The sequence below is a fragment of the Phytophthora infestans genome, genomic scaffold, assembly GCF_000142945.1.
Source record: "Phytophthora infestans T30-4 supercont1.6 genomic scaffold, whole genome shotgun sequence".
NCBI lineage: Eukaryota > Oomycota > Peronosporomycetes > Peronosporales > Peronosporaceae > Phytophthora > Phytophthora infestans.
In genome coordinates, this window is record NW_003303753.1 from 2,064,465 (window position 1) to 2,134,283 (window position 69,819).

Genomic DNA, 69,819 nt, shown 5'->3' on the forward strand with positions numbered 1-69,819 from the left:
TGTACTCAGGGTGTTTTTGGTGCTCACATGCTCCGTCTCAGTATCCAGAAGTCGCTTATGACAACATCGCATATAGTTATGTATGTGTGACAGCTGGCTGTTACAGATAGATTCCCGCTCTAGATCTAGATCGGATGTATATTGTTGGCACCACGCTGAGGTGCGCTTCGTTGCAACGTCCCTCTTTGTTATTCAGAAGGTTGGTTATTATCCTTTGTGCCCCAAGCCTCAACATCAATCGGTGAGGAGATTCCAGATAAGTTTAGCGATAGTAAACACGCCTACCAGCGCGTATTGGGATCCCACGCCATACGGTAAAGTGGACGACAGGTACTTTTTTGCCTAGCCGAGAGGTATTCGTGACCGCATCGCTGCTTGCGACGGTCAGCTAGACCAAGTTTTGATCATCTCCGCATGCATAGTATGGGTTATAACCGCGAGTATCTGTTGATGGCCACCCAAATGACCAATTCCTCCCCTCCAAATGGCTCGCTGAGCTCTTCCTAATATCCGATAGTACTGAAGGGCGTGTACGCAATGCTCACTAACTCGTTTTAACTAATCAGATTGGCATTAAAATTAAATTTCGTCTTCTAACCCTAGCATGATAGGATGAACGCCGTGGACTTACCTACTGACCTAATTGCATAGCTACTGAGTATTAGCCTGGCGTAGATCCTTTCCTAGTGGCATTTACTGGCTCCGACATGTATGACGCTTATTCAAAGCCTCATGGGCAGTAGCAGAAGATACAATCGTAGTGACGTTTAGACTTGAATCGAATAGTAGTTCATGTACACTAAATGAAGCACTGTCGCTGCCTACTTATCAGCTTGGCGTGCTATTTGATGTGCCGTGCATATCCCGCAATGCCGCCAATGGGTGTTGTCGTGATAGCACCCATGCACTGGGTCACTGCTGCGATCTCGGTACTTTTGCATCGTTGTGCTAGTTTACTGTACCTACGATTATGATGTATCCGTCTATATGATCCAGCACGTCACTATTTGGGCACAGGTCATACCCGCGGTGATACAGGCAAGCTGATCAGGCGTCTGTTAGCAGTATTCAAAGCAAAATATACGCGCGCGGCGTGTACTTATTATAGCCATCCGTGACTCAACCGAGCTCTTATCTTGGCCATGCTGGGCAAGGCACTAAAATACAGCTCTGCGTACAGACAGATCTCCTTGCGATGGCCGCTTGTATGGTCTGCCGTGCCGCACACGTGCTCGTGTCTATGTAGACAGCAACTTATTCGTCGCGCGTAGCGCAAATTTAATACTGTAGTTTCAATTTGTGACCGCGCGTTAGTAGAAAAAAAGCTGTGAACATTGACGATACAGATAGCGTGGTCTTGCTTTTGTCCAAGTGAGCGAGTCTACGTGTGACGCGTATGCAGATAGGGACGGTCAGCTTGCAGTAAATACCATGTCCTAAATATAATTTGAAACGCGCTACACTATTTAGATGTGTCAACACTGCTGACTGCGCCATAGGCAGATTACCGTATGTGCGGCTCCAAGCCTCGCACCGTCAGTCAGTATACTACATACAAATAAAGGTAGGAAAATGGGGGCCGAAACGGGTATATTTACCCATTACTTGCTCTTCTGCTGCTTGTTTCGTTCGATGTACTTGGCGTTTTGGGCGGTCGGCTTGCGAGGGCGGCTGTGCCTCTTCTACTTCTACTGGTACCAGACAGGGCCCACCTTTTTGACGCTCGCCAGGCTTTCCTGGCGGCGCACTTCGGCCGATCCAGGTGGCGGAACCTTTTCCTCCCAGAACTCAACCGCTTTTGGGCTGTTCTCGCAGACAATACAGCGCCGCACGATGTCCCGCCCGCTGATTGTACGGAATGCGTAGCCGTACTGCAGCTTCCCGCAGCAGACGCAGCGCACCCGGGCATCCGTCGTAGACCGCTGTGGGCTCAGCAGAAGCGGGTCAATCTTCGCCTCGCATTGCTTGCACGTAGGGCCCACCATTTTGCAAACTGTGAGTAAGTTAGCAAATTATATTGTTTTAACCAATTACTTGCGTCCAAATATTAGCCAATAGCACGGAAATATAAGGCTGGTATTTAATATTTAAACAAAATATTAAAACGTTGATATTTAATGTTTGGTTTTGGTATAATAGTACTTTTATCATATTTCCAACCAAATACATACTTTACATGCAATAAAAGTGACTAAAAGACTACATATGTACCGTGCGCGCATGCATTAATCGGGTGTGGTGCACGGGAGCAGATAGTGCAATGACCGTGCAGCCGCGCGCCTTCATTGCACGGTGGCAGTGGTGAGTGCCAGGTGAAGCAAAAATATATATATTCGCAAAGTCCCTACAAAAAGCGCTGGTCGTGAAGCCTACTTTAATATTAAAAAATACTATCGTCTCTACTTAAGAAAGGCTATGGAAAACAGCATCGCCGGCTCTTACAAATGCGGCCTCTGAAGCTTATATTAATATTATTAGTACTATTAATATCGTCTTTACTTTGAAAAGTGTGTGGAAAATAACATCCCAGAGCTCTTACGAAATACTGGTCTGTGAAGTCTACATTAAAAAATAAATATCTCTACTGTATTTGAGAAGTGTGCAGAGCTCTTAGAAAAAAGGGTGGTTACTGTGCCCGATTTGCAGTACATACGACAGGTTTTGCGTAGCTAAATGTCAATAATCAATCACCTGCGCAGCTCGCCTTGCAGTTTGCAACCAATCGATGCGTTTCGTACTCGCCAGAAATGTTTACCTCACGTCCAATCGCGAGGGAGAGAGGAGGTCTGATCGTGCAACAGATCCAGTCAGTGTCGCAGGTCGGCAGATATTGCCCAATCAGGGCGCGAGTTAATTGTGTCCGCTTTTTGGCTATATTTGTAATTTTTGCATAGCAAGGTCGAGTCAGAAAGATAGGCGCGGTCGGTAGGATGGGACGAAACTGTATAAGAAAGGCCCGATTGTAGCCATGTAAAAAGGCAGGAAAAAGCAGCAAGAGAGGTAAGCGACGGACTGATTGACAGACGGACGGACGGACAGACAGGTTACTCGGTAAGGGAGCGGGAAATAAGGCCATTTTGCAATGGTACATCATTACCGTAAACTACGGGCCCAGTGCTACAGCTGTAAAAATGTCGTTTGTCCCTTTTAGTTTTTACGCGTAAATAGTTCAACAGCTTGGCCCTCCACTCACCAGAATTTCCCGCCAAAATGTAATCCATCTATTCGCGATTTTGGCACAACATGCCAAGGCGACCGTAACTCGGTTAAGCTTAAGGCAAGCATTTAAGATAACTACTGTGTATAAAGCGCTAACTGTTACTGTCTGGTTAGGGCCCTCAAGCTGCTTGACAGCGCGAGACCGGGTTCGTCCGTTGCGGCGAAAGTCAGAGTTCATCGGTATACAATCTATCGGTGGAAGAAGAAGCATGTGCTGTTGACAAAAGGCTAAAGCGACCAGTAAGTGCTATGCTGACACTGCTGCCCCACTCGCACATTACGTGCGCCACCCCGAGCTGATGTACATTGACTACATGAACTATGATTGTTATACTAATTTATTGTGATGTAGGTTTTATGGATTGGATCCGTGATATGCGTAAAAATCGCTACCTGTGCGTGAATACAGAGTGTTTGCTATTAATGCACTCGAAGTTCGACTCTCAGCTGTTTGAGTCGCGCTCTAGAGCGGCAAGTTTACTTGTACATTCGACGTTTCCTCAAGCGTAATCGCTTGACGATTCGTCGTATTACTCACAAGGGTCGTACTAAGCGTTCTGATATGGAAGTAGGCTCTGCTTTTCTATTGGTGGTGTACTTCTCCACATTTACGTGTGGATCCGAAACTAACTTCACTTACTTTGTATTAAGGTTGTAGCATCACTGTTTGTGGTCTCTATTCAACGCACAATAGAAGAGGATGGTATTTTATCATGCCATACGGGTTCTGAAAAGTACTCATCAGTGTACAACATGGACCAAACGGCGATATACATCGATATGAACGGTCGTACTACAATTGATTTTGTAGGAGCAGAAACAGTGGATGTTATGCAAGGTACGTGGCAGTAAATTTCTTCTCAGGCACGTATTAATTTTGACTAACTATATTTTCTAAACTAACATTCCCAGGGAGTTCTGTAAATGGATTTAGAGCGTCCGTCTTTTTGGCTGCGTCAGCGACCGGAAACAACTTGCCACCTCTAATTGTTTACGCTGGAGTCCCTGGTGGACCCGTGTCTCAGGAGGTTTTCAACCCCTCTTTTGGTGCCGCTGCAGTTGAGCACACGCTGCAAAAGAAAGCCTTCTGCAACGAGGCGGTGATGCTGGACTGGATTGAGCGCGTAAGTAAGTATAATATGACTCTATTGCAATTTATCTAACCCTCTGTCTACGTTTTGCAGATTTGGAAACCTTCCGTGTATGGATGTCGTTTGCTTATTCTTGACAGCTTAAAAACGCACAACATGGCTTCAGTTTGCACTAGAAGAGCGTTGCTGCACTCAAGTAGAATTTGTTCCTCCCGACATCACAGGCGTCTCTCAGCCCATGGATGTTGCCGTCATGAAGCCTTTCAAGGACTACGTCAAGTAAGTAGCTTTTACTGCTGCTATAATAAGGGTTTGTTCTAACGTAATATCTAGGAGTGCCTACTGCCAGCATCATATTGACAATCCATTTCCTACGACACAGTCAGAAACGCGAGTTGATCTCTCGGCTTGTCAACGAGGCTTGGGCCAAAATCGACCCCCGTGTTGTTGTCAATGGGTTTGTGAAAGCAGGGTTAATCCCGTGCGGTCCTCGCGACGACAACGACCGCTTTCGTGTCGGAGAGATAACACCCGGCGACGCCCCAGTAGTCTGTGAGGACGAAGAGTAATAAAACAGAGTCGGGGTGTCACCCCTACAATATATCTTGGTTCGTACTTTCTATCTAGTTTTTACACTTTGTTGCATTCCATCCGTACGTCGCACTGGGCCAGTAGTTTACGGTACATGTACATGTAGCACTGCTGTATTGCTTGTTTCCTTTTCACATTGAAGTCGCGGAATTGATGAACAGCTTGACGTTGCACCCATCGACAATCCGCAGTAGCCTGGATATTTATTTAATATGACTCATTGTGATGAATAGGCACCCGTTATTTTTACCGACTGGGTACGGATAAAACGAGACGCTGCATTTATATCCAATCGGCACCGGGGATGCCCGATTTAATTTTGGAAAATGACGACACCTAAGGTATTTGGAAAAGTAATGCTTTTGTGACAAAAACCAGGGGTGATTCGGATTAAATACCTGAAATGACGCTCAATTTCCAGCTACCACACTCACACACCACGGGTATGTGAATTATATACCGCTTATGTGACGGGGTCACACAGCACCTTGCAGTCGGCTTCAGAGAGTTTACGAGGTCTCAATGAACGGTAGTTCTTTTACACCACAATATAAGTAAGTTGTATGCTGTGAATGGAGAATTGTGATAGGCTATTACGATCAGCTAAGTTATCGTAATTGGCGGATAAAAGCAGCCATGTCTGCCATCCAAAGGCCAGCGTACCCATCATTAGGATAAGCTGAGGGTTGTTATGGGAGAGATGGCCTGTGACCATCTCACTTTCAATCTGACGGCAAACGACAACAACTACCTACATTTCAAGGACTAGCAACGGTCCACGACAGAACACTAGCGGCCCTGAGCAATTTAAAGGGCAAGGGGCATGCTATGTGGAAGGATAAGTTGCTGACCCATATCAACACTCAAGATCGACTTTATAAGCGCAAGCAGCTGGAAAAAGGACTGTCAGAAGTGCGCGTGCTGATGGCGGACTTCCTGCAGGGTAGTATAGAAAAGACACCATCAATTTCAGATGCAATGTCAACTGTCTGATAAGGGAAATCTGGCAGTGCTGTGGGGGGCGACGGACTGGGAAAGGGAGAGAGGTGACATGCAAGACCTACTCAATCGGGTCATCCCTAACTTCTTCTTCTCCACTCTGCCTGACCTAGTCTCGCAAATGGCGCCATGCGACGTGATCAAAGTCCTTGAAAAGGACTATGGACAAGGTGATGCGGCGGGACTGATCGATCTGACGCGTGCTTGGTCCAAACTCACCAAGGGTCAATGGCGTGACTTAAAAACGTTGTTCGGGCAATTTAAGAACAGGCCGGAATAAGATTAACCGAAAACCCAAACCCTTCTCGGACAGGACATGGCAACCGAGGCGTGGCTTTATGAAGATGTCCTGTCCTTAGTGCCTAGTGAGTTTTGGGCATTGTCGATCTCCATTAAAAAGGGTGAATTTACGGTTGAGAAAGTTGTTTGCGCATTTCGCCGTATGTTTAGAGAAAAGTAAAAAAAGGAGATCGTAATGCGCCTGGACAAGAGCTCAAGTGTGGTCAACAATGTGCGTGTAAAACAGGGCATAAAGAGACCCCCTCCCTCGGAAAACAGAGGTGAAAGAACGTGTTTTTACTGCTTTCAGCCTGGTCATTTCAAGGCACAGTGCCCAACTATGTCGGCCGACAGGGATAAAACCTGTAAGGGTGGACCCATATATAGGACTGATGCCAAGACTACACCTGGCGCTAAGAAGACCAAATTAGCCAAGGTACATCGCGGTAGTGATTGTAATGGAGCCTGCGAATACGCAACAGGCTTCACGCGCTGACACCCTTTGAAAGCAGGTACTTGCGCACCTGCTTGCACTGTACGCATACATGATCCGCATACGCAAACCATGTAAAGCAGCAGTCCTTCGTGCACACGATATGGTGTGCACGAGCCGGCAGATGTGGCGACAACTTCCGACGTGACGCGTCGGAAGGTGCTAATCATAGTCTAGCAGTTGGTTCGCGTCTGCGTCACTCGTATACGCGTTCTTCACGTCGTCGATCAATGACGACGACGGAACACTTACTTGTCCGACCCCAATTCGATTGGCGTTGGCTGTCGTAACAGCGTAATCAGGTCGACGCGTTGGCCACCACATTCAACCTGGAAGTCGTACTCCGCAATGAACGATAGCCATCTCGCCATTCGTTGCGAGATATGTGGCGTCTGCACTGCCATTCGCAGTGAAGCGGGGTCGGTTTAGACCACGAACGGTCTGCTGCCAAGTAAATACACTCGGAACTTCGCGAGTGCATACTTCATGGCAAGGTATTCCTTATTATGTACAGGGTAGTTATGCTCAGCTGGCTTCAGCTGACGCGACTGGTAGTAGACCACACGATCACGGCCCTCATGATCGTGCTGCATCAACGCGCATCCGATCGCAAAATCGGACGCGCCACACACGATGTGGAATGGGCGATCTTGGTCAGTCACTACCAAGTCGGCGCCTCAGTCAAGCCCTGCTTGACTATTGACTGTATCGAAGGCCTGCTGACACTCAGCAGTTCAAATACACTCAGCCTCCTTTTTCAGGAGCTGTGACAGCGGGCTAATATTGGTCGCATAGTTCTCAACGTACTTGCACGAGTACGCTGCATCCAAGGAACTGCCTCGTGTCCTTCCCGTTCGATGACGTAGGTCATTCATTAATCACTCTGACCTTTTCTGGGTCAGGGCGAACGCCGCCCTTCCGACGAGACACCCAAGGACAGGTATCTCGCTCGCCCCGAAGATACATGTCTTCAGGTTCGCATAGAGCTTATTTTTACGCATATGCCCTAGCAGCTGACGGAGGTGCTCTTTGTGCACCTCAACATCAGTATTCTTGTCCACAGCCCGGCTGTGGACAAACACGTCGTCGAAGTAGCTCGGCGCGAAGTCACGCACTGAGCGCAATAGATGTGTAACACATCTACGGAAGGTTGCAGGGGCGTTCTTCAGTCCCTGCGGCATTACGAGCCATTCCCAAAGCATGCCGCTTGAAGTGCTCACCGCCGTCAGAGAGACGCCCCCGTCATGCATCAGGGTCTGATAGAACCCGTCGAGCAGATCAAGAGCACTATAGATGGTTCTCTTGGCCATCGAATCGATGATAACATCGTTTCGTGGTATTGGCGTCTGCGCCGGTATCGTCGCATCGTTCAGCTTGTTGTACGCATGAACGATGCGCCACCCGCCCTATGGCTTCTTGACATAGAACGTTGGTGCACTGTGCGGGGTCTTTGATTCCCACACTTGAACCGCAGTACGACGACTTTCAGAGCAGTCGTCGATTGTCTTTACTTGATCTCGCGGTAGTGGCCACTGCCGCGTCGCACAGTACTTCGTGCCCGGCACGAGGTCAATCTCGTGTTGTATTCCCTTGTCCTGCGAAGTTCCGCAGGAATCGTTTCGGGGAGCTAATCCTTGTGCTCCTGCAGAACATCGTAGAAGGGAATCGACTTCAACGAGCCCCAGCTCTGCTCCTCGAAGCGCTGCTTCTTCGTCTTCGCGTAAGCGTTTCCTTACTCTCAGCGGTATTCGCAGCGTGGAGTTGCCTCAACTACTCCGCTTCGTTTTTCATCCTTCGATATCCGAAACGATGCATAGCTGCTCGATTCTTCCATCGTGCAGGTCCTACGCGAAGTGCATCCAGCTTATGACTGGAAGCGACGTCAACCCCGACGCACTCATGGAAGCTTCTCCAATTGCATTGACCGGTACTGGAGACCAGTACGGGTCCACGTCAAGACGCTCAACGTTTCGACGCACGACGTCCTCTCCGATGTTTGCTCGGCAGACATCGCTCGTATCGCCTTGGTCCCGGACCGAGATATGCGCAGCTTTCGTCGCTTGCGTCGTCTTTTGTTCCGGCTTCACATGTTTCTCGTCCAGGCCCGGCCTTGGACGGATTTCTGCAGTAACCGTCGGTGGATTCTTTCCGCGGACGCGAATGATCAAGCCCTGCTTGATTTCATTCCGCTTCGTCGTACTGCCCGGCTGCACGCAAGCACGCAAACGTTTTCAGTATTGGACGTTTGCAACCGCCAACACTGCTTGCCGCGTCGTCAGCTCCCACAGCTGACGAGCAGTCATCGCCTCGACGCCTTTCGGCGGAGCCCTTCGTGATTTTTGATCCAATCACGACCGTACCAACGCCCGGAGCTGACACGCCGACATCATAGCTATTGTCGGTAGCTGGAGTCCCTTGCAGATCTGATGCGTCCGTCCACGGGACCGACGCACCACCGTCACAGCCCCTCTTTCTGGGGGCTGCAGTCCGCAGTGTCGTGTGTCTGTTGTAGACACGCGCGACTGCAATACTAGTAGGGCACCCCGCGCCTACTTCTTACTTGCACCGCCCGTTTAATTATTGTACGCGGCGATACCCGGCATCGCCACGTTGGCCCGTGCCCGAGTGCACAAGCGCTGTGCACTCACGCACAAATTGTCAGGTGTTTCCACATCGGGAACACCGCACTTCTCCCTCAATCCGCTGTCGGCGTCCAACAGCAGAACCATGTGCTGTTGGACGTTCCATCCCCAGCACGTTCGCATGCAGCTTCGCCTGCTTCAGGCTAAACCCCTCTTGCTTTGCAAGAGCAATCGCAGCTTCGAGAGTACTTGAGTCTTAACCGACCCATTCTTCAACCTCTTCATGAACGTGACGACCTTTGTCGGCGCGTCGATCGGATTGGTCACGATGTTCGATACCAAGTATCGCGCACGTTGGGCGTAAGCATGAATATCATGCTTACCTGGCTGCAGGTCGAGAAACTCCGCTCTCGACCGGAACTCATTCTGAGTTGGCTCAAACCCTTGTCTGAGCTCCGCCTTGAATATCGCAAACGTGCTAAAAAGCACATATGATCTGGGAGCCGGTGGTCATATGCCCAGCACCTCGCTCGCCCGCCAAGACATGACATGGCGAACGCAACCTTCGACGGTTCGTCAGTGGTATGACGAGCCGTAATGGCAGTGTCGAGTTCGACAAGCCATCGGAGAAGAGGCTCGGTCTCTTTCCCCACATAATTTCTCGCGTGCAGTTTTAACGACTGCATGCGCGGTGTCGTCCCGGACGACACCGCGCATGCGTCCCGGACGACACTGTCGCAGCAGTAGCAGCATCGCGCTGCTCACTCACGATGAATACCAGAGCAACACCGTGTTGCTCTGTCTGCGACAGCGTACGTAGTATTGTCGCTACGGCTGCCTCTCCAATCACTCTTGACAGTCTTTGGAGAGCTTCCCACTCTGGTTCCGCCAGATGGGGGTAGTCTGTAATGTGTGTGGCAGAAGCACTTGGGCTAAGCATGGACGGATTACTGTCCATGGGCTGGTTCTCCGCCCCGTGTTCGTATTCCATACGAAGTCGTCAGTTAGTAGGTCGTTGGACGGACTACAAAGTGCTACCAGGTGTAATGGGCCGGCTTACACGTTAGCGCACGTGTATGAGAAAGCGTAAGATTCGTTTCACTTAGATTAACTATACTTTCGTCCAGAAAGTAAAGTTTTATAGAAAAGCAAAGCCGATTTCCGGTAAACTTGAAATCTGTTTATTTGTTTTGCTTCGGTTTTCCTCCCAATCTAATATTCTAAATGAAAGGTATTTGCCAACAAATGACATACAATTCTAATTGGTTGAAGATATTGACTTTCAACCAATGAATGTCTAAAATGCATGCAGACCAATAGTCTGCCAAACGTTACCGCTGGTTTGTAACCAAGTGGCTACATGTAGCCACTTGCGTCTAACTCCGTTACAGTCGCCACCGGACCTCCACGCATGCGCTGGGCAGCTTGGAAGTCCTCCTGCACCTGGACGAGATCGTTCGTGATCTCAGGGATGGCACCCTCCTCTTCCTCTTTAGCAGAGGCACCGAAGAGGCTTCGAGAGTACCCAGTCTCTATATCCTCGCGGAGTGGAGACTTCGACGCCGTGCGCTTCTTAGAGGGCTTGGCGTCTCCGCATGATTCAGCCGTTCTACTCTGATGGAACGTCGGTCGAGAAGGCGAAGACGTTCTGGAACTCTTTTGAGCGTGCTACAGTGGGACTGGAGGAATCCATTCGTCTAAGTGCTTTCCGCGAGTGCCTGAAGGGCAAGACTGGTGAGGATTGGTGGACGTACTCTCGTATAAACTCTTTTGACACTCTCCGAACCCGGTTCCATAACCAGTTTATCTGCCAGACTCCGTTGCAGCTGATCGAGGGCTCCAGAACACTAAGCGTCCGTGAGGAATGTCCGCCGAAGTGTGGGGCGACATGATCTCTGGCTTGTGTGACGACGCTCAGTGTTACGACGAGCAAATACGCTACCAGTACTTCCTAACGGGACTACGAAACAAGCCGTGGAGAGCCGCTCTCGACGGGAGTATGATTGACTCTATCCATGGTTCTGTAACGCAGTTACTGTTCAAGAACATGCATCTCCCTTCCGACAACGACGATGAGTTCGAGAACACTTCGACGATTCGCACCGAGAACGCTGCTTTGGAACGAATGATGAACATGATGCAACAGACCCAGAATTTGCTAGTGCAGCAACAGCAACAGCAGCAACAGTTGCTGGAACGTCCTCTGGCTGCTGCTTACCCGGCTCCTGCCATGAATGTGGCTGCTGCTTACTCTCCTCCTGCTCAGAGTGTTCCGATACCTCAGGCTCAACCTGCCACGACCACTCCTACTACCCCGTTCCGTGGCGTTCGTCATGGCCCGGACTTGTACACTCAAGACGGTCAGATTGTGTGTGGTAGGTGTCACGTTCTTGGATGTAACCGGCTCAACTGTCGCCGAGGTAGGGCGACTTGCACCAACTGTAAGACTGCGGGTCATATCAGCGTCGAGTGTGAGCATCCTCCTACGAGCGGTTATCGGAACAACCCGCCGAGGAACGGTCGTAAGTGTTTCTTGTGTGACGAACCTGATCACTTGCTTTCGGACTGTCCTTTGAAGGCGTCTTTAAAGACTCTTGGAACGGCTGCTCCTCAAGCGTCTACACCAGTCCAAGGACAAGCGCCCCGACGGCAGTGATGGGGGTGAGAGGGAGGGGAAGGAAGTGTCGCTCCTTCCTCTTGTCAATGGAACGACACAAGTAGGAACACTTTGAACTCCTTGGAGGAGTCGACCGTGAGGTATGAAGTGCGATCTATGCTGGGTGGAGTGAAACCCACCGTGTTGGATAAGTGTGAATCACCTGAAGAAAGAGAGTGTGTAACTGGAAAAGTGGAGCAAGGAATACCTATGACCTTTGAGCCCTCGAGCCCGTACGAGACGGTGTGTCGATGGTCCCCGGAGCAAGCCAAGAGTGGAGTGTGGAACGAGAGAGAGCAGTACAAGAGAGTGCAGAAGAAGAAGACAGTAACAGTAACGAGATGAGTGGCCGACGCAACGAGAGAACAGTAACTGAGGAACCGTGTTACCTGCGAGAGATAAAACTACAACCTGAGAACGCAGTGGAACGAGGAGTCCCAATAGTGAAGGATAACTACGAGAATGTGGAGTCGAGTGTGAGTAAGCTCGCTAACATCATTAACGACCCGAGGAGTCACCTGGGTCGGAGCGGACACAGTCAAGAAGAGAGAGAGGTGTTCGTTCAAACCCAACCGGAAGAGCCTATAGTCGCTGAGGAAGGCATTCCAGCCGGTAGCGTTGAACTAGAAAGAACGGACTCGGAGACTAGCCTGGAAGAGAACACTAGCCCGGAGAGAGACGCCAAAGAGATCGTAGCCGCTGCCGAAGAACCCGAGATAACGCCTTCGTACGCGCGAGTGTTCTCGAAGGAGGAACTGGATGCCCTACAAGAAAAAAGGACATGGGAGCAACTGACGAGAAGGAGGAATACGACAAAGAGCTCGAAGATAGACTGTTTCCCCTGGACGAGGTCGAGCTGAAACGAAGACGAGATGAGATCGCTGAACGGTCTAAGGAACTGTCTCTAGCCGAGCTCAGTACTCTTCTTGGCGTTCCTGAGGAGAAACTGGAGCGGACGCGTGAGTCTTCACCCGGACGATTGTCTACCCCTGAATACTGGTTGGAGTGGTATCGCAAGACGCTGGTCTCGACGGGCGCGGCCAAGCGTGCCAACCGTAATTTCAAGGAAGAACCTCCGGATCACGTCGGTTCCGTAGTGGCGACCGCCTCGGATGGCCGAGACGAGGGTGGAGGAACCGATCCCCAAGTGTTTCCCCTCAAGGAGATTAAGGTGGAAACCACTGTCAGTTCCGTAGTGGCGACCGACTCGGATGGCCGAGACGAGGGTGGAGGAACCGATCCCACAGAGTTTCCCCTCAAGGAGATTAAGGTGGAAACCGTTCACTTTCCTGAATCGAGTGGGTCAACCCCTGCAGAAGAACCGGAAGTCGTGGACCTTACCGTGATCGAGGCCAATATCGCCTTAGACTCCAACCGACAACCGGGTAACCCCTCTAGTGCTTCCGCGGAGGGCCACGATGCTCTCATCGCTAACGGAATAGTACTTGAGCGGTGGTGTGCTCTAATCTGGCAGACTGTTTATTATTTCGTGAAGACTGAAGAAATTCAGAAAGGATCGCTGTGCCCCGGTTGCCATGCTGAAGAGTTGAGGACCGAGAAACTGATGGAAGGGGGAAGCGTTCCTATAAGGAAGCAGGACTGTGAGACCAGGACTCGGGACACTCTCAAGCGTTTCCTTGATCCGTCTGCAGTCGAGCTGGAAAATCTGCTGGTGCGGAGAATCATGGAGCTATATCGGAAGGAAGGAGACAAACAGCGCGTGAAGATCATAGAGCGGAGGTCCCCTTGCCGCAAATGTCGTCCGAAAGAACCTGACCCTGAGAAGACACCCCTCGCGAAACGGGTTAGTTTTGACTGTTCTTCTCTTTTCGGCCGACGCTCTGAAGCTATTGGGTCACGCTGCTCGTCGGGAGACTCGGAAAATGGTTTATACGGTTACGTGAATGTTGTGGCCGACCGACCCGCTCCGAAGAGAAATCCTGGACTCCGAGAAGTGCCTGACTCTATGGAGGACACCTCGACCGAAGAGGACGACTTAGTGGTCCCGAACGGCAAGCGTGTGATTGGATCTGTTGGCGGAGTAGAAGCGTTATCGTGGGGTTTTATAGAAGACACTCCTGCTGAACTGCTAATCGACTCTGGAGCAGTAGCGTGTCTGGCGCACAGCCGCGTATTAGCACGCCTAGGCCTAAGTCACGCTCCAAGGATGCCCTATGTTGGAAGCCTGAAGGGGGTGTCCGGATCCGTTATTTCCATCAGAGGTGTCATTGACCTGCCGGTGACGCTAGGATCCGTCGAGAGAAGAATTCCGTTCGCAGTCGTCGATACTCTACACGTAGATGCTATCCTAGGGACTAACGCTCTACGGGAATTCAGAGCCGTGGTAGATCTGGACGCTAACACTGTGACGCTGAAGGACACTGGAGAGGTGTTCCCGATCGGTTCTCCTCGCGTCGAAGAATGCTACATGTCTCGAATCACTTCTAATGTTCGTGTCTACCGTGGAGCGCAAGCTCTTGTGGTCGCTGACATCCAGGGTGAGGTCGAAGACGGTACGACCGTTCTCGTCGAGGGTCTCGCGACTCTGGATGATACTGTCAAGATCGCTCGCTCACTGTGTACAGTCTGTAAGGGTCGAGTGATTGTAGAAGTGTGCAATCCTACGGAGGAAGACGTGGTTATTAAAAGGGGAACGCTGCTGGCCTCTTTAACGGTAGTCCCGGAGTCGGCCTTCTAGCTGGGAACTTCGACTATCAAGCGCGGTTCGAACAGTCTGGCGAAGTCGATCCCTCAGCTACCGCAGCCACCCTCGTACGCTATCCCCAGAGAGCCTGCTGACTGGATCCATTCTGTCAAAGGTGCCGCGGACGCGAGGCCTGAGAACACTGAAACGCCTCCGCCTGATCCGGACCGTGACCCCGAGGAAGAGTTGGAAGTCGACTTTGAGAGCTCTAAGCTCGGAGACGAGCAGAAAGAACTGTTCCGCGAAGTTTTGCAACCGTTCAAGGACATGTTCGTTGAGACCTCTATGCGTCCTGGCCGTACTAATTTGCTGGAATTCTCGATCGACACGGGCGACCACGCGCCGATTAAACAACCTCCTTACCGAGTGTCCAAGGCCGAGGGCGACGTCATGGAATCTGAGATCCAAGAATACTTGAGTCAGAACCTCATACGACCGTCTACCAGTCCGTGGGCTAGCCCAGTTCTGATGATCCGCAAGCCTGACGGAGGGATACGGTTCTGTATTGACTACCGAAGGTTGAACGCTGTCACCATCAAGGACTGTTACCCCATGCCCCTTATAGACGATATCTTGGACGTTTTAGGGAACGCCAAACTGTTCTCAATTATGGATATTGCCTCTGGATATTGGAACGTCCCTATGGCTGCTGATAGTGTGGAGAAAACAGCTTTTACTTGTAAGTACGGTCTGTTCGAGTGGCTGGTGATGCTTTTCGGACTGTGCAATGCTGTTCCGGCCTTCGAGCGCCTAATGGAGACGGTTCTGGTGGATCTCAAGTGGAGAACATGTCTGGTGTACCTCGATGACTGTGTGGTCTTCAGCGAAGACTTCCCTACTCACTTAGTACGGCTAAAGCAAGTACTGGAACGTTTCCGATCCGCTGGATTCAAGCTCAAGATGAAGAAGTGCAAGTGGGCCCGGGACCAAGTGGCGTTCCTGGGACACATCGTCACTCCTTCGGGCATCCTGCCCAACCCTGAAAAGGTGAAATCAGTGATGAACGTCCAGAGACCTCACGATCTGCATACGGTTCGAGCGTTCCTGGGCCTGACGGGCTACTTCAGACGCTACATTGCTGGGTACGCTGCGATTTCGGCTCCGATCGAACGTTTGAAGATGAAGGGAGCTCAATTCGTCTGGACCGAAGACTGTGAATCAGCATTCCTACAACTGAAACGCAAACTGGTGGAACCTCCTATCCTAGGGTATCCTGACTTCTCGAAACGCTTTAAGCTGTATGTGGGCTCCTCGAAGCTAGCAGTTGGAGCGTGCTTGATGCAGACTGTCGATGGGCGAGAGCGAGTGGTGGCGTACGCTTCTAAGTTGCTAGTAGGATCCGAGAAGAACTGGATTCGCAAGGAGGACGGCACCTCGGAGATTGAATGCTGGGGAATTGTCTGGGCCTCTCGAAAGTTCCGCTGCTATTTGGACCGGTGCGAATTCGACCTGTATACCGATCACAAGGCGTTGACCTGGGTTTTAAACGAGACTAACCGTACTAGTAACGCTAAACTGGCAAGGTGGGCGATGGAGCTGTCTCAACTGCGTTTCAAGGTGTTCCACAAACCTGGGACGTCCATGGGTCACGTGGACGGTCTATCTCGGCTTCACTCTCAAACGATCAGAGCTATCTCGATGTCGGATCTGCTTAACGAACGACGCTCAGCCGGATTCAGCCGAAGTCGGGGAGTCTTCGACTCCCGGTGTAGACCCCGTCGTGGTGGAGTCCGGTACCGAGAACACTGCGAGTGCTGACCCTGTCGCGCCTGCGGAAAAAGACGAGCCTGAGGAACAGCTCTTGGTGTCCCCGGTCGATGTTTTCGGACTTCAGCAGACTCGATTCTTAGAGGAACAGAAGAGGACGCCTTGGATCCAGGCGATGATCGCGTTCCTGAACGACGGAGCTCTCGCCTTGGATCCCCAGCTACGGACGAAGGTCTTACTGATGGCTCCTAACTACACAGTGAAGAGCGGTGTTTTGATGCGTCGAGTACATCTGAAGGCTCGAGCTGGACCCGCGTCCAACCTCGAAGTGCCCGTGATTCCGCTACCGTTCATCTCAACCGTTCTTCACCACTGTCATAAGGATGTGTTATCGGCACACGTGGGAGTTACCAAGACGATGGATCGAGTCCGTAAGCATGCCTATTGGCACGGTTGGAAGAAGGATGTAGCTGAGTACGTTCGGGAGTGTACTGTCTGTGGAAGTGGTAAAGGTTATCGACCGTGGAAGAATGGTCTCATGCAGAAGATGCCTGTGCAAGAATTATCCGGACCGTTCTTCTTGTTGGTCGTTGATGCTGTAGGCCCCTTGGTGGCTACTCCTAGAGATAACAAGTTCATTCTGGTCTTCGCGGACTACTTCACTAGGTGGGTGGAGGCGTTCCCGGTGGCTTGGCTTGATACGGTGACGTTCGTGGAAGTGATGGTGAACGAAGTGATCTCCCGCCATGGTGTTCCTGAGCGGCTGCTCAGTGACCAAGGTTCCAACTTCATCTCGGGATTGGCTCGCTCTTTCTACGAGACTCTCGGAATCAAGAAGCTGTTCGGCGCTGCCTATCATCCTCAGACGCAAGGACTGGTAGAGCGTTTTAATGGTACGCTCTTGGGAATGTTACGAATGTACGTCAACGAGTCGCAGACCGACTGGGATTTGTACTTGCCGCGGGTACTGTTTGCTTACCGTACTTCCTATCATGAGGCGTTGAAGGATTCGCCCTTCTTCAGTCTCTATGGTAGAGACCCAGTATTGCCTCTGGATCTAGCGTTCTTCAATACGAACAACGAGTGGAAGAGCAACGAGGTCGCTAGCTATCGTCGGAAACTGTTCTTGTCTTTCCGTGACACTAGACGCATGGTCGAACGCCAACTTCTGAAAGCTCTCCGGCGGCCAACAGCAGCGGGTCGCGATTGCGATTGCGCTGGCGAATCGTCCGGCCATATTGCTGGCGGACGAACCGACGGGATCGGTCGATACGGCAACGTCCGACCAGATCATGAATATTTTTCGCAAGGTTAACCGCGAGCTTGGCATAACGATTGTTATCGTAACGCATGATCTGGCGTTAGCCAGTAAAGTCGACCGGGTGGTGGCTATCAGGCACGGGTTGACCAGCACGGAGTTCGTAAAGCGGAATCCGAGCTTGGACGGCAGCGCCGGTTTTTCCTCCCAGGAGGGAGTACTGACCAACCCCAGCTTTGATGACGACGGTCCTTTGACCGAAGATGATCTCCCTTCCACTAGTTACGCGGAAAGACTGCTCATTGGTGGTGAGGAGACGGCTTTGACTGGTGTACCTTGCCCAGTGATAGACATCGTTGCGAGACGAAAGAAAAATCGAGAGGAACAGTTCCTAGTGTTATTGGCGACTTACGAGACTTTATGGAGACCAAGAAATACTCTACTGCCTACTTACGCCGCGCTGATTAAAGCGTTCGAAGACACGAGAAGGAAGGAGGCTGGGCTTCCGGAACTTCGCCGCAGCGCGCGCCTGGAAGAAGCTAACGCCGCTGTGGACGAAGGTGAACTACTCTTCTAAAGAGTAGTGGAGTGAGATTGGTCTTTCGAGTCACGGTGGACTCTAAAGTCAGTCTTGATGGGGAGTGTGCAGTGAAACACTTCCTACTTTTACTTTGCATATTTCTGGATATTACGAAACGATTTCAAGCCTCATGCATTACGAAGAGAGACCAACAAGTCATCGGACGCGAGATGAATTCTACAAGGGGCTTGTTGAAAGAAAAACAAAACGAAAAATTAGTTATGAAACGACACTACTTCTCCTACCCGCTTCTAATTGGGACGGTCTGGATAACTGCGGGCGTGGGAAAGGAGCGCTGGTCAGCGTGACTACGCTGACTTCTTCGACGGTGGCGACTTGGACGACGACCGGTCCGGAGACACTGTAGCCTTCTTAGGCGAAGGTGAATGCGACTCGGCACGCTCCTCGGGACTCTCGGGATTCTTCTTGGTGGCCGACGGAGTTTACGCTGCTTGCTTGTCTGGCGACTCTTCGGGCTTCTTTGTCTCAGGAGGCGGAGTGAGCGAACGGAGTGGGGAACGCTTCGGAGACGAAACCTTCTTTGTCTCTTTCGCAAATGACGAACGCGAAGCTGAACGCCGACGCGAGACCCGCGAAGTTCCCCTCTTGGACGACGACCCCGCCGGCGATGCCGAACGCTTGGGCGAATGCGCGCGTCGAGTCTTCTTGGCAGGCGAGGCCGAATGCGATCGTGACTTGGAGCGCTTCGAAGAAGCAGTCTCCGCCGCCCCCTTTTCCTTTGAAGGAGGAGACTTAGACGCCGAACGCTGTCGAGTGGCCTGCGCCGAATCCCGCTGGGTCGACGACTTGGACTGCGACGCCGGGCGCTTAGGAGAAAGCGTACGTCTCGACTTCTTCTTCTCCGAAGACGCCGATCGTGACCGAGACTGTGACGGATGGCGAGAACGCTTGGGCGACAGTGTGCGTCGGGACTTCTTCTTTACTGGAGTAGGCGAACGCGATCGCTCCAAATACGAGATGCTAGCCTTGCGCTTGCCGCTTGCGCGCTTGGGGGAAGGAGGTCGCTCGGGCGTAAGTGAACGCTCGCGCGACCGCGAGCGACTCTTCCGCTTGTACGAACGCCGTGGTGAACGAGAGCGTGACGTGGAACGCTTGGCCGACTTCTTCGTCTTAGGAGGAGGAGAACGTGACAAGTGCAGACGCTTGACGGGACGCTTGCCACCGGCCCCACTCTCGTCCGAATTGGATTCGTAGCCCCGTGCGTCTTTGCCGTCAACTCCGTCGGGTCCGTCGTCCTCGTTCTCGGACCCTTCTTCCCCCGATTCAGCGTCTTCTTCCTCGGCCCCTGCCCCAGACGCGGTGAAGGCTCCGTTGGTACGCTCGAACGATGCGTACCCGTCCTGATCAGCTTCAGAGGAATCAAAAAGAGCGATCCAAGGTGCCTTGAGCGTCCCATCGCGGAGTTCGCGGGCTACCTTGACGTCCAACTTCTTGAGGCGTGGACAGTGAGTAAGAGCGTGCCACACCCCGTCTGAGAGATCTCCAACCCAATGAGAAGCGTGCTTGGCCTTGGACTTGACGTCGTGAAGTACCCGAGCCAAGGCGCGATCCAAGAGCTGACTGTCTGCCTTCGCGCTGTTCGGATCCAGGGCGCCAGTGTGGAATAAAAGCTCCGTCATTGTAGCAAAGCCGCCCTCGTCGATGCCGAAAGGCTTCAGGGCGCCCCGGATGCGTCGAACGTAACCTTCTTGGTCGTGCTGAAATAGGCGAGTCAAACTGTCCATCACGGGGCCCCGGTACGACTTGGCATCAGGAGTGTTCCGGCCTGGTTGCCCGCCCATCCACATTAAACGACGCCGGCTCGTGCACCTCTCGAACAGTTCAAGAAAGCCGTAGTAACCCCACGTTTCAATGCAGACACTAAGGAAGCGCACGCGGGCCACGAGAGCCAACATCTTAGCCTTGCGGCGCGCGCTGGAGTTCTTGAGAGGCGCATTGAGCTGCCAGTCCCAGAAGCGGGCGCGATTCCCGTTCCAGAAGCGCCAATGCGCTACGTGCACTAAAGGAAAATCGAAGGGGCTGTACCAGAGGACGGACCCTCTCCACGGGAAAGCCAACATGAACGGCTCCAGCCCGAGCAAAACGGCCTCTTGATAGATCTTCTCGAGATCGTGGCGCACCCGCGGGGAGTCCTGTCGGCGAGCTCGAATGGTAAGTCGAAGAGAGGAGAAGACCGGTCCTTGCGCCCCTGTGACGACGTGCCTTGAGAGCCCTGCGTCTTCTTCTTTCCCGAGCCCGGTCTAGCATTCTGTGGCGCTGGGAGCGAGACTCTAGCGAAGCGGCTATCCCTGTGGTGGTTTTCCGCGGGCGTGCAGTCGCGAGGGCGAAGGCAGGATCATACCTGGATCAGTCAAGGCATCGCTGGCCTTACCGCTGCCCTGGATGACGGCCGCCGCTATCTCGTCCAGTATCCCCATCCCCACCGTTCCTTCGTTGATGGCGAGCACGTCGCGCATCGCCAGCCAGAAGCAGACATCGGCGGCGGAGTCCTGCGGTCGAGGCGTTCCTTCAGACGAGTCGGAGGACTCCTCCTCGACGACCTCACGGATTTACTTGTAGCGATCCTTATCGCCGGAGCCGACCATGCCACTGGTGCTGGTGCTGGGAGACGAGTCGTCGGGTGTTGGCGTCTGCGTCGCGTGGAGGCAAATTGCCGAATGAGGCGGAAAATTGACAGACTGGTTGCCGCCTCCGTCTCTCTGGCGTTTCTCGAGAACCTCGCCGTTGGTTGTCGACTGCCCTCTCCCAGGTGTCGACTGTGACCGATTGATGGGCAATGACCACGCAGTTGGTGGAACGGTACGCGGCGGAGTCGGACGTGTCTTCTTCTCATTTGTGAAAGTTCTTTACAAGGAATGGGGGTTCAAGCAAGCCTCGTCCTGGAATACGCGCGGTGGGAGCTATGGCCAGTATATACCAGCGTGATCGTCGCCTGGGTGTTGACGACTCCCATTAGGAGCGTCGGGTGGGTGTTCCTGACGCAGGTTTGGCGCGTTCTATCCATGAACCTCGAAATCTGTGGAGAGTGTGCCGCTTCTTACCGACACACTCTGCAAGACCGTGAATTCCGCCAGCTACGCGGTTCGGTGTACGCTTTCGCGGCGTGGAGCGTTTTCTTTAACGCACCTACCTGGGTCCTTCAGGACGAGGATGCGAGATACGGTGCTTATGGGAGGATGCTCCGCAGTTGGTGGATGGCATGCAAGGTCACCTTCGCCGAGTACCTACCTAACGTGCTCGTGGACACCAAGGGCTCCGCGAAGCGCTACTGGAACGCTTCATGGGAAGCCAGCCGGGCTACTCTACTTCGTTGTTATGGCGTTGGCGAGTTCGTCTGCTGGGTCGCGTTGCTGTGCCTGTCGTTGCTGCTGTTCGTACCTATTAGCCTCTACGACCTAGTGGAGTTCGTCCTACAAGGACCTATCGGTGTCGCCATCGGACTTATGCTGCTAGTGACGTACGACTACTGTTACGAATGGACTCGCCGGGACCTGCTAGGACCTCTTATCGTCGTAGTGACCGGTGTGATTTCGCACGCACTGCGTCTGTGCGAAGGGGATAACCCGCTGCTTTCGATGGCTCCCCAGAGTGTGGTCAGTCAAGCTTTGTCTAACACTCAACTGAACGCTTCGAAGCGTAGGCGTGCCGAGGCTCTCTGCTTGGAACGCTTGCGGTACAAGAATGGTATCGAAGTGTTACACGACTTTCAAGCTGCGGAAGAAGATGCCCCTACTACGGAAGCGTTCCTGGGTAGCTCCTATGGAACCGAGCAATCGTCGGACCATCCTATCGACCTGTCGGGTGCGCCCGAAACAATGGCTCGCCTGCGCCGCCAGCATTGGCCATCCGTTCGCCGAGGACGGCAAACTCCAAGTCGGGGAGTATGTCCCGTACCCGGGAATGTAGGTGTCGTGCCAGGCGCTGGCGGGCAGGCTTTTGTGCCAAGGGATCTCGGCGAAGGTCAACGAGCTGTGACGGTGGGCGGCTGGTTCCCGTTGACCCCGCAAGCTCCCACTCACTTCGCACATGGGACCGGTGAAGTTATGGTGTGATTGTATTGGAACGCTACGATGGAGTACAGGAACGGTGTGTGAGTTTCCTCCTATCGTCCTACGTGGCTGGGGACAAGGCCGGATGCGCAAGGTGGACCGCGTCTCGGACCTTCCTGTCGCCGCACGAGGACGGATGTCATGGAGAAGGACTCTTTTGATCAAGATAAACTGAAGCGGTGTCGTGTATAGGAAAGCGAGTTGGCGGTAGGCCCTCGTTAGTCTCAGTCTTACATTTACTACCTCTTGCCTAAGCTGAGTGAGAGAAAGAAACAAGAAGCTTTTTGGAGTATTAAGTTATCTTGTGCTACCGTTCCTGCCACTGCTCGAGACCGTACTCCCTAAACAGCCGCGGACTACCCGACCCTAGAGGTGGTGTACGACAATCTTACACCAGCAATCATGGTCTGGTGGGACCGTTCTGCACTCCATACCCTGCACGTGGAATCTAAAGGGAAGCTAAAGGTCAGTTGTTTATACGGTTCATTTTACTACTATTATGCGATGGCAGTAGTACCGGTAGATGATGCGGCTTCTTATAAGTGGTACTTTGTACTTGAGTCCCTAAAAGAGGCCCCTGGGATAATAAAGTCCCTCTTATAGCAATTATTAGTGCAATTTCCTTCATTTAAGGTCCGGCGAATTAGGACTGACGGAGGGACTGAGTTTCTAAATAAGGAAGTTTCTTGATTGGGTTCAAACCTAGGGTTGGAGCTTCAAAGTTCAAATGCTGAATCCCAAGAAGAAAATGGTGGCTCTGTTACCTTATTGCAAACCATTTTCTGTAGGACATTCTTCGGTCCTTCGTGGCAAAACAAGTCTTACAAAAGAATGTGAATTCTCTTTTGTTTACATAACATATTACACCAAGTTTTAATATGGTAAGTTTATATCATTATTACCTGTAAACCTTTTCCCCGGAGTTCATTTGAAATTTGTAGTGAATCGATACCTACTTTATTGGTGTGTACAAAATCTCGAATTACCGTAGCGTCGTAGTCATAAGCGTCGTTTACTTCTAAGGGTCAGACTACCAAAATCCAATCAGAAAGCGGTATTTCTGTCAGGTGGTTTTGTTACTTACATTTGGGGTGACAGTTAATTTTAGAGTCAGTTAGGATAAAACAACGCTTCAGTGTCAGAAAAACACCAGCCAACAGAGCCATCATGGCTCAGCCATGGGCCGCCCTCGTATAAATGGGCAAGGCAAGAAGCGAAAGTCGTATCAACGCACAGCGGTGGAGTATTCACACAAGAGGGATGTTCTAAATTACAATGAAGAAGGTCACAGTCTTGATGAAACGATTGCACACTTCTACGGTGAGCTGACCGATGCTGCAGTACGAGCTAAAAAGAAGCAGATCAACAAGTGGGCCAAACAGTCCGCTGATATCCGTGCTGCGTGTGAGTCGGGACGCGGCAGGCACCAAAATTTACGTAGTCTTGGTGATGCAACTGAAGGCGGCCGAAGCGTCGATCGTCCTTTGGCTCAACTCCCTACGCAAGGATGGCGCACCTGTGTCGCGACTCATGTGGCAGCTAGAGGCAAAAGAGACGGCTTCTGACATTGGGCTTGGGGACAAATTTGCTGCCTCACCGACGTGGATAAAGCTTTTTCTAAAACGGCACAAACTGTTTCTTCGTGCACGTACGAGGCAGAGCCAAACGACACCAGAGGACGCTCTAGAAGCGGCTAGATCGTTCCGGGCATTGGTGCTGCCGACAATAACCGACAGGCAGTGTGTACAAGTATACAACGCAGATCAAACGGGTACGGTACATTTTTTTTAAATGTTACTATTATTTTGTTTTGCTGAGGAACATGCACTGTAGCCGTGAATTATGAGTACTTGCCAAAACAGACTATAGACCAGAGTGGTGCTAAGACGGTATGGGTGAGGTGTGGTAATAAAGAGAAGGCTCGAGCTACAAGGTAATAAGTTGGATACTTTTCTAGTATTTAAATGCCTACCTTCAACAATAACGACCAAACGCGTCGAGAATGACGCTCTGCGCCATGGATTTAGTCCAACAATGTGGAATCGCGAATTTAGTCCATTACAAAAACGACTTAGCTGCAGAATTTACGGAAACAAATGCGCGTGGTGGAATTTAGAGTTGTCTGTCAGATTTCTACAATTTCATTTTGCTGAGCGAGCGAATCTGGATGAAAACATTTTAATAATCTGGGATGACTTTAGCGGGCACTGGACCGATGAAGTCGAGGAATACGCGGCATCGATTAACGTTGTCCTTCTCAAAGTCCCACCGAGAAACACTTATGTCTGCCAACCGGCAGACATATCATGGAATAAGCCTTTTAAAGCTAGGCTACGCACATTGTGGGTTTGCTGTTTACGAAACCAGCTTGTAGAGTATCGCGCTGCAGAAGAACGACGCCAGCACAAGCGAGAAGAGCTTTATTCGTTGATTGCACGAGCTCGCAAAGATTTGACCCAAGAACGGGCCGATGACGAAGTCAAACGACTTCAAGATTTGCACACAGAAGATTCGCTCAAATTAAAGCCACCTAATCGAGCTGACATCACTGAGTGGGTTTCGACGTGTTGGACAGATCTTTCAAAGGAGACAATTGTAAGCGGTAGCGGATCTGACGGATATCGAGATTGCATACATTGACAGTGGTATTGTCGAAGAGCTGGAGAATTGCAACCTTGCCGACGGCCATGTCGATTCGGACGATGACATCGAATCTGACGATGATCTAAACAGCAATGTCGAATAATTACATTGCACGTATTTCCTTCCCAACGTTTCGTAAAACCATGATTTGCTCACATCTGTCTGTGCATGCGATGTGAAATCTTGCTATTGAAGTGACGCCTAGGACTACGACGATACGGTATACCAGGATTAAAACCTGTGGGATTTTATTATCAATACCGGAGTAGCGACTTTACCTGTAGAAGCACCCGCGGAGCAGCTTTCTAACATCTAGCGCGTGCAATTGGGTATAGCGCTGAGAAGAAATAGCGGCATTCCCAGCGAAAGTCGCAAGACGATCTAGTCGCTGACAACACTGTGCCGCCAACTGACGCAGTAGCTGAGAATAACTGAGAACAGCAGTCTGGGTGATTGTCAATTACTATGGCTGCCCGCTCCGGCCTGGAGTTCTGGCCCAAGTCGCTGGCGTGAGCACATGCTGGATATCCCAATATACGCAATAAATAGCGGCCTAAGGCCGTTGAAGGCCACCGGCCTTCAACGCGCGCGCTTCTACATCGAGTTCATGCCAGCAGCTAGAAGAAACTTTGCTTCAAAATTAAATTAGATATTCACTTCTAGCGCTTGGCATTCGCCAACACACCGTTCTGATCGGTTTCGAATTTCTCGAGACGACTCTTATCGCGCACCTCGCCAGGCCACGGTGGTGCGTGGCTGTGGAATGGAAATTGATGTCACTGGTTTGCACTTTCGGCCCCCGTAACTCGGTTGGCGGAGGCTTGTAATTTTCTCGACTCGAGCGTCTTCATCTTCACTTGGAATCAGAGTCGGGTGCTCCGGGAACAACGCTGCAAGAGAGCTGAGCGCAAACGGTAGCTTCGCCTTGGATAGCACGCCACCACCAGAGTTGGACGGTGGGGAAGTCGCAGCTGAGGAGGCGGGGAAGGGCATTGCAAGTGCGCGCTCGAGTGCAAATTCGATTGTGGCTGTGGCCAGGGAACTGGTGCACACGCTCGGGCCAGTGCAATCAGTTAAGCTACATACGAAGTGCGTTGAGGCAACGGAAACTTCTCGTGGAAAGCAAATTAAAACCAATTAGATACCGTGTTTCAAAAACTCACGATGAACGGTTTTTAATAGCGAGTTCTGTTTTATTTCAGACACCGTATGCAACTTCAACAAACTGGTTGGCGCCAAACATGGAAGGTGTGGTCGTAGAAGGAGGCCGAGCCCACCACAGGCACTTTGGCATGTAGAGCCGCTGGATGCAGCCACCAGTCCACGCCGTACGCGAGCGACTCGTGGCGGTCATAGCTCGCGGCCTTGTGCAGCTCGGTCTGGTTCTTCGTCAGCTCCAGCACCTGGAAGCCGTTGTGCATGCATGCGGCCAGTAGCAGCTCCTACGAAGCAAGAGGGGGGGGATAAGTGCACGAATGTCACTAACAAGCCATTACTTGCTGTTGCTGTACCTTGCGGTTGTCGGCCGGGTGCCATTTGAGTCGCCAGACGCCGCCACCAAAGCTGTGTACGGCCAGTGGGCGCGTCATGCTGCGGTGATCCCAGATCGCGACCTGCTCATCGTAGCTGCCCACGGCAACCAAACGCTCGTCGTTTGGATGGAACTGGATGCTGCACACGCCCATGGAGTACTGCCGCGTGTTCTTGAAGGTCGGAGCTGAGGTGCCCGCGCGTAAATCCCATCCTTTCAGTGCTGCGTCGTCTGCGCCCGAGAACAGCACGTTCGAGTCGTTGCAATTGAAGGCTGCGATCCACGCCTCTATAGGCGAGCCGAACAAGTCGTGCGCACGCCACTGAATGTCAAAGCAATCAAGCGCCAGTTAGGCCTCGTTTCATCTAAGGATACCCTTCAGCAAGCGCGCGTTTTAACGAGAGAAAACCGCCTCAACTTATTCACACGCTGCAGGTATTCAAGCAGAAACCGATTGAGACCATACCTTATCTGTCTGGACGATGCCCTGTGACGCGATGTCCCAAACCGACAGTGCGCTGCGACGGGGAGAACGTTCACACACACACGAGAGGATGTCAGCGTTCCGAAACCTCTCTTGCAACGGCAGGTAAAGTGATTCTTACCCGTCCGAGTGGCTCACGCAGATGGACGGCTGGGTATTCGAATGCACGCGATTGCTCCAGTCCAATGACAGGCACATGGAGGCAGCGTCTGCGTCTGTAGTCAGCCCAGAGCGGCGCAACTTCTGTGCGCCACCTTCACGAACCAACTCGTACAGCTCCAATGATCCGGCAGCCGTAGCGGCACCCAGCACCGCTTTGCCATTCATGGCCTCTGTATTCCACTTAATGTCAAAGATACCGCTAGAAGTCGTGGTCTCTTCCAGCTTTTGCACGGAGACGTTTGCGCCATCGGTACTGGCCTCGTCGTCGCAGGTCAACTGAAAGTGCTGGAGCGTGCCGCTACGCTTGTCCTCAGACTCTCCTATCTCCGCTGCCTTATGGAGCTGATAGGTGGCCACCACCATCGATGACTCAAATCCTTCCACAGGGCATGACTCCACGCAGTCCGCTGTCTCCACAGTGTCGAATGTTGCCAACGTCGCGTCCATGTTGCAGACTTGGAAAACTTGCTTGGTTGAAATTGCCGCAACACTTGCGTTTCGTAAGTGTGGGCTATTTTAGCAATTTCTTTGTTTCGCGTGTCATCTCAATCCATTCAAAAACTGGCAAAATGAGCAACGTCAACGACGGCGATAGCAGCTCCGAGGAGGAGAACGATTTCTTTGGTCGCATGGAAAGTGACGACCTTTTTGAGGAGACCGAGACACAGCAGGCAAAACGTCGCGAGGCTGCGCGATATGTAGAGCAGTACGCGGAGCGAGACTGGGGACTGGCTGCCAGACAGCGGCGGGTTCAGGGTGCCGACAAGGACATGGTGATGGAGAGCTCCCTCGTGCTCCGAGTCGACAAGAAAGTCGTCTTCCAGGAGAAGCAGGGACAGCAGGCCAAGGTCTGGGACTGCGCATTGGTGCTAGCCAAGTTCCTGGCCAACGACGCATTCTTCCCACATAGTTTTTTCGTGAACAAGCGCGTGATCGAATTGGGCTGCGGCATCGGCGTGCCGGGCATGGCTGCAGCTGCACTTGGAGCGAAGGACGTTGTACTGACCGATATGGTACGAATTTTTGGTTGTTGACGATCGGAAGGTCAGTTGCTGACTTGTTTCTGGCGTTTATCGTCGCAGCCCATTGCGGTGTCCTGGATCCAAGCCAACATCGAGCGGAATCAAACGCTCGGCTGCATCTCCGGCAACATTCGTGCGCAGGAATTGATGTGGGGAGAAGATGACGATCTTGAGTCACACCGGTTCGACGTCATCCTGTGCTCAGACCTGGTGTACGGCCACCGCGATATCTCCCAGAAGCTGGTGCAGACAATCGTGAATTTGTCACACCCTGACACGCTCATTGTTTCCGCACACGAAGCTCGGTTCGCTGGAGATCGAGGCGAGTCCTTCTTCGTACTGCTATCCGAGCAACAGTTCCAAATCGAACAAGTGTCCCGCGAACGCCTCGACGCCGTCTACAGCGCCGCCAACATGCACGTGCATCTGATTCGACCTCCACTTAGAAATTTTAAATAAAAGACGACATTTTACTCATAAAAACCTTTAAATTAACATGTTCAAGCGTGCAGACACGCAGTGGTGCATTGCCGAAGATGCTGAGCTCAAGAGCTCTCCGCCGCTCGTCGGCGCCGCTGCGGCGACTGCTAAGCTCGTTCGCCGTGGCTGCTCCTTGCTCGCAGTCGCTATGGCAGGACGTATACAACTTGGATGCAACGCACTGTCACGACCCGTTGGTGAGCGAAGGTGACTTGCAGATTATGCTGGACGTGATCACAGAGGACGAAGAGAAGGTCTTGGCGGACGAGTGTTCGCGCATTCTCAAGCGCCGCCGCTACGAGGAGGATCACTGGGACAACGTCATCATCAAATTCAAGGAGATGGAGCGTTCACGTTGGTCCACCGAGACGCAGCGTATTCTCCAGAAGGTCCGCGAGGTGGCCATCCTGCCGAAAGAGCTCACCTACTTCCCGGCTGTCCACGTGATCGAGCTGGCTGAGGACGGCTACATCAAGCCTCATGTGGACTCCATCAAGTTCTCAGGACGTGTAGTAGCCGGTATCAATCTGCTGTCGCCCAGTATCATGAGCTTTAAAGAGGAACACGGAGACTCGATCATCGACGGCTACCTGCAGCGTCGCTCCATGTACATGATGACCGGACGAGTCCGCTACCACTACACGCACGAGATCCTTCCTGGTGCGCAAACATTCAGAGGAGAGTTGCCGGTTAACCGCACGCATCGTATCTCTGTCATGCTGCGTGACGAGTTCCTCGAGGAACACGTCGCCAAGTACCACACGCCGTTCGCAAAGCCAAACATCGAGACGCAGTGAATTGCAATCAGTGTCCAATGCAATTTAATATTAGGGGTTGATTGACTAGCTACATTGTGGCGTCCTGGCGTCCTGTCCGCCGCGTCAAAAAGCGTGCAGTATCTGTGTGCGCTGTCCTCGAGTGTTCGCATAGTGCCGTACCAGCCGATACTTACGAACGTACATTTATCACGAAACGCTGTGGGCGTTGCACCTTCGTCCTATACGTCCAGCACTACACAGTGCTGTGGTACAGTAATACCGAGAGACGACGTCGTACACACGACGACATGGCAAAAATGACCGCGTTTACTCAGACGACGACACGCACGTTGCTCTTAAACTTAGACGATCCATTAGAGCGCGAGCGAGGTTTCTCTGCAAAACGGTAGTCGGCGCGGTTGCTGTTAACAACGCGCGTCTCCTTTTTGGCGGATTGAGCAATGGCGTCGGCCTTGCTGATGCTCTCGAGTGACGATACGATCTCGGCTGCACTCGGTCTTCGCGACGGGTTGTGCGACCAGCATCGAGCCATGAGCTCCGCCCACTTGATATTGCACTGACCGGGCTTCATAATTGGTCGGCAGCCCGACAGCACGTACTCGCTGATCTCGGCGTTCGAGCGCATGTCTGCGTACGGCAATTCTCCTGTTGTGAGCTCCCACATAATCAGACCGAAGCTGAAGATGTCCACGGCCTGCGGACTTGAACTGTCGCTCGGGAACGCTCCCTTGTGGACACGTTCTTCGCCTAACTTGAGCAGTTCGGGCGCTGTCCATCGCAGCAACGCTGAGCGCTCGTCGATACTGTTCATCCTACTCCTATCAAAACCCACGGCCTCGGCCACACGTCGCGTGCCAAAATCCGCGAGTTTGGCGTTCCATGAGTCGTCCACCAAAATGTTGCTGCTTTTAAGTTGTCCGTGGACAAGAGGTGGGTCTGCGCTGTGCAGATATAAAAGTCCTCTGGCCGCTCCAAGGGCGAGTCGTATCCGTAAGCTCCACTTGAGATTCACCTTCTTTTTGGCCGCAGTGTCACTGATCCCGCCTGGTGCACTGGCTGTACTTGCAGACGCTGCCCTTGAGAGCGGCTCTGAGCCTTTACGCTTGTGTCTACTCCTACTGGAAGCCGAGGCTTTGGGGGCGTGCAACACGTTGAACAGCGAGCCGCGCGTACAGTATTCGCTGACGATGCAGAAGTAGTCTTCCTGCAGACAGGCACCCATGAAGAGCACTGTATTCGGGTGTCGAAGACTACCCATGCGTGTGGCCTCTACCTCGAGTTCCATCTCGACGTTCTCCCTGGCTGACGGCTTGGTCGGCATCGAGATCATCTTCATCTTCTTTACGGCCACTACAGAGCCACGGTACGAGCCCTTGTAGATGACACCCGACGGACCTTCGCCGATCACATTGAGACAGACAACTTCGTCGGCCTGGCGATATTTAAGTGGAGCAATAAGTCGCCTAAGAACGTTTTACGCGGTTATCGAGACCAAAGTGAAGACGTACCGCCAATAAAGACGTGGTGCCGAAGGTGGACTGCTCCGTGGACTGCTGCACGTAGCTGTGACTGGTCTCGTCCAGCTCGGCCTCGAGCTCGGCCGCCATGTCGCTATCGGGCAGGCACTTGGACAGACAAAAGCCCATGGTAGTCGCTGTCTGACTGCGGGGCCGACTTTGAGCGAGTGATGCAGCCTCTGCCTGGCGAACGTCGACCGCGTGATTGTATTTTTGACCCGACACCCAACGACGTGACAGCCCAAACCAACACGGATGGACCGGCGCTGCACACATAATTTAATTGAGTGTCAAAAGAGGGCATTTGCGACCGGACAGCGTATTCCGCCCAAAAAGCTGTTTCAAAAGCGCCCAAAACAAAATTGTATGTGCAGAGACGATGCAATAGGGCTGTCTGTACGCTGACTCCCCGCAAAGATTGAAGAGAGGCAACAAATTGTTGCCAGAGAAGAGAAGCACAGCGGCAACACAGCGTTGAACACTGGCGGTCGACGGTAAGACGGAATCCGTCCGTCCGTCACGAATCGTCTTCATTGTCGCTGGAAGCGTAACCTCCACTTCAAAGGTCTACTGTCTACGTCAATCATCTTTGACGTCGACAGTGTTATGTCGCGAGCTGCAGTGCGATTTGGCGTAGGTTATCAAACCCGAAATGTACAGTAACTAAACCGCGTTTATTAATGAGAGTGATTATCGTGCCCGCACAGCAACACGTGCCTTTATTAATACCATGCGCCGATCGCGATGGTTAAATAAAGAACAAATGCTTCGCAGCAGTTTCAAAGCGGTGATTTACCAGCACTGCGTGTGCTGTCGACAGTTCCCAATCTCAGCGCGGTCTGTCTTCAATCTGATTGCGGTCAAGCTTCGGCTTCAAAGCCTAAAAAGCCCGGGCCAGTCAGTGATCACTACTGCAGGATATTCCACCGGCCTTCTTCTAGTTAACTTCTCTTTGCTTCAGTGGCGTTCAGTGAGTTGACCCAATGTGCTTTATCTTCGAGGTCTTGTTCACCGCTGCTGTTGTCCTGGCAATGGACCCCTCGAATCTACCGTCACCAGCTGGCGCGCTCGATGATACGACGAGCGGCATCCTGTGCGACTCACGGACGAGTCCTTAAATGCTACGCTGATGGCCAAAAGTCTTTGCCAAAGACACAAAGATATTTTCTTTCGTCGTCGTCCGCGAGGAACAATAACGCGTATGGATACTCCTTGCCAAAGAGTCTTTGGTTAGGCGCTACGTAATTGTCTGATAGCGGCAACAAACGTTATCACCATGACGAGGGGAGCGCACCATGTGGTTGAATCGCAGCGGCACGACGCCTTTAGCGTAACTATTGACGTGATTGTGATGTTCGACTACGCAATGCATTCCTATTAATAGCCTCTCGTTCCTCTATGCGTCTAATCTGGCCATGCCTTGCTCCTCTGCCAGCTCGAAGCGTAGACGCACTGCAAACTCGGGAGCAAACTGCTTGTGTCCGTGTTTGACGTCCTTTGCAATCTTGTCGATCTCGCTCTTCGCCAGCGCCAGCTCATAATGACCATCCACTTGAGAGATAAACGCGGTGTGGAACCAAAAGTGTCCCAAGACACTACCCGTTCGCCGCCGGAGCTCCACCTTGACCTCATCCCAAACAAGCACCGGGCTGCACCGCATTTCCAATTCCACGGTCTCTTCGCTGTTGCCATCGTCAGTGCTGGGGCGTCGTTGACGCTGGAAGCTTCCGACCAGGTCGTAGACAGCTGCACGAGGGCGAATAGCCCCGCACTCGACTCGTACTCGCCACTCGGCAGCACTAGAACTCGTTTTCTTGTGGCCAGTAACGCCGCACAGCATGACGGCGACAAGCACGAGGTTGACACGAGTTGGGAGCATAGGCTCAGCATGCGGTCTTAGCTTAGATCCAATGATTTTTCGTGGTGAAGAAGGCTCGGGTAGTGTTTGAGTCTCTTGCAGCCATTGTGCATGGTAGTCGGTCAACGCCATGGCTCGCTCGCGAGCTTCTTCCTCCTCGTAGGGTCCGAGCTCTACCAGGTCATCGGCACTTTCAGAGCGACGACATAGCTCGCTGAAATAGCGGACGAATCGCCGCTGGCTCAGAATTGTCACGCCTTGCAGCTTCTTTGAGCGTGCAGCAGCAAAGTACTCGAGTGCTCCGTGAGCAGACCGCCATTTCCGCGCATACAGCATGTAGGCACACAGCATGACTCCGGTTCGGCCTTTGCCAGCCTTGCAGTGCACCGCCACGACATTTTCAGGGTCAGTCGTCAGCCACACATGGACGTCTCGACAGAATGGGAGCAACAGCGACAGAGGGGGTGGGCAATGGTCTTCGAAGCCGAATTCAGCTACCCGTCCGTGGAATTTCTCATCGGGTGCGTACCGGCGTTCCACGCAGAGGTTATACACGCGGTACCGTCCAGGATGGCGCTGTTCGAAGAAGCGAAAGACGTCGCGATAGTGGTTCCGGTAGATACCCTCGATCTTTTCCGCCGGATACCCCAATGCCACGAGCCGCTGGGTGACGTACGTCAAGTCTAAATCAAAGCCGTCGGAGGAGAATCGACGTTTCTCCTTTGACACTAAATGCTTGAGGCGATAGGTGAGGCCCCCAGTGTATCGTCTGGATGAAGTTGGGCTCGAAGAAGGTGATGACATTGGTGACGTCTGTTCGGCGTCGTCGATCTTCAGTGTTGGGCAGATACTTGACGGAGAGTGGGAGGCAGCTCGAATAACCGGGGAAGGAGGTGGCGCGGGCGGCGATTCAGTGGAGCCCCATGCCGCTACTGGCGATGGCGGCGAGATCGAGCTGACTAAAGAAACGGGCGACGCTGGAGCTTGAATTGAAGGTCCGGACTTGTCTTTTCCTGTGTGTAAAGTTCGGTCACTCTGGCCAATGTGTTTTACCCTCGTAATTGACAACATCCTTTGCATGGTAGCGCGCCTAATGTCGAAGAAACGAGCGAGGGTGTCGCGAGTACGTGCCACGATTCTTGGCCCAAGATCAGCACTTATCGACAGACGCCACGACCAGTCCGCTTTGTATCGTTGTTGCAGGTGAATGTCTATTTTAAGGAGCGTTGTTGCAATCCATTTATAAACCGAAGTGCTAGCTGAAGAAAACTGAGGATTATTACTACGGTAATTGGTGATTATCGTGTCTATCGCAGCTACTAATCGAAATTGACTTCGGGGTTTAAGGCGTCGAGTGCAGGTGATTCATAGTTGGTAAAGAGAGCGTATTGATAAACCAAGTGAGGAATAGACGGCTTGAATGTTCTCGATCTGCAACCGAGTAACTCTTGTATCATTGCGGCGTTCTCTTCTACGAGAGCAACCGAGTCAGAACAGATTGCCAATGTTTACCACAACTACTTCAACTTACCTATGGTAGTGAGAAGGATTTTACTGTCCTTCGAACGCAGTAGTAACTTAGCGGTTTTTGCATAGAGCTCCCACACCTCACGGGTGATAAAAGGAGGATCGACTAGGACGAAATCGAAGGTGCCGACTAGTTCCGACGGTATATCATCGGGTTTGTTGAAGTCGAAGGGAACGAAATGTTCACCCTCAGATGCAAATTTGGGGTCGAACTGGAGAACACAAGCCAACGCGGATAAGTAAAGTGATAACCTCTGAATAGTGAAAAAGCACCCACATCAAACAGAAAGCACTCTCTTTGGCTTAAGTCGTCATTCTGCTGTGTTTGAACGGCAAAGTAGACACTTGGAGTCGATAGGAAAGCGATACGACCGCCACTTTCCGGTGTCTCTACGATGGCTTCCTTGGCAAGTGTAGCGACCGTATCTGCCGAGTACCAGTACTGATTTAGCTCCTCCTTCTGCACCAACGTACCAACCCGACTTAGCTCGCAGCACACCACTGTAAAAAGAGGACAAGAGTCTATACCTCTGGAAACTTCTGCCAGAATGAACGCGCGTGCCGCTTCTGCGTAGCTTCCCCATTCATCGTAAGCCTCCCACTTTGACAGTGTTTGGAAACAAATAAGAAACGACTTTTCTACATTTATCCTGATTTCTAATCTACTTTTTCAAAATGGCCAATGATCCGATCTTGGCATAACTGTTCGACCGCCCTGGAGAACGAATCAAACCGACACGGAGAAGCTGATCGAGAACGGTGCTTGATGACTCTCTCTTGATCGGTGCTTTGGAAGAACGTTCAAGGGAAATGGTACGGACCAGCTCCTCCGACTCGAACGGCTTGCGCTCCAGTACACTTTGAACCAACACTCTCTGGAGACGCTGGTAGGACGAATTCTTCTCGCATCCGCCCATGCACGAACATGTTCCGCCGTACTCTAGTGGTAAATTCTCAGCGTCGATGAACTTTAGCAACGCTGTGGCAGTCTCGCTATCGGTCAGAATGTTGGTTTTCGCACGCGTGGCCTCGTTCAGCAACGGCTTCACACCTTTCCACGCCATCCCGAACCACGACGGCACATTCACGATGAAGATCTTGAACGAACGTTGCGGGTAATGACGCTGCATCACACCCGTGCAACGACGGATGAACTCGAACACTTCGCCGCCCATGTCACGCATGCCGATGCCTCGCGCGTCCAGGATGATGCACATCTTCTGCGTCTCACTCGCAGCACACGCGTCACACGGACACATGTGTTGAGCCGCGTACTTGAGCGCGAACTCCATGGCGAATAAATAGTGTTTGAACAGTGTGTCCAGCGAGACGCCGAGTTTCTTAAGTTGCGCGATCTTGATAGAGCCGACCTTCTCGATGTACAGAGGATGTCCGAGTTTGTCGTGCTTGTGGAGGAATTGCGTGTAGTGCCTGGAGTAAAACAGAACTTTGTCATTTAGAGGCATTGGAACAGGTGAGCCGGGGCGCACACGTACGTCTTGATAGTGTCGTAGTGCGTCTGCGGCGCCGCCAGGATACTGTCGACCTTCATTTGCTTCCTCCACATCATCGTGGCCTGGTAACGCTCCAACGCCTTGGAAACGTTTCCATTCTCCGCAACCAGGAACGCCGCAGGAATCTCCATATTACTTGCGACGTCTGCTATGCCTATCCGACCTGAATGTGAGCCTTTCTGAAAGCAACACCACAAAGGATTCATAAGCATGTGCTGAACGTATCGGCCATTTGCGATTCCAAACACTCACCGCAAGTGTCTTGTGCCAGACCATGTGTGTACACTCGTTCGCCTGATACTTTTGCCACCTGAGTTTTAGTGAAGCGTATTGTTGCCAAATGAGTTTTTTAAACGGTTGCAAAACGTTTTTTACATTTTTTCACACACGAACGTCACTATCTATCATGGCGTCCTGACGTTCTCCGTCGCATTTGTCGGCTGGTTGTCGAAGTCTGGACTGGCTTCCTGCTTGTTGCGAGGCGACACAATGGGCGAGCGCTGGGGGCTCGCAGCCGGTAGTGGCGTCTTAAGTTTCAACTGGTCGATCGCCGCGGTAATGGCGTCCACCCAGTTGTTCAGAACGTACGCCGTGGGGGCGTACAGCAACAGTGAGTGTCCATTAGCAGCCATCAGCGGTGTGATGATCTCGAAACTGTTGTTCTGTTTCGTTGTCTTCTGCACAATCGTATCATGAGTCAACGACACAATCTGGTAGATCTCCGAGTCCAAAGTCTTGGCGAAGCGTAGGAACTGAGGATGCAGAATGAAAAGCTGACGATGCCAGATGGGGTTGAACTGCTTGTGACGCAGGGAACGCTTCAGCAAATACCCGGCTTTCAACACTTCCTCGCTGAAGAACCCAGCAGGGATGGAGCGACAGAATCCTTCATCATCTACGCCGTCAAGTGTGAAGCCGTCGTCGCTACTGCTTCCAAGACGGAAGAGTTGGTCCAGAACTGCAGTAGCAGATGTCTCGCGTTTGATTGGCCCCATCACAGGCGCAGATGATGCCGAAGTCTCTGTAGAAACCTCTTCTTCACTACTAGATCTGCTCTCTCCTGAACGTTCGCGCTCGATCTGTTGGAGCAACTGGTCGAACTCGAATGGCTTGCACTCCAGTACACTCTTGACGAGCGCTTGTTGCAGAAGTTGATACGACGAGTTCTTCTCGCATCCGCCCATACACGAACATGTTCCGCCGTACTCTAGTGGTAAATTCTCAGCGTCGATGAACTCTAGCAGCGCTGTGGCAGTCTCGCTCTCGGTCAGAATGTTGGTCTTCGCACGCGTGGCCTCGTTCAGCAACGGCTTCACACCTTTCCACGCCATACCGAACCACGACGGCACATTCACGATGAAGATCTTGAACGAACGTTGCGGGTAATGACGCTGCATCACACCCGTGCAACGACGGATGAACTCGAACACTTCGCCGCCCATGTCACGCATGCCGATCCCTCGCGCGTCCAGGATGATGCACATCTTCTGCGTCTCACTCGCAACACACGCGTCACACGGACACATGTGCTGAGCCGCGTACTTGAGCGCAAACTCCATGGCGAATAAATAGTGTTTGAACAGTGTGTCCAGCGAGACGCCGAGTTTCTTAAGTTGCGCGATGTTGATAGAGCCGACCTTCTCGATGTACAAGGGGTGCCCAAGTTTGTCGTGCTTGTGGAGGAATTGCGTGTAGTTCCTGTATAAATCAATCACAGATTAGCAACTAGAACACAGAATGTCTGCGTGTACGTACGCTTTGATCGTGTCGTAATGGGTCTGCGGCGTGCATAGAATGGAGTCTGCCAACGCCTCCTTCCTCCACGCCAACGTGGCTTCATATCGCTCCGCCGCCTTGATAACGTCGCCACTTTCTGCAACCAAGAAAGCCGGCGGGACTTTCATTGACGCCATCTTCTGCAGTGACTTCAGTCCACTATCGATGTTCTCCACTCGCTCCGATTCTGAGGCTTCAAGAGCCACGATCGTAAAGTTCCAGTTTCCAAGAAAGTAGCGTGAATGCTCTTCGTCCGCCGGCTTGATCTGTCTGGCCGTGACCACCTTGCCCGGGAAGAAAACTTTCACCAGGAAGACCACGACTGCGGCTCCAAGACCAACGTAGACAGCAGGAAGCACCACCACCGACCCAAACACGTGAGTAAACACCGACGCTGCAGCCAAATAGGCAAGGACAATAATACACGAAAGCTTGAAAATTTGTCGATAAGTACCGCGGAATGTGCCTCGAATGTCCACCTTCTTTCGACCTAATGCGCGAGTGGCACGAACAAGAACACGCATGGGGCGCTTTCCATTGAGCACCACACGATAGAACGCCCGACCTTCGTGCCTCAAGAACCGTTCACACGGTACACGCACACGTCCTCCGTCAGAGAAGCGCAGTCCCAGCATCATCGAGCGTCGAACGTCCTGTATCAACAGTGGACAGCCCACTTCGACGTCCGTTCTGGTGGCTACCAACACCCTAGCACTTGTAGTATGCAATCCGTTCTCATCAGTGCTCTTATCGTCACTCTCTAGACTGCTACAGGTTAGATCAGCTTTTTTCACGTCCTTAATGTCGATCGCCTTGATTGACGGGAGTTCCTGGCCGTGCATCTCGAACAAAATTGTTTTGCCACGACCGTCGCACCGTAAGAAACCTCCTTGCACTGGCTGCGACTCCTGCTGCTTGCTAAAGTGCGTGATGACGCGGTTAAACTTGGATCGCACTCGGTTCGAGTCCGCCACGTCAATAATGATGTTCCGGTCGCCGTAGTACATGACCCTGCCCATCGTCCGTAGCGCTGCAGTGGCCAGATGCAGCTCCACTTGAGTCGGTTTACCGAACGTCGTTTCTGCCATCGTCTTGGTCGTTTTAGCTAAATTACCAAAAAAAAGAAAATTGTCTTCTTCGCCCGACGACTCGGAGCTGCTGTCGTCTCCTTCGTCTCCTGTCTGTAGCTGGTAGAACGACAAGTACATTTCACCCGGCGTATTGGCCTCTTTTGGACCAAAACACCCATTTTTGGTACTGGGTCCGACGCCCATTTTATTGTTCCAGACTTTTCCGTCCGCATCCACGAGCACCACGACGTCTCCGTAACTAACAGGCGTCCCTACGCCCAGTCCGCAGTAGGACAAAATAACGAAAGTTGACGGTTTAAAGTGCTTTTCTCCACACGCAGCGATGGGCGGGATGCAGGCCAGCTCGTCCTGCTTCTGCGGGTTCTTGGAGGCCAGGAACCGCTTGCTGCCTTCGAATGTACCGACGTATCCCCTTGATTCCTCGGCGCCGGCGTATTTACTGCGCGCGAAGAGGCGGATGGTGTCGCCGTACCGCACTGCCACATGGGGCGGCGCGCTCTTGGAGACCGTATCTAGTGGCATGGAGCCCCGCACCGCCACGTCGTGCTTCGGATACGCCGGAGGGTTGAAGGTGGGCATTGTACGGGTAGCTGTACGCGGCCGTATCTCCACAGGCCCGGGTGGCGTGTCCATGGCGCTGCTGCTGTCTCCGCTGGCACTGGAGCTACGACGGAAGCCGATATTGATGCCGCCGCGTCCGCTGCCATCGTCATCTGGCTTTGTACGTCGCCGCCGTGAGCGCAGCGACACACCTGAGAAGAGCGTGTTCCCGTTGGGCGGCGCGGTCACGCCCTTCACGGCGCCCAGGAGCTGCATCGATCCGCTTGGAAGGGACGAGTCCGCGCTGCGACGGATTTCACTGTGAGTTCGTCGTTGCCCTTGCTCTCCCCACCGACTAGTTTTTTACCGCACGCGATGCGCACCCGGATAAGATTGTAAACTTTATAGCCTTTAGAATATAGTTTGTAATTTTATTAGTATTTGAAAAAAGACTTGAAGAAAAGAGACTTTGATAGATGATAAAACACTGATGCTGTTTTGTCTTAATATGATGCATGATACGGTAATTGATCGCTGACGGTTTTTCGAGGTCAGCACCGGGACGATTCCTGTGACGTGTGGCTGACCAATTGTGGCTCTGCAGCATCGCTCATCGTCACGAAGGCGCTACATTTTTCGCGACGTGGATCCACGCGCGCGGTGACGTCGTGGTGGAGCGTCCATGGAGAATACCCGGTAGCGCTACAGCGTTGCGGTATACTGTAGGCGGGCGGCGAGTAGACCGCGAGATCGATGTCCGGCATCAATCTCGGGCATCATGCTCGCAGGGATCTCGTGTAACGTTAGATAGACTTTGTCTGGAAGCCGCAGAATCCTAGATAACGATGAATACTTCAGTAGATCAGGTACAGCTATCGGCTATCAGCTCCATGAAACGCGATACGTGTAGGCTGTATAGCTTCGCCGCTCAAGCTTTGGCGGCATAAGCGATATGCAGTATTGCTGCCATAGTGTGCAGTTGAAGCCTCGTCTTGTTGGTAAGTACTTCGAAGTACTGTACAGTAGGAGCATCTTGACGATCACTGCATTAGCGTGTGGTTGCCCGCCAATTCTTCTAGAAAAAAAGTTCAACCCGCCGTTTTTGAGGTTGCCACCACACCAATTCTTAATGTAGCCATGACAGGGGCGAAGGAAGGAGGTGGTGCATGTTTAATCAAACGAGCTCGCTATCAAATCGATAAAATCAAATCACATGTATCGGGGGTAAAATGACTATGCAGGCCGGCCAACGAAGGGGCTCTCGCTGCTTAGATCAGACAGAGAGTCCGCCCGTTGTTCGAGCACTCCTCCTACTTCCTGGGCGGCGTCGCGGGACGTTGCGTGCCAAGGCCGTTGTAAGCGTAGCGCTGCTTCTTCTCGGCTGGCTTAAGGATCTGGAACGAGCACATGAGCGTCTCGTCGACCGACATCATCGCACCGGCGTTGTCGAACTCGCCGCAGTAGTTCGGTGCGGAGAACAACGTGACCAGCTGGCGCTTGGCGAAGAATTCATAGCCATCCTCCACCACCTGGTGAGCTCTGCAGATCAAATCGAGGTCGTGACGCTTGAGGAACTGACTCACAATGTCCGGGCCGAACGTGAACGACACGCCGCGGTCGTTCTCTCCCCAGCCCATAATGTCCTTGTCGGGGTCGGACCACAGCAGATCGCAGAGCAGACCCGTGTCGGGGACGTCTGTGGGGCGCACGAAGCGCTTGATCTGTTCCATCTGACTCAGCTCGGGGGACAGACCGCCGTGCATGCAGAAGATCTTCTCATCCACGATAGCAGCCACTGGCAGGCAGTTAAAGCAGTCGGTGAAGGTCTTCCAGAGCTTGATGTTGTAGCGGCGCTTGCACTCGTCATAGAAGCCGTAAATTCGGTTAATCGACGCGCACTCGTGGTTGCCACGCAGGATAAAGAAGTTCTCTGGGTACTTGATCTTGTAAGCCAGCAGCAGGCAGATGGTCTCCAGACTCTGTTTGCCACGGTCCACGTAGTCTCTGCAAGCAATAAACCCAGTTAGCTTTCTCCTCTACGCAAACAGCAGTGCCTGATTATCGCTTTCATCTCACCCGAGGAACAGGTAGTTGGCGTCCGGAGGGAACCCGCCGTACTCGAACAAACGCAGCAGATCGTAGTACTGGCCGTGGATGTCACCTGTACGCGCGTAAGAATATCGTTAGCGAGCTTGTTATTAAACAGCGCGGATCCACGTCCGATTCGGCACGCGGATTTCTTAAAAAGAAGGTTGCGTAACGCACCGCAAATTTTGATGGGCGCCTCCAGCTCCACCAGAATGGGCTGCGCCAGAAAAACCTCGCGTGCGTGAAGGCACAGCCCGCGGATCTCGGTCTCCGTGAGATTCACCTGCTTGCCGGGGCGCGCGCCGCGCACACTTAGCAGCTTCTCAATGATGCTGTCCACGTCGATGGGCTCTAGTCCGGACGACGCCATGGCTCTCCCTTCGTTTGCTTCTCTGCCTTTCCTTCTTCGGTCTTGGCGGGACTGTAAGGCCCCTGGATGTTTCACGTGAGGACTGGAGATTGGATGTAAAGGAAATATTAAGCACTATTTTAGCCAATTGACAAGCGTAAAACAGAACAGCTGTTTCTAGCGCGCAGTACACACTTGTCTCTCACTCCTCCTTTGCAACTAGCAATTGCGGAAAGTGGAACGAGGCTGCTGCTCTAAGTAGATGACGCTGGCTGCCATCAGTATGGGAATGCAGTATTTCAATGATGCTGGTATTCAATACCAGGAGCAGCCCGGCCTTGGTGTCGATTAGTGATCGAGTCGTAAAGGTTGAACAAGCTCTTCAAATACAAATGCGACAGAGTGTTGTGGCTCGCCAGTACCAAGCGTATGATTTAGTTTAATTGAATGCCATTAAGTGCAGTATGTCATAGGCTATGATTCATCGGTGTAGCTGTTCCAGGAGCTTGGAATATCGCCGGCACTGCCTTCGAGTCAAAATTCGACGGGCTCCAGCGCCGAAAGAGAGTGACTATATTGACCGACTGAGTTAACCTTCCCCTACAAATTTTAGACGCGCTCCCATCCGTACGATGTATACAGTGTGTACCATGTATACCATTCAGCCTGACAGCCACTAAATTTCGAACAGCGTAACGATCGTAAGGCTGCAGGAGAGGGAAATGGATCTCCGCGTCCAAGCCGTCCAGAAGAGGCCGCTAACTGGGGCTGTCGCGCGCGAGATCGATGAGAGCGACAGCAGCGATTCTGAGCCGCCCCGAGAAGACTCCCAGGACGACGTCTGGCTCCCAACACCCGCTGCGAGCGGTGCTGGTTCGGGTGATGGAGAGTCTTCCGAGGCTTTCAGTGTGTCGGATGTAACCGATTTAACCAGCAGCACTAGCGAGGGTGGTCCCCCCCACACGCGTGGTGGCATTACCACCCAACACGGTGGAGTTCGCCTCGTGGGAGGCCTTCGACGAGTACCTGGCTGCGCATAAAGCCCAAACGTTTCAAGTATGCGAGATTCATTCAAGATTTAATGAACGGATGTCTGACCCCGCTGTCCCACTAATTTTGTGCTATCTGTCTGTAGATATTCAGGGCGCGCTCTAATACCAGCGTGGCAGAGCGCAATGCCAGGATTGACAAGTCACAGTCAAAAGCAGCTAAAATACCAGCATCGTGGGAACAGTATTCGAGGACGTTCGTTTGTACGCACTCAGGGAAGTAAAAGTCTGTAGCTACGAAGCGGCCACGCCAAGAGACTCGAGCACAGGGCTGCAAGGCGCAGGTACATATATGTCGGCCTGGTCGGGACTGGTCGGGTCCAGTCGGGGTCAATCGGGTAGTTCACTGACTGACAGTGGTTATATATGCTCTACAGATTAATGTCTGCGTCCAGGTAGTTGATACAAAGAATACGACGTTTGCTGTGCGGATCACTCGTTGCCGACTAGAGCACAATCATCGTCTGACAAGCCTGGCTTTCTCTTCACATCCATCGAAACGCATTATCCTCGACGAGTCAACGCTAACTACAGTTGATCTACTTCGAAAAAAAGGTGTCAAGAAGTCTGGTATCATCAGCCACCTAATGAAGCACACCGACAGTAACCCCACCCCAAAAGATGTGCAAAACCTCGTCCAGAAACTTAAGGCTCGCGAGCAACGCGATGGGCCTTCAAGCACCGACAAGCGGCTTAAGAAGTGGATGAAGCAATTCGGTGATGTGCCAGGGAACGTTGGTCGGGTTTTCTTGGACGACGTTGGTGGCAAGGTAGAGTGAATGCTTTTATCAGGTCTAATGTCAATTCATGAAGTTAACATTTGTTGTTTCGTGTGTTATTGGATACGCAGAAAGTTGCGACTTGCATCACATTGCAAACAAAGCACATGCGAACACTATTCGACCAATTTCCTGAAGTTCTGATGATTGAAGCAACGCACGGGACGAACCGGTCTAAGTATAAAGGTTTTTTATTCATGGCACACGATACGTTCGGCAAGGGCCAGTTTGTGCAGCACGCGCTGCTTCAAAATGAGCGCTATGAAACCCTGTTGACAGCGATAGAGGAATTCAAAGCGAACAATCCTGCGTGGTCAAGACTTCAATGTGTGCTGGTGGAAAAGGATTTCACAGAACTGTCCGTACTTGAAAAGGCATTTCCTGGGGTGACAGTCTTACTTTGCCAATTCCACGTGCTGAAGTACCTACGGGAAGAGATTGCTTCAGCTGACTATGGATTTTCGAGGTCTCAGAAAGAGCAACTTGGCGGTGTTGTGAGCTTACTTGTCTACGCAAAAACGGAAGCAGAGTACGACAAACGCTTCCAGTACATGGTGCATCTTGCGTCGATTGGTTATGCCGGTCCAGTTGCGAATGATCGATCTGGTATCGTAGTCGGTGTGGGGTCGGGCTCAGTCGGTGTGGAGTCGGGCTCAGTCGGTGTGGAGTCGGGCTCAGTCGGTGTAGAAGTCACAGATCATGAACTGGAAGATATTTCCTCTCGCATTGATGAACATCCTTTTGTGTACTTTCGAAAGAATTGGGACAGCTGTCGTGAGCTCTGGTGTGTACATAGGCGCCAGAGTACCGTCACACTCGGCAATAATACCAACAATCGCCTAGAAGCCTCTTGGAAGCAGCTTAAAGAGTGGGTGGATTCGTTTATGGGAGTGGATGAGTGCATCGCTTCGACCATGTACTATCAAACGTTACAAGAGCGATTGTTCATTGCAGAAGTATACAAGAATGTGACCGTCCAGCATCCTGATTACGACAGCGAGATGACACTGGTGGCGAATATTGTCAGTGAGCATGCTTGTGAACTTATATTCGGGCAGTATTCGTATGCTATTGGATCTGCGTCGTACACGTTTTATGAGGGGTGCCCAGACGTGTATTTTATCAAGAGTATATCTACAGCTGATGACGCGCTGGACGAGATGAACGCCGAGTATTCAGTTACTAAGCGCGAATGGATGTGCTCCTGTCTATTCATGTGCACGAGATTGCTACCCTGTCGACACGTTTTCTACCTCCGAAAGGCGCTTTGTCAGGAGACAGTTATCTTCACACTACTGTTAAATAGGCGGTGGCTGTTGTCTACTGTGCGTGCGGCGATTGAAAATACAAGTGTCGTCTCTGACACAGCGGAGCCAAAGTCTTTTGAGGTAAGAAATGTGATATCCTCACAGGCGAGACCGTGGTACTCGAACCGCAAATATCGTGAAGCACTGCAATTTGCATCCCAGATTTGTGACACCATGGCGGGACTCAGCATGACGCAGTATAAAGAAGCGATGCAGTATCTTCAAAGTGTGACTGGGCGGTTCAAGAGAGGCAAATTCGAGGATCCCGGTGTGCCAATTTTACCACCAGCTGAATCTGAGCGTCACGGTTCGACTAGCAACTCGCGCGATGATGCGCTGTCGCCGCCACTACTTACTGGTCACGATCCGACTGCACGGCCGACTCACCACGTGTCGGCAGAACTGCTTACTCGTCATGCGGATACAGCAAATGTGAGTCATGTATCCCCAACTGCCTCTGAGTCTGACCATGCCACAAGCTGCAACTCCGTCGAAACAACACAGGTTGCAGATTTATCGGGCCAATCGGGCTCGATCGGGGGCATATCAGGTCCAGTCGAGGAAGAATCGGGTCCAGTCGGGGAAGAATTGGATCCAGTCGGGGAAGAATTGGATACAGTCGGGGACGTTGAATTTAGCACACTACCACCAGCAACGGAAGACACGCCATTTGTGATAGCGAGTCCCCTAAGATCGCGAGGACGACCAAGACAGACAGCCAGATCAAAGAAGGCAGCTCGTAAAAAAACTTTCATTGTAGCTCAAGAAGACTCAGAGCTGTACGCTTCAAATTCAAGCTTGGCGTCCGTGGATGCAGCGCTGTCTTCGGATGCAACATACATATCGTCAGCTGCAGTTGTGAGCAAGTTCAAAATGGTGGAGTATGGCTTCAAGTTCAAGACACCTACAGCACGAACAATATCGAGCTTGCCACCCACAATCGCTTTGATACCAGCAGAGTCGATCACGCGGATATTGCGCCCTGAACAAATTGCCATTTGCAGGAAAAAGGTTTCGGCTCTGCAGTCGAAGCACAAAGACCTGGCAGAAAGTGCCGTGCCGCTGGATATTCCAGGCTTTGGTGCGTACTCAACGAGTTTAATTGGGATCATGAATAGGTGGCACAGGGCAATAAAGGTGGTAAAACAGGTCGAGAAGGCTGTGAAGTGGGTCGAAACCATTGACTTCACACTCCCAATGCCTGCTCCGTTTTAAGTGGTGCTACAGACGGATATGCTGTCAAAGATACGTTGACGAAATCATGCCATCACTACAACACTTTCTAACTAAACGTTATGTTTGACAAACAGGCAGAAATTCTAGATCTCGTCGAAAAAAACAGCTAAGCGACGATACCATGAATATCGTCATGTCCAAGCTGTTCGGAGAACGAAATGATGTCGTCATTGTGGATCCAGGTGTTATCGATTCTGTAACGGGGTTACATGGTGTGGAACACACAGGGGTACGAAGTACCCGGAGAGTTAACAAACTCTCAGTACATAAGTTGGAGAGTTAACAAGGTCTCTCAGTACGTTGGCTGAAAGCCACACGTTATGCATTTGATTAGGTTTAACTATGCTAGATAGTTAAAGAGATACATTTACCCCTAGGCGGCTTGGCCGCGATAATAGTAAATAAAACACTTCTGGTTTTGAAGCATAAAAGTTAAGGTGTTAACTTTGAGCCCTGGTCTTGGGCTGTAAGTGTCCTTTGGATAAGAAACTTAGTATCACTGACTCTTTGAGTCGAACGTCTTCCTCTGACGCTAAAGCTACGGCAGCCCCGCTGCACTTGGTAGCACTTGTAGTCAATCCCGCTCCTGAGTCGGTTGACTATATCCTCTGCGAGGATGGAACACCCCGTGTTCGCGAATTTGCCCCCGGCGCAGCAGGACGCGCTTACTAAGCTTATGTCCTTGCTTGGCCCGGAGGGCGTGGCTCATCTTGCATCGCAAGGTCCAGAGGCGGTCACTGCCAGGCTGGAATCGTTCTCCCGCTACGAGAACGCGCTCTTGGAGCATGTCCAAGAGAAGATGAGCGCCGCAACGGCGGCGGCGTCGATGACGCGTGAAGAGTCTATGAGACTGAAACCGCTCATGGTGAGCGTAAAAACCTTCGGGGGGAAGGACGGAGAGAATCTCCTTCTCTGGACCCGTGAGGTCGAGGTGGCCATGGGATCGGCCCTGCTCCAGTCTGAGCATCAGCGCGTGGCGCTGGCTATCTCCAGGCTTGGAGGTCGCGCTCGCGAATGGGCACTAACGTGCGGCACGTCTGTTGACGCTGCATTTCCCACTTGGGATCAGCTGAAGCAACAGCTTTCGCGCGTGTTCGCGCCGCCTAATCAGGCGTACCGTGTCCGGTCAAAGTTTCTTGCTACCCGCCAGGGTAAGAAGGATTTATTGGACTATGTCCAAGAGTTGAGAACTCTTATCGCCGGAATGGCGGCGGACCCTCTTCCGGAACTGGTCAGCGTGACCGTGTTCATGGAGGGACTTCGTGTGAGCGCAGCTCGAACGGAAGTGTTCCGTGTACACCCTAACTCTTTTGAAGAGGCGGTGGATGTGGCATTGAATGCCGAGCACAACTTCAGGTCGGCGCGACCTGGTTGAAGCGCTGGTAGCGCAAGCTCTTCGGGCGGTCCAGAGCCGATGGACCTCAGCTATGCTGAAGATGAAGAAGCGGAGCTTCTTGCTGCGGAGCAGCGCGCCGGCATCCGCAGATGCTTTGTGTGCAATAGCACTAAGCACTTGAGGGCCTATTGCCCTCTGCGCAAGAAGCGCGAGGCTCCGGCGAGCCAACCCTCCAGGTCATCGCCGGGAAACGGCAACTCCCAGTAGGCGCGGGGCGGCCTACTGGGGAAGAACTGAGTTCTGTTGTGCCTCGAAGAGGTAGAGGGCAACGGGGCTCAGCCCCGAAGAGAGCTGATCTCTCTTACGAGAAGAGTGTGTGCAAGCCGGGCTTGCTGGTCGTTCAAGCGAACGTGAAGGGCTTTGCAAAGCCATGGAGAGTCTTGATTGACTCGGGAGCCTCGGGCAACTACGCCCGTCGCTCCACCCTGGAAGGGAGTCAGCTGTATGCTGAGGCACTGGAAGTGCCAACGAGAGATACGATTTCTGTCCGTCTCGCGACGGGGACACTGGTAACTGTGTCGAAGGTCTCTGTCGACCTTGGAGTGAAGTTTGAGAACTTCGATAGCGTGGAACGCTGTTTGGTCTTAGACCTGGATGCGAGGTATGACCTCATCCTTGGCATGGCATGGCTGGAACGTCATGAGCCATGGATCGACTGGAAGTCGAAAACGCTGGGTGCGTCGCACCCTGCTCCTAGTGGAGCTTTGGTGAGTCATGAACCCACCTCTGCTAGGAAGCAGAAGCGCTTTTGGCGCGAGCACGAGGCTGAGGCGGCCGTAGTGCTGGACATTGGTATGTCCTTAATTGTTAGCAACGAGGTTGCTGTTTGCCCTGAGGGCGTACGTGGTGCGGCACGTTATCCGCGGAGCGGTGCAGGTCAGGTCAATGACCAACTGCTGGGTCCTGGTGAGGACGAGCGCGGAGTGGCGCGTAATCCACTGAGTGGTATGAATCTGGTCGATGGCCTACCGCTGCGTGACCAGAGGGTCGCGGTCGACTGCGAGTCGAGGCATCATGGGCGTGGCCCAGGAGATGCAGGTGAAGTGACACCTAGTTCACTGTGTGAAGGTCAAGAACCTCTTGGCTTTCAGCCGAGTGTCTTGCGAGACACTGTATCCTCTTCGAGGAGTGATGGTGCTGCTGCACCCGGTGGTGGTGACGGAGATGTCGCCACACCGCCCTCATCCGGCCGGGCTCGGTCGCGGAGAGAGAGGAGAAGAAGACGCAGGGCGTCTGTGACGTCTTCGACGTCGGACGATGTGTCCAACGTGACGAGCGGTGATGCTCCACGTGATTGCTGTGAACAGCTGTATACACTCGTGACCGGAGTGACGGGGGAGGTAGAAGGCGATATCAGCCTTGATACTCTGCCCGCTGCAGATGCTCTGCTAGAGCTGGACGAGATGTCCATTGCCGAGTTCGGCGAAGCCTTAAAGGCAGGCGAGCTAGCCGAGGTGGTCTTGCTGGGACCTGAGGAGGAGTTGAACTCCTCATCCGTCGTGGACGACGCGGTCCTAGAGGACACCAAGAAGGCGCTGAGCGCAAGAAGTGGATCGGCGATCCTCAAAGATCCTTCGGATCCCTTCTACCCGGTGGTGAAGGAGTATGGAGACGTTGTCTCAAAAGACCCACCGACGGGCCTGCCTCCGGATCGAGGCGTGTGTCATGAGATTGACCTGGTTCCTGGAACCAAATACTGCGTAACAAGGCAATGGCCTTTGATGAGAGAGCAGTGTGACGTCATTGACGCATTCTTTCGTGCGAAGCACGAGGCAGGGATGCTGCGTGAGAGTAAGTCTCCGCACTCGACACCCACGTTCTGTGTCAGAAAGCCGAACGGCAAGTGGCGCATTGTTCATGCTTTTAACAAGCTAAATGCGGCCACTATCCCGGCGCAAACGCCGATTCCTCGCAAGGATGTTCTGCAGAGCAACATGGTAGGCTGTACGTTGTACAGCGCGCTCGACTTGGTCGATGGCTACTACCAATTGCTCATGAGAGCGAGCGACATTCCGCTGACAGCGGTGAGTACTCCGAGCGGTATGCTCTGGGAGTGGCTGGTGATGCCCCAGGGGCTGTCGAACGCACCAGCAACGTTCAATCGTCTTGTGACGCAGTTGTTTAGGCCCCACCGGGCGTACGCTCAAACGTACTTTGACGATATATTCGTCCATAGTCGTGCCGAGCACGGAAAGTCAGACGTGGATAACCACATTGACCACTTGCGAGCGGTGCTCGAGTGCATGCGTACTAATAAGTTGTATGCCAACTTGGACAAGTGCGTCTTTGGCGCGGAGGAGATACCTTTCCTCGGGTGCTTCATTGGGAAGCGTGGCTTACGGGCAGATCCTGCCAAAGTCAAGGCCATCGTGGACTGGCCGGTTCCCAAGAACCAAAAAGACTTACGCAAGTGGCTAGGCTTAGCCAATTACTTGCACAAGTACAGCGCGAATTACGCGGAGATGGCTCGGCCATTATCAGATCTCCTTAAGAATGATGCACCATGGTGCTGGAACGTCGAGCACGACGGAGCCTTTGAGGCTGTGAAGGAGAGCCTTCTCCAGGCTCCGATCCTTGCGCTACCGGACCCGGGTAGTCCGTTTAGCGTCGTCTGCGACGCCTCCGATTTTGCAATCGGTTGTGCTTTACTACAAGCAGACGCCGAAGGGCGTGAACGCGTGATCGCATTTGAGTCTCGCCAGCTCAAAGCTGCAGAGAAGAACTATCCAGTTCATGACAAAGAGCTACTTGCAATGAAGTATGCTCTAGTCAAATTCAGGGTACACCTGCTAGGCTCTAAGCCTTTTGTGATCTTTACTGATCATGCGTCGCTACGCACTGCGACACAGTCGCCTCATCTCTCTCAGAGAATGGCAAGATGGCTTTCCTTCTTTGCCGAGTATAACTTCGAGGTGAAGTACAAGCCGGGGCGGCTTAATGTAGTGGCCGATGCGCTCTCGCGCAGGCCGGACTACGAGTTAGCCCATGTCACGACAGTGACGTCGTCAGTGCCTGACTTGATACGCGGAGCGTATGCACAAGACGACATGTGCGTAGCGCTGCTACGGGCTCTTGGGAGCGAAGAGTTTCTAGACTCTGACAAAGAATTGTCTGGGCGCTTACGCGCGAGGCTGCATCGATACTCGCTCGATGGCGGCCTGCTGTACTACAGCACCGACGCTGAGGATAACCCTCGTGTAGTCGTTCCTCATGATGAGGATCTCAAGTATCGAATCCTCTATGAGGTTCATGATACGCCCGTGGGCGGGCACTTAGGTCCTACGGCTCGGTGAGCACGATGTACTGGTGGCCCAAAATGTATAAGTGGGTCGGCACCTATGTACGCACGTGTGAGACGTGTCAACGGACAAAGTCCGCGCCGAGCACGGCAGCGCCATTGGCGAGTTTGCCTGTCCCCGAGGGATGCTGGCAGTCCATGAGTATGGACTTTGTGTTTGGCCTTCCCAAGGACAAGGCAGGAAACACGGGTATTGTGGTCTTTGTAGACCGATTGAGCAAGATGGCTCATTTAGCGGGCGGTGCCGGACACCATAGATGGTGAAGGTACAGCTTTGCTGTTTTTAGACCGAGTCTTTCGCCAACATGGCTTGCCTGAGGCAATTGTCTCGGATCGAGACCCGCGCTTCACCGCGAAGCTCTGGACGTGGCCTCTTCAGAGTGCTTGGCACTCGGTTGGACATGTCCACAGCGGACCATCCGCAGACCGATTGTAACAGGCCTGGGGTGTCCGTTACTTGCTTACACGTAGTGATAAAGAAGCGTACAAGTCCAGTGATACTGAAACCAAGTACTTAGTCTGAAGGAAAATCAACTCTGTTTTTATTTAGGTCCAGGGCAGCTTGCCCTGACCACTCAAATACACGTCAACTCCTTATTGGTTGATTATGGGTCTGGCTCCCCAGATTTCAACCAATAAGGTGACGGCAGTTCAGCACACGCTACTCGTGTGCTGCTGCACCTACTTTGTAATGCAAATCTACCTACTTATGTAATGGTGTGAACCACTACAAAGAACCTATAAAACTACCCACATATGTAACTTGGGAGAGCCCATTACACCGATGGTCAAACCGAACGCGTGAATCGCGTTGTGGAGGATATCCTCCGAAGCGTATGCGCTGAGGCGCCAGAACGCTGGAGCCAGATGCTCCCAATCGTTGAGTTCGCATTAAATAATGCAGTGCACGCCTCGACAGGCTACACTCCGTTCTATGTGAGCGGCTTGGTTAACCCTCGCGTCCCACCGACGCCGCCACGCAGTGGCTCAGGGCTTGATGGGGGAGGGATAGCCGAGCGGCTAGCTGATATCAGCCCTGTTGCGGTTCGCAAGCAAGTCAATGACTTTGTCTCTTTGAGACTAAGCGTAATGCGTCAAGTACGCGACGCTATGACTGAAAGCCAAGGATATGCAAAAAGAACATGCAGATGCCAAAGGCAGACGCAATGAAGAAAGGTTTGAGGTCGGAGACCTAGTTTTATTAAATGCCAAAAACCTACCTACTCATGCAGTGTCTGCAGTCTTTAAAGACAAAATTGAGACCCACGGTTCATAGGGCCGTTCAAGGTCGTGGCCAAGAAGGGCCTAGCGTATACGCTTAGCCTTCCGAAGAAGATGCGCACGCATCCAGTCTTCTACGTTGGCTTACTCAAGCCGTATCAGAACCCTGCTCAGGTGAGCGCGGAGGCGTTGGCGCCAACGGTGGCTGTGCCACGACAGGCTGCACAACAGCGGGAGGCCGAACCACGGCGGGCTGAGCGACAACAGGTGGCGGGGCCACAAGACGCAACAGCAAGTCGATCTGACCTTGCAGCTGAGCGACTTGACGCTCAAGGTCCGCGACTCGGTTCTGAACCGACTGTGGTTGTTCAAACCAGTCCACGCGTGTTTCGTCTCATCGAGACCATCTGCAAGGCGACTCAGAGAGTCAGTCGTATCATGGAGATACCGGTTCAGGGAACCCACACGCTGCTCCAGCGCGAACACGTCGCTGCGACTCGCGACGCGAGAGTCCAGCTGAGACTCGGCCTCCTCCTGCTCTGCTCGATGAGCACGGCGAGCTCCACTTCCATGTGGAACGCCTGATGGCGAGGCGCATGCGCCAGGGTCGTACTCAGTACCTTGTGAAATGGAGGGGTTATCCTCACTCACAAAACTCTTGGGAGTTTGAGGTTGTCCTCCGGCAGGACTGCCCTGACGTCGTCGCCGCTTTTTATCGGGCACACTCACTGCCCCGCCGCTACGGCGTACGACCGCGTCGTCAGGCGCCGAGCGCTTCCCGCCGCTAGAACGCGGGGATGACAGGTCGGTGGCTGAGCTCAAGCTCCGACCAGTGGCTGGAGCAGCCGGCTCATAGGAATGAGCGGTGTTCGCAGCATGAGCAAGAGGTGGTGACGCCTCGAGGTGATGGGGACGGGGTCCCAGTGTTCGTCGACGTGCTTTCGACTTAGCGACGTCTAAGCGCAAACGTCTCTCAAGACGGATATCAGTTTCAGAGAAACTTGCTCGAAGAGCATTGTAGGAGGGGAGCCGTCGAGCTCCCTCCACCCAGCTTCGGAATTGTGCTTCATAAGCACGCTGGGATTCCCCAGGGTTGAGAACAACCGGAATGGTTCGCATGGAGGGAACCGGTTGGCGGTTGAGCTGCATATGCAGGCGCGCCTGATACTCCTGAGGAGTTGTGACTTGTGGAGTCAGATATCGCTCTCGGAGCCGGTGCCGTTGCACTTGCTCATCAGCAGTCGAGGCCGCAGGCCCACACGTGTACGTGTTCAGCGGCTGCTGCGCCGCGAGGCGGGCCGCTTCGGCAGGGTTCCGCGGCTGGAAGCCGTAGTCACGGCGTGACGTTAGAACAAGTGGTCGGACCACAGGTCGGAACGACTGCGAGCGCTGCTCATTGGACAACTGACGGCCTTGGGCCTCGTCCAGGTCATTTGTAATGACGCTGTGATCGTATCGATCTTCCTCGTCATACCGCGACGATAGCGGTGGCGCATCGCGCAGCAAGCGAATCGGATTCGAACGTTCAGAGAACGGATGCGGTGTCCGCAGGTCTCTTCTTGTTTGAGATTGCGCCGTTGAGCGGCTAGACCTCACAGAGGAAGCTGGGGAAGACGCGGCACCAGTGTGCGACCTCGGAGAGGTTGGGTTGGAGTGATCCTCACTACCCATGGGCTCGTCGTAATCGACTTCGCCCTCTTCGAGTTCCGAGAACAGAACATCGTTCCCTCTGGGCGGCGCCCGCGGCTCTGATGAGCTTTGAGCTTTGCTCTCTTCTTGTTGACGGCTCATGGAGCGTTGACCGTGGCGACGGCGATACTCTTGGTGGTACTGTGCCACCGAAAGAGACGAAGATGCTCTTGGAGCAGTTGCGGAGCGCAGTTGGGGGTCTGGGACCGACGAGGCAGGGGCGGCGCGACGCGCTGGAGACGTTGGGCCGTGGGCCGGAGTGGAAGTGCCAGGCATCAAGGATGCGAACGCGTTTGTGAGCTCGTGGAGCTGCAGAACGCAGAGGTGAGGTCTAGTGACCTCCGTCGTCTTGACAAGACGCTACCTCGCTGAGGAAAGTTCGAGAACGGTATGTTCTCACCTTAGTGAGGGAGAGTGTAACGGGGTTACATGGTGTGGAACACACAGGGGTACGAAGTACCCGGAGAGTTAACAAACTCTCAGTACATAAGTTGGAGAGTTAACAAGGTCTCTCAGTACGTTGGCTGAAAGCCACACGTTATGCATTTGATACATTTACCCCTAGGCGGCTTGGCCGCAATAATAGTAAATAAAACACTTCTGGTTTTGAAGCATAAAAGTTAAGGTGTTAACTTTGAGCCCTGGTCTTGGGCTGTAAGTGTCCTTTGGATAAGGAACTTAGTATCACTGACTCTTTGAGTCGAACGTCTTCCTCTGACGCTAAAGCTACGGCAGCCCCGCTGCAGATTCTATTGATAATGAAGATAGCCCTGTCAATACCAGAGCCTTCGCTACAATTTTCGCGGGCAAGACGAACGAGAAAATTCTGATCCCTATATGCTGCAGCAACACGCATTGGTGCTGCGTAATGGTGAGCTTAAATCTGAATGATGTGTGCATCTATGACCCAATGAGCTCGAGCTATGTCGTTAGAGTCCGAGCGATCGCAGAAAAGCTGGCAATGCAACTGCCAAACTACGCACCAAGGAAATACCGAGTACACCACTACATGGGCGATCTAGGGGTACAAGTAGATTCATACAATTGTGGTATGTATGTTCTGCTAGCGTTTGGTGTATTCGCTGGTGCCCAAGGTCTGTGCATGCTGAGTAGGAAGGAGTTATAGTATCTGCGCTACAGATACATATATATGTGTCTATAGTTAACTCTTTCAACAAGTTGATTTTGATTCTGCACTTACCAGTCCCACTGAGCTCTACTGAATAAAGTTTCTCATGCTCATGACATGATGCCGGTCGTACTTGCACGCTCAAACCACAAAGTCTTCACATCCGGATATACGTATACGGACGCTTGATTGCTCAACTGACTTATTTTGTGTCGGGCATGGTCGGGCATCGATCGGGTGCTGTCGGGCACCATTAGCCTGTCTCTTCCACATCAGTCGGGTTGAATAGCAAGTGCCCTGATAAAAATACAATCGCACGAAATCATTACAATGGAGCATCCTTTCCGCTCTGAAACTGTAATGAAAATACGGAATGCATTTTTCGGTCAGCATATACTGGGCAGCAGCATGTCAAGCATTTCGAATGCTGCAGCTACCGCAATCAAAAATTAATTTTGACCTGAATTGTCCGGGTTAAGGGAAAGGCGGAGAGGCACAAAAGGAGAAAAAGGGGGAAGACAGCTCCACATCTGCCGCTGTGCGTTGGCAGCTCAAGCCCGCGCGTCGGATCCTCCCCTGCTCTGCTTCGCGGTCGCCTCCGTCTCTCAAGCGTAGCCTGCCGCACGAGTAGCATGGTGTAAGTTACGTCCTGCTTACTACCCTCAGAGCCGTGGCCACTGTCTCTAAGTTCTCTTCGCACTGTGTCTCTTGCTCATGTTCGGCAACCGCAGGGAAGACAAGAAGCGGAAGCCTTCGCGGGACTTTCCGGCACACGCGCAGGTGCCTGTAGGCAAGGTCCACCCCAATGGGGTCTCCTCGAAGTGCGTAACCATCGCTTACAGCTCCCTTATAAGCGCACTAACCCACTCTTTGCATTTTAGCGTACGCGTGGAGCTCAATACCACAGCGCCGTCCGTGCCGCCCATGCACGACCCGTTCCACATTCTCAACTTCGATAACGAAGACAGCAATCGCCGCTCCATGCCTCGCACAGGCTCCGCCATGTCCGTGGATTCGGTATCCTCCGTTCTATCAGTAGACGAGTCGTTCCAATTTACAGGTGACGGCGAGGAAGACGAGGAAGATGTGACGAAACTACCGAAAGACCAGCGACCCGCTCAGCCAGCGGACGAGCGCGAGTACTTTGAGCGGATGTGGGCCGAGAACTTCAAGAACTCGGAGGCGCAGGTCAACAGCACGACGGGCTATCTACCCGTGGGCGCTGCGGGTCGGTTGAACCGTATAAAGGGGTTCTCCTTTGCTCGGGACCAGGTGTCACACAAACTTTACGCGGTTTTCCGTCTGGAGATCGAGTGTATCGTGAGCGAGAAGCAGTGGACCATTTATCGTCGCTTCCACGACTTCAAGCAGCTCGCGCACCAGCTGAAAAACGAATCCGTGCGGGTTTCCGCAGTGCCGACGCGGACGCTGATGCGCTCGTTGGACCCGAACTTCCTTCGCAAACGCCAATTGGAGCTGGACAGATGGCTACGCGAAGTGCTGATGCTCATCAGCATCGAGAACTGCAAAGTGGACTCGGACAGACACAACGAATGCTGCGGAAACCGCGGCTTCCACGCCAGTGTGCGTCTTATCCGCCATTTCCTCACGCACAAAGCCAACGAGCCGCCGGTGTTCGAGGAATCTGCCGCGTCGTCGTCGGGCTCGAATGTTTTATCCAACTCTTCCTGTGGATTCTCGTTTTCAAGCTCTGGTTCGGGACGTCCGCCGCTGTTCAGCACGTCAGAGCAGAAGACTGACTCCGAGTCGATGTCGTATGAGGTCGAGGAAGGCGGTGGGAGCTCACGCGGTCGGAGGATTCGAGTCGGCTCGGCTGATCAGCTTGCTACGAGCTCTCGTGGAGGTAGAATCCGTGTGGACTCAACCGAGTCAAATAGTTCTCGTGGAGGTAGAGCACGCGGAGCCTCAGCAGACCACGGATCCAGCTCACGTGGAGAAAGAGCTCGTGTGAAGTCGGTACCTAAAGAGGAACCCATGAATGATGGTCGGGAGGCTCCTTTTAACGCATCCACAGTGGCAGAGCAGCGACGAAGTGTGATTCTTCAGGATGTTGACGACGAAGAAGAAGATTTCGACGAACTCAGCTCTCGACGGGGGAGTAACAAGGTGTCGCTGAGGCACTTTGACGTGTTGCGTATGATCGGCAAAGGGTCGTTCGGCAAGGTGTTGCTGGTGCGAAAGAAGCACTCGTCCCAGTTGTTTGCCGTCAAGATTCTGAGTAAACCGGCGATTGTGAAGAAGCAGCAAGTAGAGCACACAAGGACAGAACGTCGCGTGTTGGCCTCCGTGTCACACCCGTTTGTGGTGTGTCTGCACTATGCGTTCCAGACAAAGGACAAGCTGTATTTCGTACTCGATTACTGTCCAGGGGGGGACTTGTTCTTCCATCTCAGTCGCTGTGGCTGCTTCCCCGAGGCCATGGCCAAGTTTTATGCCGCCGAGATCGTGCTAGCGCTCATCCATCTACACGAGCAGGGCATTGTATATCGAGACTTGAAGCCGGAGAACATTATGTTGGATGTGGATGGCCACGTCAAGCTCGCAGACTTTGGGTTGGCCAAGGAGGGGATTACTAGTGAACTCAATGGGACGTACACTATGTGTGGTACACCCGAGTACTTGCCACCGGAGATTCTTAACCGAGCTGGTCACGGCACAGCTGTGGACTGGTGGAATCTGGGGATGGTACTTTACGAAATGCTCACGGGAAGGCCGCCGTGGTACACACAAGACCGCCAGGAGCTGTTCAATCGTCTACGTGGAGCGGAGCTTGAGTTCCCGCAGGGTTTGACGCCTGAGGCGATGAATTTGATCGAGGGACTGCTGATGCGCGACCCGGCCAAGCGTCTCGGAGCGATTGATGTCCGTGAGATCACGTATCATCCGTTCTTTGCCGAGATTGACTGGAACCTGCTATATAATCGCCAGGTGCAGCCGTTGTATCGCCCGTGTCAGTACACGGACCCAATTGATGCTGCGAATTTCGAGGAGGAATTTACCAAGTTGCCACTCGCGCAAATTGATAGCGCGGGTCTCAGTGTTGCGACTAGTGAACTGCAAGAGAAGAGAGGCGACGATGGAGCTTCGGGAAGAGATCCGGCTGACAACGTGGCTGCTGCTGCGGAGGCCGCAGGGATTGGAGCAGGGGTGCCGAATGGCGTCGCTGGCAGCTCGGGTACGAGCATCATCAGCAGCGAGCGCAACAGCACGCTACGGAACCTGTCGTACACTTTTGCCGGCTTCACGTACGATGGCTCGAACCCGTCCATCGGGAGATCTGGCAGCTTCACGCAATCATCAAGTTACATGAACGGCGAATGAGCTTGATACCTTATAAATTCAAGAAGCATGTCGCGGTGGAGGCCCATTTACATATCTCAAAGTGCAAGAATGTAATTAATCGTCACGTTCCTCATGTTTCTTGTGTTAAAAAGAAAAGTCTGGGTGTTTTTAGTTGTTTGACGACGCAAACGTGGCGCACTCGACTGTGTTCTTTAGCAACATGGCGATCGTCATGGGTCCAATACCTCCAGGCACGGGCGTGATAGCAGAGACGCGCTCACTGGCAGCGGCAAAGTCCACGTCGCCCAGAATCTTGTATCCCTTTTTACTGCTAGCGTCGTCCACATAGCTGATGCCAACATCGACGACTACTGCTCCTTCAGCAAGCCAGTCGCCCTTGACAAGTTCCGGTTGACCGGTTCCAACAAACACAACCTCCGCCTGTCGGACCTTGTCGGCCAAGTTCTTGGTCTTCGAATGGCACGTAGTCACTGTGGCATTGGCTGCCAGAAGCATGAGCGACAGCGGAAGCCCCACGAGCTGTCCGCGACCAATGACGACCACATCCTTGCCAGCTAGCTCGATGCCGTTACGAGCCAGAATCTCTAAGCAGCCCGCGGGCGTGCAAGGCTGCAGCTGCAGTGTTTTAACTGCCCCTTCTTCTTCCTTTTCGGGCTCTGCCAACCGCGCAAAGTGGTGTGAGTGCAGTCCGTCCACGTCTTTGAGCGGACTGACGGCCTCCAGTAGCTCCTCTTCGTGGAGCTTCAAATGGTCAGGCAACGGCAGCTGCAATAGGATACCGTGGACGCTGTTATCGGCGTTAAGTGACTGAATCAAAGCCAGCAGTTCCGCGAATTCGATGGACTCGGCCAACTCATGCACCTGCGGTGTGATTCCCACGCGCGTACAAGCGTTCTTTTTCAGTCGCACATATGTCTTGGAGTCCTGGTCGGTGCCAACGAGCAGAAGTGCGAGCGTGGGTGTCACATTTAGCGTTGGGACCAGCTCCTTGAGCTCCGCCTCAATTTCCTTGCTGCACGCCTTGCCATCCAAGAGCTTCGCCATTTAGATATAGTATGCATCAGTAAACTGCTAATGCTAGTACTATTTGTTATTAAGTACTAATAGCATATTCTGAAGAAATACTATGTAGTACTGGATCAGATAGTAGTTTTAATAATGTGATAGTAGTACGTTTAGTATCAACTGAACTACTATCATCAAATTGGACAGAACCGGTAAATCACACAGAAACAGGTCTGACACACAGAAAATGGGAAAGCAAATACAATATGCGTGGGAGACATCAATGTCACATCACACCACACTATCTAAACGTGTGCCACAATTGCATAGGCCAAAACACACCAACCTCGGGTGTCTACACACCAGTAAATATTAGCGAATCACGACCAGTGCTATGAGCCAATCACCGCCCTATATATCCTTTCTTTACAGCAAAGATCCTTCTTCATACAGAAAAAACTGAACTTTGAAGCCCTCCTTCCCCTCCCTCAACGAAAGATGCCCACGACGACCACATGGACGACTGTCTGCAGCGACATGGCTCGCGAGGATTCTCAGCTGCTTATGGAAGACATGAAGGCGTTCATTATTGTGAAGAGTCAGCTGGTTCCGTGTGTGGTGTGTGCACTGACCAAGCCACACAAGATGCGGTACCAGCTACTTAGGTGTTCCTCGGAAACATGCAGCGCAGCCACGCCATATGACGCGTGTCGGTGGAAGGGGAAGGTGCTCACGTGCCAAAGCCTTAACCGCGTCACCATAATGGAGACTGGTGCTCACGAGACGCTGGTGAGGGGTCCTCAAAAAAACAAGATGACCCCCCGACTCAAGGACTACGGTCGTGAAATGGCTACGCAAGGGTTGAAGCCCGCTCGGATTCGTAATGGGATGGCTCGGCGATTCGGGTTGACTGAGACAGAGATGCCAACGCTACGTCAAGTGCAGTGGTTCGTCAGCAGTTACTCTAAGTAACATCTGCACCGCAATGACGATTATGACGAAATCCTGGGCCAGATCGACCAGTTGGCTTATGGCCCGACCGTCTCAGCCACGAATCCTTTCTCGTTCGGATGGAAGCGTGACGCACACGGCAAACCAGATGTGGGAAACGGCTCCGACGAAAAGCCATTTTTGGTGGGACTGACAACGAAACGACTTCTGTTAAATGCGGCTCGCGATCCAGATTCGTTTGTTTTTCATATGGACGCCACCTTCAAGTTGAACTAAGTTGGGTATCCTGTCATCGTGTGTGGGATCTCTGACAAGTGTCGCTCATTTCACCTCGTGGCACTTTTCATTACGTCGCAACGCTTGGAGGACATTTACGTGACGGTGCTGACTGAACTGCGCAGGATTTTTACTTCAGTGTCGGGTGGGCGTCAACTGGTGGTCAAGTTCGTCATGGCCGATGCTGAAGCTGCTCAACGAACGCAGTGGTACGCGTCTTTGGTGCGGATTGCGAATTCGTGTACTTGATGTGCTTTTATCACGTGATGGCCAAGGTTCACGAAAAACTCAAGAGTGTTCCGGACCGCTTAAGCGAGCAGGTGATGGCGGACATTTACGACCTTCATTTCGCGACGACCTCAGCTGTCTATGACGAACAAGTGAAACAAGTGCTGACGAAATGGTCAGGTGACGAACACTTGGTTGGCTTTCAAGACTATTTCGAGCGCACATGGGTTACAAGCGCATTTTGGCGATGGCAGTGTTTTCATACGCCGAGTGGATTTGCCACGACGAACAACCCGGTCGAACAGCTCAACAGGTTGATAAAGCGTGACTACACTCTCCGAACAAAGCACAAGATCGGAACATTGGTCCAGTTGCTCGCGGATTGCTGTCAGCATCAGTCTGCCACCCCCAAGGTATTCAAGGAATTGTCTGAGCCAACACAACAGCTCAAAGCTCGAGTAACAGATTTCCGGCGCCGAGATCTCCTTCTCGACAGGACTCCTGGACGGTCGAGCATTGAGTTCTTACTGGTTTCTCCGAACCCGAATAAGGTTCGTGTATTGTCGCGCGGCTGTTCTCGCGTTTATCTACCTGACTTGGGGCGTAGTCGAGAAACGGCCCCTGTATCAGCTCAGATGGGCGCCAATTACGCTCGCATGGAGATGGAGGGTCAGCCGGATGGTGGCTGGAGCGTCGACGTTACTGCGATGACATGTGGGTGCAAGTATTACTTCAAGCTCGCCATTTGGATTCACCTTCTGTTTGCTCTTCAAGTTAAGAGCTACACCGGTTTGGATGGAAAGAGAACCCTCGTGAACCGCACGGTAGCGAGGAAGCGCCGCCGCACCCCGCAAGCAACTCTCCATATTAGCGGCGCGAGTACTCAAGTTCCTGCTGGTCGTCCTCGGACAAACGGTCACGCACTTAGCATGGACTAACGCTTAGATAGTGTTGCATCGATGAAAACACTTTGTTCCGTCGAAAAACGCAAATTTGAATATGTTGAGCTAGCTTTCTTGCAAAACGATTGTTTTTCTTGTGAAACTTCTATTCATTCACTTCTCTTCATTCATCAGAACGCACTAATATAGAACAACTATCTTAAAATTATAAATAGATGCACGAAACAAAAGTATAAATATCTATCTATCTATCTGAAGTCTACTTTATCGATGTTCATTCCGTACAATGGCCACCCCTGGACACGACATCGCCTCCGCCCCCGCTCCACCCACCTCCGCGAACGAGTTCTTTGAATGGTGCCAGCAGCACCTGAAACAGCGTGGATGGGGCCGCTTCGATCGAGAGGCCGCCCGCTTTTTAAGGTCGTGGGGATTTATTCAGCGAAGCTTGTCACCCGACGTTGGAGGCTCCATACGGCGTCTTCTTGACGCCGTACCGCAAGCCCGCATCACTAAGCCCCGTCTCATTGATGCTGCACGTCAAGGCGGTGATGCGGGCGAAGCGGAATGGGTTCTACCAGCTGGAGTGAGCTTGACAGCCCAGCCGACCTACCAGATGCGGACGATTCTCGACGATCGCCGCGAGAACGGAAGGGTTCTATTCCTTACCGTATGGGAGCCAACATGGGAGCCCGCAGCAAACCTTCCCTCCGGCGAACTTCGTTTGTATCGGCAGCGCAAGCGACGTAAGGTAGAGAGGGCTTACATTGAAGCTGAAGCAGAAGAAGAATAAGCACTTGAGAAAAGAGAGAATGATTACATTTACATTGCATTAACAAATTAATACACCGTTCTTCATTACAGGAACATCGTGGTACGTCATTTACTGTAATAAGGCCAATCCCGCACAGCCTTCAGCTAGGACGGTACAGGGGCTAGCCCTTCAACACGTCCTGCACAAGCCGCCCGTAATCAGTCTTATTACAGCACCTTCCGCACAAGTAGTCTGCATGTCGTAGTGGATGCTGGTGACGGTGCACGGGCGCCGCCATGCCGGTGATCAAGCCCGAGGCACGTCGCGCCCGCGCACAAGTAGTCTGCATGTCGTAGTGGATGATGGTGACGGTGCACGGGCGCCGCCATGCCGGCGATCAAGCCCGAGGCACGTCGCGCCCGCGCACAAGTAGTCTGCATGTCGTAGTGGTCGGTAGTTGTAGGCTGCATGTCGTAGTGGATGATGGTGACGGTGCACGGGCGCCGCCATGCCGGCGATCAAGCCCGAGGCACGTCGCGCCCGCGCACAAGTAGTCTGCATGTCGTAGTGGTCGGTAGTTGTAGTCTGCATGTCGTAGTGGATGATGGGGACGGTGCACGGGCGCCGCCATGCCGGCGATCAAGCCCGAGCCACGTCGCGCCCGCGCACTAGTAGTCTGCATGTCGTAGTGGTCGGTAGTTGTAGTCTGCATGTCGTAGTGGATGATGGTGAAGGTGCACGGGCGCCGCCATGCCGGCGATCATGCCCGAGGCACGCCGCGCCCTGGTTGCCTTGCTGCGCCCTTGAGAGAAATTTGTCGAATAAGCTTGTTGCTCCTCACCGGAGAGGCAGCCAGATCTGATTGGATGATTTACTGGGACGCAACCACGGTATGGATGGTCCGTGGGTACGTCCTACTGTCTGTGCCGCATAGATGTGCGCACGACGCGCACGTGCGACAAGCCCCACATGATGATGTGGCACATCTGTGTGGAATGCGTATACAATTTGTGTTAGCTGCATACTGCTGTGTGATAATACTATTTTGTCCACAAATTGTGGCCCACAATGCAGCTATGATAAGCTCACCAGAATTGCGACACGCCATCGAAGAGAGTTTGGGCAAGCACAGTACATGTAATCCGCCTCCTGAATCAAAGGACAAACAGTTAAGAGAGTAATAACAACGAGTTCAGCGAAGAGTTCCATGCACACCACCAGTAAAATATCTCAAATCGTCTCTGCATTGTCGACACTTGATTCCGGACGCTATTTGGTACCAGTAAGAGGTCACTAATATTGCAGCTGAGCTTGGACCTATAGCTCTTAAGCCGACGTCAGTTATTACGACTTACATCCATCGCCAGAAACAATTGAAAATGGTCGGAGGTCTAGACAGCACATTCGAGCAACAGCAGACAAAATATGTTTTTGTGACGATGATGAAAGGTGGCCTTCTATTTTGTTTAGGCCGTGTTCGATCTAAGCTAAAACCAGCTGTAATTGTTATGAAAGAGCTGGAATGTCTCAGCCAGCTTTATTCCGCTAAGAAACACAAAAAATGACATCCAGCAGGATAGCTCCAAACGACTGGTTTCAAAATTCAGCTCTGGGTTGAATTTTGATTCGTCCTCCTTTGCGCCTTCAAATCCAGCCTTTTTCTGATGGAACACGATCACTTATTTTATCTTTATTTTACTTAACAAAACGACTGTTCTACAGCTCTAGCTTATTTTCAAACAAGCTGGATTTGCCTCTGCAAACCGAACACGGCCTTAGTTATTCTCACAAAAAACGTTTTTGTCTGCAGATGGTCCAGCCTGTGTTCCAAGATACATATATATGTAGGATCAAATTGATCCTGAGGACTCGGATAGTGAGCATGTGTGTTTGGTCAGCAAAGAAGTACGTTGGCCGGAAGATAAGCGTAGACGGACCTGTTGGCTGAGCAATGAGCTCGATTCGCTTAGTCTTACATGCACACGATGAAACTGCTATCATGCTTTCGACCGACTTGATCCAACTTCACGCAGCCCGAAAAAAGATTTTTCTGATTTCCGCTTCAGCTCAGTCTCGATCGCAGCTTTCACCGACATCAAAGGAAGTTTTATAATCTCTTCCAGCTTCATAACGTCTTTGTGGTGAAGTGCTTTCTCAGAAATAAGAGAATGGGCCTGACGCGGGGTCACTATCCCGAATCAGTGACAATTTCAAGTGATTAGAGATGATTTGGGTTGTTTGGCACGGATACAAGTTGCCTGTGGTGGATTAGCCATGACGAGCAGCACCCCGTATGGAATGACGATGGATCTGGTATGAGCGATTTACGAGAAGGCAAGATCCACCAAGACTTATCTCGGATCCACCCTTACCTGGATCCACTTAGATGGATATGGGATATACTATATAAGAGTGGATCGAGTGTGGATCCTATGAAGGAAGGATGGTAGGTGCCCTCTGAAGGTGGATCTAGTAACCACGATTAACAAGAGGTCAGGATCCACCGCGAGGTGCCCCGGATCCCATACTTCCGAGGTCGGATCCAAGGAGAGAGGATCCCGCATAGAACGACCTGGATCCAGGATGCAGGAATGACGGATACAGTGGATCTCGAACTTTCGTGGGACAATGGAGATCACAGACGGTGGCAAGATGATGTTGGATGATTGGAGAGCTCGGATCCACGGCGAGTGTACAATCACAGTGAAGTGGATCCAAGCGACCTGGATCCGGATGAGTGTACCCATAATAGGGTGACCATAATGATTACGTCATGGATCCGGTGGATCTGAAGATAACACAGCTGAGATGATGGGTCAAGGGAAGAAGGGACATGCAGCCGAACCTGGTAAGGGATTTAGCAGGTGAAAGACATAGAAGGTAGAAATTCAAGCAGGTATAGGCTTAAATATCAATAAAGACTTCTATTTGCACTGTGGAGAGCAAGTGACCTGTAGTCGTCTCGGGGGTTGGACTTGGCCTCGGGCGATCGCCGTAACAGGAGTGAACATTGGCCCTGGACAAGGACAGCGTCTACTTCGCCCGCCAAGCATTAGGTCTCACTATGGAGTAACCAAGATCACGAACTAGAGAACAAGTGAGCACGGAATCGTAACGGGATCATCAAGTGGAGAGCAACTATGTGTGGCGTTCCGACGGGGATTGGATTTGGCCTCGCAGAACAATCGTAGCTGAGATGAGCATTGGCCCGAGCACGTTGCGTGTATACTTTGACCCTAGGGACTAAATAAAGAGTTCTATTTGCACTGTGGAGAGCAAGTGACCTGTAGTCGTCTCGGGGGTTGGACTTGGCCTCGGGCGATCGCCGTAACAGGAGTGAACATTGGCCCTGGACAAGGATAGCGTCTACTTCGCCCGTCAAGCATTAGGTCTCACTATGGAGTAACCAAGATCACGAACTAGAGAACAAGTGAGCACGGAATCGTAACGGGATCATCAAGTGGAGAGCAACTACGTGTGGCGTTCCGACGGGGATTGGATTTGGCCTCGCAGAACAATCGTAGCTGAGATGAGCATTGGCCCGGACACGTTGCGTGTATACTTTGACCTTAGGGACTAAATCAATAAATAAAGACTTCTATTTGCACGATAACACGCAAGTGCCTTCCTGCCCTCAAGAACCGGAACTACATTGGCCGTACGAGCTCGGAGAAGGTTGGGAATTGCGAACCTAGTGTTGGTAGCGATAGCTGGATAATACATTGGCCAGATCCTACAACCTAGTGAGCTTTTCCTATACACGTGCAGAGCCAACAGGTTAACCGAATTACTACTTGGTCGGTTACACCCTAGAAGATCTCAACTCTCAAGATCCCGTCACAGGAGGCGGCAAGTGCAACGCAAAGGAACTACAAAGGCAAGGGAACACACCCGCAAGGCAACCCTACGGCCAGATCCACGATCTAGGCCCCGGAGTCCATAAGCTCGAATATTCGCTTAGGATACGGAGCCATCCACGGACGCAGAGTTAAGATTTTCCACTGCTGCTCCACCCCCATCCCCCACGTCTCGCCAAGACACTCAAGCTTCACCACTTGAACTCTTCGGAAGTTACCGAGAGAGCAGATCCCGCCCTACCGACGGGTACACAAGGTGAGGAAAGTTGAGCAGAACACGGATCATCGGGGGACCCCCTCCGTTAGTCGGTGTCTGGGCGCAGTTGGTAAGTTGGATCTGGCAATCTCGCAGATTTTGCTGATCCCGCTACACCACAATGGTGCGCGTGCCCGGATCTTTTGGTGACTCGGGATTTCACCGTGAGTCCCAAGAAGATGCTCAAGTGAAGATTGAGCCAGGGGAAGAGGCGTCGTCGGAGGTCGGATCGACGAAGACGCTGCTGAATGAAACAAGATCCGCGGATCGATGGAGTTTTGGGAGGAACTCTGTCGACGGAAGAGAGGTGGATCCGGATCTAGAAGAGAAACCTCTCTATCCTCCCCAGGTCCCCTCGGGGACCCCTGCGGATCTTGACGCAAGCCAAGATCCGCTAACAAAACAAGAGAAAGTGAAGGCGAAACGGTATGCATTTGCAGATTCACCGGTTAAGCCAACACCGTACCTAAACCCAACCCCGCTAGTCGAAGAAACGAGAAAGAAGACGAAAACGAGTAAGACTACGCGGAAGAAGATGCAAGCTCCAGAGTCGGAAGAAGACCAAGCTGGATCCAGGTCTAGCTGGTCCGACAAGGATCTCGAGTTTGTGTATCGCCACCAAGCTTTACGCGACTTCCTGCATCAAGATCCTGTCATGCAGATCCTGAATCCACGACAGATCGAAGATCCAAGGGAACCGGTGAAAGTACCAACGAAAACGGCGAACAAGTTGGTGGCAGTCAAAGATTTATTACGTTTGCTTACGGAGTCAGGCATCGTAGCTGGTGTGTTCGACGCAGAGGATATCTTCGAGCTAGACCTGGATCTCATAGTATCCGCGACGCGGGACCTCTTTGCCAGAGTTAAGTCCATCACCGGAGAAAGGTCGCGCACTATGGATCCGGTGTCGTCGCCGAGGATCAGCCAAGCTGCGTCCTCGAGCTACGAATCCGCCGCTGAGGATGAGTCAGACACGTCGTCCGAGCCACGACGCATGACTTTAGGACCCTCCGGGGCATCCATGCTGGAAGCGCGGGCGAGGATCCGAGGACAGGAAGTCCCTGCGGACGTGAAGGCTCGGAATCCAGTACGCCCTACCCGTGATCTGACACAATCCAGCCAGGATCGAGCCAGATCCAGCAAGAAGCCAGTGGGATTATCGTCAGATCGGGCTCAAGGTAATCGCTTCACGGATCCGGTCTCGCCAGTGGACCAGACGGCCACAGGCTCTTCCGACACTTCCTCAGGCACCCGGCAGCGACACTTCGAAGCTGCGATGAGTCGTTTCCTGGCCGAACAGGGTATGAGAGCGCCCGTGCCACAAGTGCAAGTGCTCCACGAACATGGAGCACGAGACGTGGAGATGGAGATGGAGTCCGTGGAGGGAGACAACTCCCATGATGAGTTCGACCTAGATGATCTGGATGGCCCATCCACTTCGTCAGCAGTGGTAGCAACAGCCACAGCCGGGGCAGGTGGATCGTCCATGATCCAGAGGGTACGGATCTTAGCCATATCGGATCTGAAGGAGTTCACGGGCAAGGATCAAGATGAGGGCCGAGCGAGAACATGGATCAGCAAAGTCAAGTCGGTCCTCATGAGAGATCAAGCGTCGGATGCCGAGAAGTGTCTGACCTTTGCGGATCTGCTAGCGGGGCCAGCCAGGAATTGGTATCGGCAGCTGGGTAGATCCACCAGGAACAAGTGGCCCAGATTTGCTGCGCAGTTTCCAGACCCAGTACTGCGGATTGGGAGTGTCGGTGGCACGACAATAGTACCATGCTCGCCGCAGATCGGATGAAATCCCGCTAGAATACCTACATCGACTAAATGTGGCCGGTCTACGGGCCAAGTTGAAGATCAAGGATGGGGAATCCAAGGTACTACGGGAACATGTGGATCATTTCATCGAGACGTTGGGAGACGTGGATCTGGCCGAAAGGCTGACCCTGTTACGACTTCCCGACGCAGACGAGCTTGAGGAAGTGCTGCGGGCGGTGGATCGCGCGAAACACCGCCAGAAGAAGGCGGCGGTCGGATCCGGCAAGTATCGCCAAAAGGCTCCGACGCCTACGGCCCCAACTCGACGTGTCCACCAAGTCACGGCGCCCGACTCAGGAACTGAATCAGGATCCGACGGTTCGGACTCCGACCCTGAAGATTACCGTCGAGTCTGTCTCACTGCGTCCAACGATCGGACGGCGAAGACCGGAGACAACTCTCGACCGGGGGATACCGTACCCGGGGACCGTGGGATGTACAGATCCCGAGATCTCATGGACGGGACAGGACAAGTCAGGTGTTCGCAGTGCGGATCCCGGAAGCACACTGAATCTGGATGCTGGAAACATCTGGTCTGTGAGAAGTGTGGCAAGAAGGTCATCCCGGGGATCATTGCTTCTACGTGTGTCGCGGGTGTGGCGAGATTCACGACGTTGGCAAGCGTCCGATGGAAGAATTCTACAACCAGATCCGCCAATGGTTTGATCCAGCCAAACACAGAGGGATGTTGCCAGAAGTGGCCGAGAAGATGTTAAACTAGGACGCTCGCCGGGTTTGAATCCGGTACGAGCCGAGCGTTCTAGGTATTGTATTTATGCATTTGTGAACAAGACATCGCTAGATCCAGGTAGCAGAACCCTAGATCCAGTCGATAATACACGTGATCTACATGAAGTGTCAGTTGCTAAGATCTCTAGTTTGCGCCAAGTGGATGAGTTTTCCAGATCCGAAGTCTCTTCAACCCTGGATCTACAATGGGGAGAGGCACGTGGTTACTGGGAAAAGCGCCAACATGGTCGATGGTTTGAGCCTACCAAGGGTGAGGTCACTGCGGATCCCCCTAAGGTCTGTCAGGTCACTGGATCCCGTGGATCTGAGGATGTGGGATCCATGGATCTGCTAACCAGGGAGTCCCGTGGATACTGGAAGTACCATGCCCCAGGAAAGTGGTTCAGACAAGCCAAGGTAGGGGGCAAGATCAACAATGAAAAAGCAATCCTACTCCTAGATAGTGGTGCCGAGGTGTCTATATTAGATACCGCCTCTGCTCGTAAGGTTGGGTGCCAAGTGGATGGGAGTCGGATCCAAGATTGTGTTGGGATTGGTGAAGGCGTGTACCGTACAAACGGGAGAACGCGAATCAAGGTCACGTTGGCAGGTTGTTTGGTGTACTGGTTCGATATTTGGGTTGGAGATCTTGCTGGTCAAGACGCCATCCTCGGAATGGACTTCATGGTACCAGCCGGAGTGAGGTTGGATCTGGCGGATGGGACACTTTGTTTCCCTGACGAGATGCGGATCCAGCTCAGTGGACGGCGACCGTTGTACGGGGCGAAGATGAGGATCATAAGGGCGGATAAGACGACCTGGATCGAGCCCGGAGAGACCTGGGAACTGCCAGATCGGTTAAAGTGGGTGGAACATGAGAAACTGTGGGTCACTCGGGGCGAGAAATGGGTGCCTACCGTAATCCAGGGACCAGGTCGATCACAATACCTCCAGGTCACGAACGTCAGCGACAAGAGACTATTACTGGACCATTATGAGATGATCGGACGATGGTTGGCGAA

General features: G+C 52.5%; 11 protein-coding genes across 11 annotated transcripts; 4 read left to right on the forward strand and 7 right to left on the reverse strand.

Annotated features, from left to right (window-relative positions):
* Window positions 1–5,729: 5,729 nt before the first annotated feature.
* On the forward strand, window positions 5,730–6,180 carry PITG_04673 (uncharacterized protein; the record flags this gene model as incomplete). The annotated part of the gene is made up of 3 exons (XM_002905365.1): window positions 5,730–5,881; window positions 5,946–6,107; window positions 6,171–6,180. The coding sequence occupies 3 exons, from the start codon at window positions 5,730–5,732 to the stop codon at window positions 6,178–6,180; spliced, it is 324 nt and encodes a 107-aa protein (XP_002905411.1).
* A 19,909-nt stretch (window positions 6,181–26,089) lies between these two features.
* PITG_04674 (uncharacterized protein) lies at window positions 26,090–27,496 on the reverse strand (the record flags this gene model as incomplete). Its single annotated transcript, XM_002905366.1, has 4 exons — window positions 26,090–26,314; window positions 26,384–26,725; window positions 26,870–26,921; window positions 27,009–27,496. The coding sequence occupies 4 exons, from the start codon at window positions 27,494–27,496 to the stop codon at window positions 26,090–26,092; spliced, it is 1,107 nt and encodes a 368-aa protein (XP_002905412.1).
* Window positions 27,497–27,678: 182 nt separating this feature from the next.
* On the forward strand, window positions 27,679–28,530 carry PITG_04675 (uncharacterized protein; the record flags this gene model as incomplete). The annotated part of the gene is made up of 2 exons (XM_002905367.1): window positions 27,679–28,062; window positions 28,132–28,530. 2 exons carry the CDS (start codon window positions 27,679–27,681, stop codon window positions 28,528–28,530), a joined length of 783 nt encoding a protein of 260 aa, XP_002905413.1.
* A 77-nt stretch (window positions 28,531–28,607) lies between these two features.
* Window positions 28,608–29,402, forward strand: PITG_04676 (uncharacterized protein; the record flags this gene model as incomplete). The annotated part of the gene is made up of 1 exon (XM_002905368.1): window positions 28,608–29,402. One exon carries the CDS (start codon window positions 28,608–28,610, stop codon window positions 29,346–29,348), a length of 741 nt encoding a protein of 246 aa, XP_002905414.1.
* A 238-nt stretch (window positions 29,403–29,640) lies between these two features.
* On the reverse strand, window positions 29,641–30,999 carry PITG_04677 (protein kinase; the record flags this gene model as incomplete). Its single annotated transcript, XM_002905369.1, has 2 exons — window positions 29,641–30,762; window positions 30,839–30,999. 2 exons carry the CDS (start codon window positions 30,974–30,976, stop codon window positions 29,641–29,643), a joined length of 1,260 nt encoding a protein of 419 aa, XP_002905415.1.
* A 1,244-nt stretch (window positions 31,000–32,243) lies between these two features.
* On the reverse strand, window positions 32,244–33,882 carry PITG_04678 (phosphatidylinositol-3,4,5-trisphosphate 3-phosphatase, putative; the record flags this gene model as incomplete). The annotated part of the gene is made up of 1 exon (XM_002905370.1): window positions 32,244–33,882. The coding sequence occupies one exon, from the start codon at window positions 33,507–33,509 to the stop codon at window positions 32,244–32,246; it is 1,266 nt and encodes a 421-aa protein (XP_002905416.1).
* Window positions 33,883–34,024: 142 nt separating this feature from the next.
* PITG_04679 (uncharacterized protein) lies at window positions 34,025–34,820 on the reverse strand (the record flags this gene model as incomplete). Its single annotated transcript, XM_002905371.1, has 4 exons — window positions 34,025–34,173; window positions 34,237–34,444; window positions 34,510–34,692; window positions 34,761–34,820. 4 exons carry the CDS (start codon window positions 34,818–34,820, stop codon window positions 34,025–34,027), a joined length of 600 nt encoding a protein of 199 aa, XP_002905417.1.
* A 1,330-nt stretch (window positions 34,821–36,150) lies between these two features.
* PITG_04680 (phosphoinositol transporter) lies at window positions 36,151–38,198 on the reverse strand (the record flags this gene model as incomplete). The annotated part of the gene is made up of 2 exons (XM_002905372.1): window positions 36,151–37,444; window positions 37,502–38,198. The coding sequence occupies 2 exons, from the start codon at window positions 38,158–38,160 to the stop codon at window positions 36,151–36,153; spliced, it is 1,953 nt and encodes a 650-aa protein (XP_002905418.1).
* Window positions 38,199–40,304: 2,106 nt separating this feature from the next.
* PITG_04681 (serine/threonine-protein phosphatase PP1-gamma catalytic subunit) lies at window positions 40,305–41,650 on the reverse strand (the record flags this gene model as incomplete). Its single annotated transcript, XM_002905373.1, has 3 exons — window positions 40,305–41,157; window positions 41,230–41,314; window positions 41,419–41,650. 3 exons carry the CDS (start codon window positions 41,609–41,611, stop codon window positions 40,464–40,466), a joined length of 972 nt encoding a protein of 323 aa, XP_002905419.1.
* Window positions 41,651–55,408: 13,758 nt separating this feature from the next.
* PITG_04682 (protein kinase, putative) lies at window positions 55,409–58,036 on the forward strand (the record flags this gene model as incomplete). The annotated part of the gene is made up of 2 exons (XM_002905374.1): window positions 55,409–55,515; window positions 55,576–58,036. The coding sequence occupies 2 exons, from the start codon at window positions 55,409–55,411 to the stop codon at window positions 58,034–58,036; spliced, it is 2,568 nt and encodes an 855-aa protein (XP_002905420.1).
* Window positions 58,037–58,165: 129 nt separating this feature from the next.
* PITG_04683 (bifunctional folD protein) lies at window positions 58,166–59,062 on the reverse strand (the record flags this gene model as incomplete). Its single annotated transcript, XM_002905375.1, has 1 exon — window positions 58,166–59,062. The coding sequence occupies one exon, from the start codon at window positions 59,060–59,062 to the stop codon at window positions 58,166–58,168; it is 897 nt and encodes a 298-aa protein (XP_002905421.1).
* Between the last annotated feature and the right edge of the window lie 10,757 nt (window positions 59,063–69,819).